The 72,089-nt window shown below is 42.5% G+C and overlaps 2 protein-coding genes, 1 long non-coding RNA gene and 1 pseudogene across 5 annotated transcripts; all 4 read right to left on the bottom strand.

Moving 5' to 3' along the window:
• Positions 1–36,768: 36,768 nt before the first annotated feature.
• On the bottom strand, positions 36,769–37,677 carry z1A1_2 (alpha zein). The gene has a single exon (NM_001112275.2). It carries the CDS (start codon positions 37,616–37,618, stop codon positions 36,815–36,817), a length of 804 nt encoding a protein of 267 aa, NP_001105745.1. The 5' UTR covers positions 37,619–37,677; the 3' UTR covers positions 36,769–36,814.
• A 3,871-nt stretch (positions 37,678–41,548) lies between these two features.
• Positions 41,549–45,045, bottom strand: LOC100274842 (uncharacterized). 2 transcript variants are annotated; one of them, NR_148498.1, is made up of 3 exons: positions 44,296–45,045; positions 42,656–42,951; positions 41,629–41,968 (listed from the first exon to the last, which is right to left on the bottom strand). It is a non-coding gene; the product is annotated as an uncharacterized lncRNA (long non-coding RNA). The 2 variants fall into 2 exon arrangements; NR_148497.1 differs by having other exon boundaries at positions 41,549–44,208.
• Positions 45,046–45,551: 506 nt separating this feature from the next.
• LOC100192775 (uncharacterized) lies at positions 45,552–51,340 on the bottom strand. Its single transcript, NM_001137971.1, has 7 exons — positions 51,294–51,340; positions 50,420–50,493; positions 49,190–50,013; positions 48,252–48,359; positions 48,007–48,112; positions 47,394–47,438; positions 45,552–45,798 (listed from the first exon to the last, which is right to left on the bottom strand). The coding sequence occupies exons 3-6, from the start codon at positions 49,358–49,360 to the stop codon at positions 47,413–47,415; spliced, it is 411 nt and encodes a 136-aa protein (NP_001131443.1). The 5' UTR covers positions 49,361–50,013; positions 50,420–50,493; positions 51,294–51,340; the 3' UTR covers positions 45,552–45,798; positions 47,394–47,412.
• Positions 51,341–63,004: 11,664 nt separating this feature from the next.
• Positions 63,005–63,739, bottom strand: z1A1_1 (alpha zein pseudogene; annotated as a pseudogene). Its single transcript, NR_152428.1, has one exon. The product of NR_152428.1 is annotated as an alpha zein pseudogene (transcript).
• Positions 63,740–72,089: the final 8,350 nt, after the last annotated feature.

Below are 72,089 nucleotides of genomic sequence, written 5' to 3'. Positions count from 1 at the left end.
TCATTCATCAATGTTGGCTGGAAATTAGTTTAAAAGAAATTGCTTACTTCTAGTAAGACTATGTATGTGTGTGTATGATGCAATTTTAAGATCAAGCTGACTGAAACTTATTTAGGTTTGGTTGAATTTATACTATGAACATGGAGGGATTGAATCAAATACACGTAGGACTAAAACTAACGATGGTCATCATCGATCGCCGTTATGTTATGCAAGAAGCAAGCAAATGAACATGTAAATATAAGAAGAGACTTGGTAATTATAATATACTATAATTAATAGAAGAAGAAGTTCTTTAATTTGGATCCTGGTCGGCCGATGGGGTGGTTCTGTAATTAATAGAAGAAGTTCTTTAATTTGAACCCACTAGATGTTTTAGTGCCTAAAAGTTGATTCTTCTTGCCAATCGCTAGTACACAACAAATATGGCATCAATAGATTGTGTGTAACTAACACAATTGTAAATAACACACGCAAGTCTATTTTTTGCTAGTATATGTGTGGATGTCAGCCATCGTGCTGTTAGTTTTATTTGCTGGTTTTTTGCAACCTCCTCGTGCAGGGGAAGTCCTGCCGATTTTTTTGTTGATAAACTTGTGTTAATTTTTTTTTGCAGAGGTATTCCTTGCCGCCACACTAGAACCTGCACTGCGACACGTCGCCACTGCACCGACCCGCCACAGCCCCGCTATCCCTACTCCACCGTCGCCCTGGTATTAGTTTCCATGCTCTACTCCGGTCCGAGACAGAGTTTCGGTTTCACCTCCATGTTGATCTCCGGACAGTACATTCTACCTGCTAGGGCGTGTATCCGGAGAACAACGGGGAGGTGCTGCCGGAACTCTGTCTTGGATCGAAGTAGAGCATGGAAACTAACTTCGTCTACGCAACCGCGAGTGAGATTAAGAACTATACTCACCTATTATAAGGTAGGAACATAGCGTACATGCATTACATGTTTATATTAAACTATACTCGGTTACATATGTTAGAGGATGGAAGACCGTGAGTGGATGTACACATGCCGTGTAAGTAGGAATGATGTCACCCCTGAATGGATTAGAAAGACCGATGCTTTTGTGGAACGGGCATATGGCAAAGCTGCTAAAGGAGCGAGTCTAGTCCCATGCCCGTGCAGCAAATGTGCCAACCGGAAAAGAAAATCAAAGAAGGCCATGGTAGAACATATTTGGAAGATCAGATTTACGCCAGACTATACTCGGTGGATCTTCCATGGTAAAGCGCATCGTACGAGAGAGGAGGTGTTGAGACTAAAAGTCACCTAAAGGGGGGGTGAATAGGCAAATCTGAAATTTATAAAGTTTAAGCACAACAACAAGTCGGGGTTAGCGTTAAAAATATAATCGAGTCCGAAAGAGAGGGAAAACAAATCAACAAAGAAATAAAACGAATGAACACGATGATTTGTTTTACCGAGGTTCGGTTCTTGCAAACCTACTCCCCGTTGAGGTGGTCACAAAGACCGGGTCTCTTTCAACCCTTTCCCTCTCTCAAACGGTCACCTAGACTGAGTGAGCTTTTCTCTTCAATCAAACAGGACACTTAGTCCACTACAAGGACCACCACAACTTGGTGTCTCTTGCTTTGATTACAATTGAGTTGAGAACAAGAAAGGAGGAAGAAGAAAAGCGATCCAAGCGCAAGAGCTCAAAAGAACACAAAAGTCTCTCTCTCTAGTCACTAATTTGTTTGAAGTGATTCCGGACTTGGGAGAGGATTTGATCTCTTTGTTTGTGTCTTGGAATGAAGTATAGAGCTCTTGTATGAGGTTTGATGGCTGAAAACTTGGATGCATTGAAGTGTGGTGGTTGGGGGGTATTTATAGCCCCAACCACCAAAGTGGCCGTTGGGGAACTCTACTGTCGATGGGCGCACCGGACAGTCCGGTGCGCCACCGGCCACTGTCCGGTGCGCCAGCCACGTCACCCAACCGTTAGGGTTCGACCGTTGGAGCTTCTGACATGTGGGCCACCGGATAGTCCGGTGGTGCACCGGACAGGTCCTGTTCACTGTCCGATGCGCCATCTGCACCTGCTCTAACTTCTGCGCGCGCAGTACGCGCACTGTAGCGTTGTGAGCCGACCGTTCAACTCGACCGTTGCGCTAACGACCGTTGCTCCGCTTGGCACACTGGACAGTCCGGTGCTACACCGGACAGTCCGGTGAATTATAGCGGAGTGGCTTCCCAAATTCCCAAAGGTGGCAAGTTTGGAGTGAATCTCCCTGGTGCACCGGACACTGTCCGGTGCGCCAGACCAGGGCAGCATTCGGTTGTCTTTTGCTCTTTTTATTTGAACCCTTTCTTGGACTTTTTATTGGTTTGTGTTGAACCTCTGGCACATGTAGAACTTATAATCTAGAGCAAACTAGTTAGTCCAATTATTTGCGTTGGGCAATTCAACCACCAAAACCATTTAGGAAAAGGTGTAAGCCTATTTCCCTTTCAATCTCCCCCTTTTTGATGATTGATGCCAACACAAACCAAAGCAAATATATAATTGCAGAATTGAACTAGTTTGCATAATGAAAGTGCAAAGGTTACTTGGAATTAAACCAATATACATTTTATAAGATATGCATGGATGCTTTCTTCTATTTTAACATTTTGGACCACGCTTGCAGCACTTGTTTTGTTTTTGCAAACTCTTTTGGAAATTCTTTTCAAAGTCTTTTTGCAAGTAGTCAAAGGTAAATGAGTAAGATTTTGAGAAGCATTTTTAAGATTTGAAATTTTCTCCCCCTGTTTCAAATGCTTTTCCTTTGACTAAACAAAACTCCCCCTTAATGAAATTCTCCTCTTATTGTTCAAGAGAGTTTTAGATATTAATTTTGAAATGGGTTATACCAATTTGAAAATTCTATCAAAAATAAGATACCAATTGAAAAACCTTCTTTTAGTACAAATTTAAAAGACTTCATTTTTGAAATTGGTGGTGGTGCGGTCCTTTTGCTTTGGGCTAATACTTTCTCCCCCTTTGGCATGAATCGCCAAAAACGGATACTTGTGAGTGAAAATATAAGCCCTTTTTCAAACTTTCTCCCCCTTTGGTAAATAATGTAGGAGTGAAGATTATACCAAATTGGAGAGCGATGTGGAGTGTCGGCGAAGGATGAATAATTCGATGGAGTGGAAGCCTTTTCTTCGCCGAAGACTCCATTTTCCTTTCAATCTATGACTTAGCATGAAATATACTTGAAAACCACATTAGTCATAGCACATGAAAGAGATATGATCAAAGGTATTGAAATAAGCTATGTGTGCAAAATATCAATCAAAATTCCTAGAATCTAGAATGTTTAGCTCATGCCTAAGATTGGTAAAAGTTTTCTCATCTAGTGGCTTGGTTGTCGGGGGCCTTCGTCTTCCGAAGGTCCTCAAAAACATGATTTAACAATGTTTCTGGAGTATGATACATGAACAGGTACCTTCGGACTCGGATCAGAACCACAGTGTGAGAAGCACAAAGAATACGAAGGTTGACGTAGCGCTGAAGCTACGCACAAGGGAGCTTCGGCATAACAGCGGAAAAGGGAACTGACTTAAAAGGGAAAAGGCCATTTAGACCTCGATGGATCACTATAGAGTCATTAGCAAATGTAAAGGGCATGGGTGTAATTTTACATGGGCTGTGTCCCGTGCCTATAAATAGATGAACAGTGCTCCCGTACTGTTCACGCTGACTTGTATTTGATCGTGTGTCACACTTGTACTTTTACCTTCCATCAAGCTGAAGGTACATTTGTAATTTGATATCATTTCTATTTGTCCATGATAATAAAATAGAAATGTGCTGATAATATTACATACTTATTCATGTTGTCTCTTACATTCTATATGATTCTCCTTTTATTATCGTATATTGCAATGATGAAGGTATGTCCTTCATGACCTTCGTCTGAAGATCATTATATCCTAAGGGAAATAATGTCTCGAAGGACGAAGGGCATTAACGTTTAACATTTCTTATGTTGCCTTGTTCCTAACTCATAGCATTTGAGAACAAGTCCCCAACATTGGCGCCCACCGTGGGGTGAACTCTTTTCGACCACCTTCGGCAAGCATTGACCTTCGTCATGCCACCGAAGAAAGTTTCAGCGCTAGGGGCTGCCGCTCTGCAGCCACTGGACCCAAATCAGGAGACCCTTTCTCTTCGAGAGGCCCGAAGCCAGAAGAGGAAGGCCACTAGTCCAACACCCCAGGTGGACGAGTTGGACCAAGAAATCAGAAACATGGAGATGCTTCATCAGCAAGTGCAAAAGAAGAAGGAGAAGATGGCCCGACAAGCTGACCTTCAAAGGCAGATTGACGAAGCCACTGAAGAAGTACGCCACCTTGCTCAAGACGAGCAAGATCGAAGGCCCCAACACAGGGAGCTTCATCAAGAGGGCTTGTTCAACGACGATGGATGGTATGATGATTTTAATCATGATACCTTTACTTTTGATGATGCTTCTCCCTTGGCAGCAGAACTGCAGGCTATCCCGTGGCCCCCATCATACAAGCCACCTCAGCTTCCAATGTATGATGGGCATTCAGACCCGAAGCAGTTTTTGATGAGTTATGAAGCAACTATATCTTCATACGGAGGCAATGCAGCTGTCATGGCCAAGTCCTTCGTCATGGCAGTTAAGAATGTGGCTCAAACGTGGTATTCTTCTCTTCGGCCAGGGACCATCACTTCATGGCAGAAGCTCAAGGACATGCTGGTGACAAGTTTCCAGGGCTTTCAGACGAAGCCAGTCACAGCTCAGGCTCTGTTTCAATGCACGCAAGATCATGAGGAGTATCTCCAGGCATACGTCTGAAGGTTCTTGCGTCTGAGAGCACAAGTGCCTACTGTGCCCAATGAAATTGTCATTGAGGCCATGATCAAGGGGCTTCATCCAGGACCTACTGCCCAGTATTTTGCTAGAAAGCCTCCACAGACTTTGGAGAAGCTGCTTCAAAAGATGGATGAATACATCCGGGCTGACAATGACTTTCGCCAAAGAAGGGAGGAAGCCTACAGGTTCTCTGAGATGACCAGGGGCTTCGGAGGAAGAATCCACCCAAGGCATGTCAGATCAATCCACTCCACCCAGAATGACGACAGAGGAAGTCAGCAACAGAAGCCACAATATTCCTCGCAAGTTTCGGGGCAGCAACAAACCTATTTTCGGCCGCCAACTCCAAGAGGCAGAGGTGCCAGGGGCTTCGGAGGAAGGTTTGGGGATCAACCTAGGAAAATTGCTTATTCTGTGGTGAGGACAAGGGCCATACTACAAGGATGTGCCATGTCACCATTCAGAAACAAAAGGAATTAGCAGAAGCCGCAGCTCAGCAGAACCAGCCGAAGCAGGTCATGCACACTGCTTCGTATCACTCACCCTACATACCAGAGTATGTGGGTAACCATCCTGCAGCTTCTGTTGCTTCGGCTAGCCAGCCACATGCATCTTGGCCACAGCCTCCACCTCTGCCACCACTACAACCTGCATATTCACGAGGCCAGCAGCCAGAAGGGAGCCAACAGACCCATCAGCAACGAGATTTCAGGGAGGAGTCCGAAGCTCGCACAGCCAACAGTACTGTGCTAGAATCGAAGCATATCTATTGAGAGATATCCTACCCCTGAAGCAGTTTTTACATTCATTATCACTTCCTTTTTAATAAGGAACAATTATTGAAAACCTAGCTCTCTTGATTTCTTGTAATAACTTCGTTCTTGCCATAGTGAAATATATCTTCTCCACAGACTCACGAAGTTCAAAAAGTCACTGAAGCACAAAAGTCGTTCCTAAGGGAACGCGGGGCTAAAAATCACATTACAAGTATCACCGAAGCCACAAAAAAGTCGTTCTAAGGAACGCAGCGTAAGTTTGCCGAAGCTACAAAAAGTCGTTCCTAAGGGAGCGCAGTGTAAGTTTTCTGCTCAAAAGTCATTCCAAAGGGAATGCAGAGCCAAATACCGCCGAAATATAAGGCGAAGCGCGAAAAGTCAACGCGAATACCGCCGAAATAGAAGGTGAAGAAGTTCAAAAGACGTTCCTAAGGGAATGCAGAACTTACAGTGAAAAGTCAGCGCTGATACACCGAAAAATAAGCGGTGAAGCCGAAAAATAAGCGGCAAAGAGATTGTGTATTCCACTATGGGGGTGTGAGTGTGTGTCTTCGGCATAAACATCATTTTGCATAACATAACATCATCACATCATTTCACATAACATAACATCATACATCATATTGCATCAATGGCACAAGAAGGGGATACAATGTTGACCTTCGAAGAATGCTTCGAAAAAAGTGAAATTGTGCTAAGGCACAAAATAAGTTTTGAAGAAATACAGCTTCATCAGCTCTGATGTGGAGGAAAAATCTGTTGTTGACGAAGCATTAATGTTTTTGCGACGATTGGAGGATTTTTTACGAAGCATAAAAGCTCTTCTTTACGAACATGAAAAGAAGGGAAGGTGTTTTTTCGCCGAAGGCTCAAAAACGGTATGTACATAAAAGTTTCATGCATCGCAAAGAAATGAATTACAAAACCATTCATATATTACATTCAAAACCTAGGAGCACCAAATATTACAAGCATAGTCCGGCAAATGTTACATTAATATTCTAGCAATGTTTTTACAATAGCTACTCTTCTTCCTTCAAAACTTTATGTGCAAATTCGGTCAGCAGTTGGGTAACGACTTCGTCTACAATAGTTTCGGCCATGTTAATAAGTTCTGTTGATTCCTTTGCCTCTGGGTCGGCCAATGACTCTAAGGGCGCTGGGGGAGGAGATAGTTCAGCTAAGGTAGAAAACATAAATCAGTTCAAAGTCACAAAAATAAACAACAAAGTTAAAAACCATTAAGTAATACATATTCGTCTCTCAAGCTCCGCAGCCTTTTCAGCTTCTTTTATTGACTCTCGAGTGTCGTGAATATCTTTTTCGTTTTTCTTTATAATTTCATGGGCCATCCCTCGGCCACCGTTTTCCCAGATATCAGTGAAATTTTTTCCACCTATTGAGTTTGCTTCGGCCGAGGGGTCCTTTATATCATCGGTGGAGAAGGCAGCTTCGGCCTGGGCCAAAGTTTTAACATGTTCGCACCCTGCTTTCTCCAAAATAGCTGCAATTCCTCTCGCACCAGAGAAGGCACAGACGTCCCCGCGGTCACTCAAAATCTCTTCAAAGGCTTCGGCCTCACCGCTGATCCACTCGATTACGCCTTCGGGGTCGCCCCGTATGAAGTTATCTTCGCTTGAATATGCGCCAACGTTGGCAAAGCTAGTTTTTATCTTTTTCACGCATTCCACAGATTTTTCAAAACATCTTTCTTTTGATGAGCGAAGCTCTGCAACTGTTTTTCAAGATAATTTTTCTAGTACTCACTGGCAACTCGGTCAGCTTCGGCAATAGCGCATTTCAATTTGGCTTCGGCCAGTTGTTTTTGAAGGTTTTCAATCTCATTCCTTTGGATTTCAGATTGAGCCTTGAAGTTAGCTTCATCCCCCTTTACTTTGTCCACCAATGTAAGTAGAATTTTTTCTTTTTCCAAAGCTTCGTTCCTCAGCTTGATAACCTCTGTTTGAAGGTTGTTGAGAGCAATAGTGCAACTCTCGTCTTCGACATTCTTTTGCGCCCTTAAGGCGTTGCTAAGTATTAAACCCTATATGAAAAGAATGAATGGGTTAATATAAGAACAAAAAAATAATATCGAAAATACCTTCCTCTCATATTATCAAGATGACTCTGTTTGATGGTTGATTTCCCGAAGACTGCATGCTTGGTCGCCAGGGCCGATCTTCGGAGTCTTCGCCTCCGCTTTCCGCATCATAACTGTCGCTGTCATCAGTATCTTCAGATAAGCCTTCTAGAATCTCCTTAGTAATCTTTTCTGTATTTTTCTTTGCTATTGATTCAACAAATCCAGCAGTCTTCTCCTCATGGAGCTTCTCCTCTTCGCTCAGCTTCGTCTCAGCAACAACTTTTTTGTCTTGAGACATCTTCTCTTCGGAAATGGCGAAAATGTGTCCTTAAAGCCGAAGCTTAGAAAGTCTAAAAAACCAAGCAAGCGTTGGTAGGCAAGAGCTAAAAAATTGAGCAAGCAAAGCAGGCGGCAGATAGCGTACCAAATGTGCTCGGGGTGAGTTCCTATTTATACGCCCAGTGCGTTCCAAATTGGAGGGCCCCGTCTGTCATCGACTGTTGCTATTCTAGCAAAGGGAAGGTGTTTTTTCAGAATTTTGGCTTAAGGCCTTCGTCCATATCGCAATTTGAATTCGTTATTCTAACAAATTAATATTGCGAGGGGCTACTGTTGGGGGCCTTCGTCTTCCGAAGGTCTTCAAAAACATGATTTAACATTATTTCTGGAGTATGATACATGAACAGGTACCTTCGGACTCGGATCAGAACCACAGTGTGAGAAGCACAAAGAATACGAAGGTTGACGTAGCGCCGAAGCTACGCGCAAGGGAGCTTTGGCATAACAGCGGAAAAGGGAACCGACTTAAAAGGGAAAAGGTCATTTAGACCTCGATGGATCACTATAGAGTCATTAGCAAATGTAAAAGGCATGGGTGTAATTTTACATGGGCTGTGTCCCGTGCCTATAAATAGATGAACAGTGCTCCCGTACTGTTCACGCTGACTTGTATTTGATCGTGCGTCACACTTGTACTTTTACCTTCCATCAAGCTGAAGGTACATTTGTAATTTGATATCATTTCTATTTGTCCATGATAATAAAATAGAAATGTGCTGATAATATTACATACTTATTCATGTTGTCTCTTACATTCTATATGATTCTCCTTTTATTATCGTATATTGCAATGATGAAGGTATGTCCTTCATGACCTTCGTCTGAAGATCATTATATCCTAAGGGAAATAATGTCTCGAAGGACGAAGGGCATTAACGTTTAACATTTCTTGTGTTGCCTTGTTCTTAACTCATAGCATTTGAGAACAAGTCCCCAACATTGGTAAAGATATCGGCTAATTGTTCTTTGGTGTTAATATAAACAATCTCGATATCCCCCTTTTGTTGGTGATCCCTCAAAAAGTGATACCGAATGGCTATGTGCTTAGTGCGGTTGTGCTCAACGGGATTATCCACCATGTGGATTGCACTCTCATTATCACATAGGAGCGGAACTTTGGTTAATTTGTAACCATAGTCCCTAAGGGTTTGCCTCATCCAAAGCAATTGCGCGCAACAATGGCCTGCGGTAATGTACTCGGCTTCGGTGGTAGAAAGAGATACAAAATTTTGCTTCTTTGAAGCCTATGACACCAGGGATCTTCCCAAGAACTAACAAGTCCCTGATGTGCTCTTTCTATCAATTTTACACCCTGCCCAATCAGCATCTAAATATCCTATTAAATCAAATGTGGATCCCCTGGGGTACCAAAGGCCAAACTTAGGAGTATGAACTAAATATCTCAAGATTCATTTCACGACCCTAAGGTGAACTTCCTTAGGATCGGCTTGGAATCTTGCACACATGCATATGAAAAGCATAATATCCGGTCGAGATGCACATAAATAGAGTAAAGATCCTATCATCGACCGGTATACCTTTTGATCTATGGATTTACCTCTCGTGTCGAGGTCAAGATGCCCATTGGTTCCCATGGGTGTCTTGATAGGCTTGGCATCCTTCATCCCAAACTTGGTGAGTATGTCTTGAATGTACTTCGTTTGACTGATGAAGATGCCCTCTTGGAGTTGCTTCACTTGAAATCCTAAGAAATACTTCAACTCCCCCATCATAGACATCTCGAATTTTTGTACCATTATCTACTAAACTCTTCAAATGTAGATTTGTTAGTAGACCCAAATATAATATCATCAACATAAATTTGGCATACAAACAAATCATTTGCAATTGTTTTAGTAAAGAGAGTAGGATCGGCTTTTCCGACTTTGAAGCCATTAGCGATAAGAAAATCTCTTAGGCATTCATACCATGATCTTGGGGCTTGCTTGAGCCCATAAAGCGCCTTAGAGAGTTTATACACATGGTTAGGGTACTCACTATCTTCAAAGTCGGGAGGTTGCTCAACATAGACTTCTTCCTTGATTGGTCCATTGAGGAAGGCACTTTTCACGTCCATTTGATAAAGCTTGAAGCCATGGTAAGTAGCATAGGCAAGTAATATACAAATTGACTCAAGCCTAGCTACGGGTGCATAGGTTTCACCGAAATCCAAACCTTCGACTTGTGATTATCCCTTGGCCACAAGTCGGGCTTTGTTCCTTGTCACCACACCATGCTCATCTTGCTTGTTGCGGAAGACCCACTTGGTTCCTACAACATTTTGATTAGGGCGTGGAACTAAATGTCATACCTCATTCCTCGTGAAGTTGTTGAGTTCCTCTTGCATCGCCAACACCCAATCTGAATCCCTTAATGTGTCTTCCACCCTATATGGCTCAATAGAAGATACAAAGGTGTAATGTTCACAAAAATGAGCAACACGAGATCGAGTGGTTACCCCCTTATGAATATCGCCGAGGATGGAGTTCACGGGGTGATCTCTTTGTATTGCTTGGTGGACTCTTGGGTGTGGTGGTCTTGGACTGTCGTCATCTTCCTTGTCTTGATCATTGGCATCTCCCCCTTGATCATTGCCCTCCTCTTGAGGTGGCTCATCTTCTTGATCTTCATTTTCATCCTCTTGAGCTTGATCCTCATCTTGAGTTGGTGGAGATGCTTGCATGGAGGAAGATGGTTGATCTTGTGCTTGTGGAGGCTCTTCGGATTCCTTAGGACACACATCCCCAATGGACATGTTCCTTAGCGCGACGCATGGAGCCTCTTCATCATCTAGCTCATCAAGATCAACTTGCTCTACTTGAGAGCCGTTAGTCTCATCAAACACAATGTCACAAGTAACCTCAACTAGTCCAGAGGACTTGTTAAAGACTCTATATGCCCTTGTGTTTGAATCATAACCAAGTAAAAAGCCTTCTACAGCCTTAGGAGCAAATTTAGATTTTCTACCTCTTTTAACAAGAATAAAGCATTTGCTACCAAAGACTCTAAAATATGAAACATTGGGCTTTTTACCGGTGAGTAGTTCATACGATGTCTTCTTGAGTATTCGGCAAAGGTAGAGACGGTTGATGGCGTAGCAAGCGGTGTTGACTGCTTCCGCCCAAAACCGGTCCGAAGTCTTGTACTCATCAAGCATGGTCCTCGCCATGTCAAGTAGAGTTCTATTCTTCCTCTCCACTACACCATTTTGTTGTGGTGTGTAGGGAGAAGAGAACTCATGCTTGATGCCCTCATCCTCAAGGAAGCCTTCTATTTGAGAGTTCTTGAACTCCGTCCCGTTGTCGCTTCTTATCTTTTTGATCCTTAAGCCGAACTCATTTTGAGCCCATCTCAAGAATCCCTTTAAGGTCTCTTGGGTTTGAGATTTTTCCTGCAAAAATAACACCCAAGTGAAGCGAGAATAATCATCCACAATTACAAGACAATACTTACTCCCGTTGATGCTTATATAAGCTATCGGGCCGAATAGGTCCATGTGGAGTAGCTCAAGCGGTCTGTCGGTCGTCATTATGTTCTTGTGTGGATGATGAACACCAACTTGCTTCCCCTGCTTGACATGCGCTACAAACCCTGTCTTTCTCAAAATGAACATTTGTTAGTCCCAAAATGTGTTCTCCCTTTAGAAGTTTGTGGAGATTCTTCATTTAAACGTGGGCAAGTCGGCGATGCCAGAGCCAACCCATGTTAGTCTTAGCAATTAAGCAAGTGTCGAGTTCAGCTCTATTAAAATCAACTAAGTATAGCTAACCCTCTAACACTCCCTTAAATGCTACAGAATCATCACTTCTTCTAAAGACAGTAACACCTATATCCGTAAAAAGACAGTTGTAACCCATTTTGCATAATTGAGAAACAGAAAGCAAGTTGTAATCTAAAGAATCTACAAGAAAAACATTGGAAATAGAATGGTCAGGGGATATAGCAATTTTACCAAGTCCTTTGACCAAACCTTGATTTCCATCCCCGAATGTGATAGCTCTTTGGGGATCATGATTTTTCTCATAGGAGGAGAACATTATTTTCTCCCCAGTCATGTGGTTTGTGCACCCGCTATCGATGATCAAACTTGAGCCCCCGCATGCATAAACCTACAAAACAAGTTTAGGCCTTGTTCTTAGGTACCCAAATGGTCTTGGGTCCTTTCACATTAGAAACAAGCACCTTGGGTACCCAAACACAAGTCTTTGATCCCTTGTGTTTAGCCCCAACATATTTGGCAACTATTTTGCCTGATTTGTTAGTGAGCACATAAGAAGCATCAAAAGTCTTAAATGAAAAATTAGGTTCGTTTGATGCTATAGGAGTTTTCTTCTTAGGCAATTTAGCATGGGTGGATTTCCTAGAACTAGATGCCTCACTCTTATTCATAAAAGCATGATGAGAGCCAGAGTGAGACTTCCTAGAGTGAATTCTCCTAATTTTATGTTCGGGATAACCGTCAGGGTATAAAATGTAACCCTCGTTATCCTAAACCATGGGAGCCTTGCCCTTAACAAAGTTGGACAATTTCTTAGGGGCATTGAGTTTGACATCGCCTCCCTGTTGGAAGCCAATGCCATCCTTAATGCCAGGGCGTCTCCCACCATAAAGCATATTACGAGCAAATTTAAATTTTTCATTCTCTAATTCATGCTCGGCAATTTTAGCATCTAATTTTGCTATATGATCATTTTGTTGTTTAATCATAGCAATGTGATCATGAATAGCATCAATATTAACATCTCTACATCTAGTGCAAATAGTAACATGTTCAACGGTAGATGTTGAGGGTTTGCAAGTATTTAATTCAACAATCTTAGCATGTAAAATAGTGTTCTCATCTCTAAGATTGGAAATAGAAACATTGCAAACATTTAAATCTTTAGCCTTAGCAATTAATTTTTCATTCTCAATTTTAAGGCTAGAGAGAGATGCATTCAATTTGTCAACCTTAGCAATCAAATTAGCATTATCATTTCTAAGGTTGACAAGAGAATCATCACTAACATTTAATTTCTCAACCTTAGCAATCAATTTGTCATTTTCAAATCTAAGGTTGAAAATAGTGTCATGGCAAGTGCTTAGATCACTAGTTAATTTTTCACATTTTTCTATCTCCTGAGCATAAGCATTTTTAACTTTAACATGCTTCTTATTTTCTTTAATAAGGAAGTCCTCTTGGCTATCCAAGAGTTCATCCTTCTCATGAATAACACTAATCGATTCATTCAATTTGTCTTTTTGTTGAATGTTTAAGTTGGCAAAAAGGGTGATCAAATCATCCTCATCATCACTAGAGCTAGCCTCATCACTAGATGTTGCATATTTAGTGGAAGCTCTAGATTTTACCTTCTTCTTTTTGTCGTCCTTTGCCATGAGGCACTTGTGATCGACGTTGGGAAGGAGAAGACCCTTGTTGATGGCGATGTTTGCGGCGTTCTCGTCGGAGGAGGAGTCGGTGGAGCTCTCATCGGAGTCCCACTCGTGGCATACATGGGCATCGCCGCCCTTCTTCTTGTAATATTTCTTCTTCTCCTTCCTTCTCCCCTTCTTGTCATCGCCCCTGTCACTATCACTTGATAATGGACATTTAGCAATGAAATGTCCGGGCTTACCACACTTGTAGCAAACTTTCTTGGAGCGGGGCTTGTAGTCCTTCCCCCTCCTTTGCTTGAGGATTTGGCGAAAGCTCCTGATGATGAGCGCCATTTCCTCGTTGTCGAGCTTGGAGGCGTCGATGGGAAGTCTACTTGAAGTAGACTCTTCTTTCTTCTCCTCTGTTGCCTTGAATGCGACGAGTTGCATTTCGGGTGTGGAGGAGGCGCCTTGCTCGATGATTTTCTTGGAGCCTTTGATCATCAATTCAAAGCTCACAAATTTTCCTATAACCTCCTCGGGAGACATTATCTTGTATCTAGGATCACCACGAATTAATTGAACTTGTGTAGGATTAAGAAATATAAGTGATCTTAGAATAACCTTGACCATTTCATGGTCATCCCATTTGGTGCTCCTGAGGTTGCGCACTTGGTTCACCAAGGTCTAGAGCCGGTTGTACATTGCTTGTGGCTCCTCCCCTTGATGAAGCATGAAGCGACCGAGCTCCCCCTCGATCGTTTCGCTCTTGGTGATCTTGGTCACCTCGTCTCCTTCGTGTGTGGTCTTTAGTACGTCCCAAATCTCTTTGGCGCTCTTCAACCCTTGCACCTTATTATACTCCTCTCGACTTAGAGAGGCGAGGAGTATAGTGGTGGCTTGGGAGTTGAAGTGCTGGATTTGGGCTACCTCATCCGAATCATAGCCTTCATCCCCCACGGATGGTTCCTGCGCACCAAACTCAACAATGTCCCAAATACTAGCGTGGAGTGAGGTTAGATGGTGCCTCATTTTATCACTCCACATACAATAATGTTCACCGTCAAAAACCGGTGGTTTGCCTAGTGGGACGGAAAGTAAAGGAGTGCATTTGGAAATACGAGGATAGCGTAAGGAGATCTTACTAAACTTCTTGCGCTCATGGCGCTTAGAAGTGACGGACGGCGCGTCGGACGTGGAGGTGGATGGCGACGAAGAATCGGTCTCACAGTAGAACACTTTCTTCATTTTCTTCTTCTGGTCACCACTCCGGTGCGACTTGACGTGGGGAGGTGATTCCTCCCTTTTGTTGCCGGACTCTCCCGATGGAGCCTTCCCGTGGCTTGTGGCGGGCTTCTCGCCGGTCACCATCTCCTTCTTGGCGTGAGCTCCCGACATGACATCGAGTGGTTAGGCTCTAATGAAGTACCGGGCTCTGATACCAATTGAAAGTCGCCTAGAGGGGGGTGAATAGGCAAATCTGAAATTTATAAAGTTTAAGCACAACTACAAGCAAGGGTTAGCGTTAGAAATATAATCAAGTCCGAAAGAAAGGGAAAACAAATCAACAAAGAAATAAAACAGATGAACACGGTGATTTGTTTTACCGAGGTTCGGTTCTTGCAAACCTACTCCCCGTTGAGGTGGTCACAAAGATCGGGTCTCTTTCAACCCTTTCCCTCTCTCAAACGGTCACCTAGACCGAGTGAGCTTTTCTCTTCAATCAAACGGGACACTTAGTCCACTACAAGGACCACCACAACTTGGTGTCTCTTGCTTTGATTACAATTGAGTTGAGAACAAGAAAGGAGGAAGAAGAAAAGCGATCCAAGCACAAGAGCTTAAAAGAACACAAAAGTCTCTCTCTCTCTAGTCACTAATTTGTTTGGAGTGATTCCAGACTTGGGAGAGGATTTGATCTCTTTGTTTGTGTCTTGGAATGAAGTCTAGAGCTCTTGTATGAGGTTTGATGGCTGAAAACTTGGATGCATCGAAGTGTGGTGGTTGGGGGGTATTTATAGCCCCAACCACCAAAGTGGTCGTTGGGGAACTCTGCTGTCGATGGGCGCACCGGACAGTCCGGTGCGCCACCGGACACTGTCCGGTGCGCCAGCCACGTCACCCAACCGTTAGGGTTCGACCGTTGGAGTTTCTGACATGTGGGCCACCGGACAGTCCGATGGTGCACCAGACAGGTCCTCTTCACTGTCCGGTGCGCCATCTGCGCCTTCTCTGACTTCTACGCGCGTAGTCCGCGCACTGTAGCGTTGTCAGCCGACCGTTGAACTCGACCATTGCGTTGGCGACCGTTGCTCCGCTTGGCACACCGGACAGTCCGGTGAATTATAGCGGAGTGGCTTCCCAAATTCCCGAAGGTGGCAAGTTTGGAGTGAATCTCTCTGGTGCACCGGACACTGTCCGGTGGCACATCGGACAGTCCAGTGCGCCAGACCAGGGCAGCCTTCGGTTGTCTTTTGCTCTTTTTATTTGAACCCTTTCTTGGACTTTTTATTGGTATGTGTTGAACCTTTGGCACCTATAGAACTTATAACCTAGAGCAAACTAGTTAGTCCAATTATTTGTGTTGGGCAATTCAACCACCAAAATCATTTAGGAAAAGGTGTAAGCTTATTTCCCTTTCAGAGACAACACGTCGAGGATTATGATGCTGATGCGGGGGTAGCAGATATGTTGAACGACTATCATGAGGCATAGTTCGTCGGAGGATGTATGGAGGACGAGCTAGAGCCGATTGCAAAGGCGTTCTACGACATGTTTGACGTGGCACAGAAGCCCCTTCACAGCCAGACAAAGGTTTCTCAACTGGATGCCATTGGGCATGTAATAGCGTTCAAGTCGCAGTATAACATGAGTCAAGACGCATTCGATTGCTTGTTGACAGTTATTGGTAGCCTGCTTCCGGAGGATCACGTTCTACCAAAGAGCATGTATGAGGCACAGTGTTGGGGACTTGTTCTCAAGTGCTATGAGTTAAGAACAAGGCAACATAGAAAATGTTAATCGTTAAAGTCCTTCGCCCTCCGAAACATTATTTCCCTTAGGATATAATGGTTTACGGACGAAGGTTATGAAGGACGTACCTTCATAAATTCATTAAGCAATGACGAAGAATGAAATGTAAAGAATATAAAAGACAATATGAACAATTATATATTATTATCAGACATAAATAGAAATATCGTTGAATTACAAGTGTACCTTCAATCGGAAGGAGATGACAGTACAAGCGTGACGCAAAAAGCGAATGCCAAGTCAGCGTGAACAGTACGGGGGTTCTGTTCACCTATTTATAGGCACGGGACACAGCCCATACAAAATTACATTCATGCCCTTTACATTTGATAATAATTCTATATAATCTATCGAGGTCTGAATAGCCTTTTCATCTTTAAGTCGGTTTTATTTTCTGCAACCATGCCGAAGCTTTCCTGCTAACATCTTCGGCGTTGTATCAAGACCTTCGTATTATCCGGGTCTTCTCCTGCCGTGATACCGACTTGAGTCCGAAGGTACCTGCTCACACATTATACTTCCAGAAATACTGTTAAATCCCGTTTTTGAGGACCTTCGGATGCCGAAGGTCCCCAACAGTAGCCCCTCGCAATATTAATTTGTTTTAAAATAACGAATTTAGATTGCGACATGGACGAAGGCTTTACGCCGAAGGTCCGAAAAAACACCTTCCCTTTGCTAGAATAGCAACATTCACTGACAAGCGGGGTCTTTGAATTTTCAACGCTCTTGGCGTATAAATACGGCCATACCGCAAACTCATTTGACACGCTTTCTGGCCAACTACTCCCGCTCACTCAATTTTTAGCTCTTGTGCACTGCGATTTGCTAAGCTTTTAGTTTTGAAGCTTCGGCTTTGAAAATAGTTTTTTAGCGTCTCCGAAGATGTCTGAAGATAAGAAGACTGTTGCTGAGATGAAGCTGAGCCTTGACGAAGAGAAAAACTTGGGGTTTCTTATAGCGATGTCAAAGACCAATACAGAAAAAATTACCAAGGAGATTCTGGAAGGTTTGTCTGAAGATACTGGTGACAGTGACAGCTATGATGTGGACAGTGGTGGTGAGGACTCCGAAGATCGTCCCTGGCGACCAAGCCATTCAGTTTATGGTAAATCAACTATCAAAGAGAATCATCTTGTCAACATGAGAGGAAGGTATTTCCGGGATTTGTCCATTGTGAGGGCCGACGAAGGGGAAAAAACTTGCCCACACCCTGAAGAGAATGAAGTCGTAGTGTACCGAAGCTTTTTGAAAGCTGGACTGCGATTTCCCTTGAGCAGCTTCGTTGTGGAGGTACTGAAAATATTCGAAGTCTATCTCCATCAACTTACCCCTGAGGCAATTATAAGGCTAAATATCTTCGTGTGGGCCGTGAGAAGCCAAGGTCTGAAGCCTGATGCAAAAAGTTTCTGCAATATACACGAATTATCATACGAAACAAAACCTTGGGGTAAGGAACAGTATCACAATAATTTTGGCTGCTACAATTTCGTTTCTCGGTCCGGGTCAAGCTGTCCCGTGCCGACCTTTCGGAAGAGATGGCCCGGCGACTGGATGACAGAATGGTTTTATGTGAAGAATGATCTGACAGCGCGAGAAGATATCAAAGGTATAATTATGCGCCCTATTTGGCAAAGCTTCGGCCTTCGGAGGCCGAAGGTTGAAATGAGTGAGGCTGCCGAAGAATGCCAGAGGGCCTTCGGTGTTATCTGTTCTTTTATTGGAACGAGGGACTTAGTACAAGAGCATATCGCCTTCAGGGTATGGCCACTTGCGGAGAAATGGGAAATGCCACAAGAAACCATAAAAGAGGCCGACGAAGGTGGACTTATCAGGTTGAAGTACACTTTTAAGTTTGGAGATAAATTCGTTGAACCAGATGATGACTGGTTAAAAAGCATTGAAAATTTAAGTGATGAGCTGCTTGGGACCTATTCGAAGGCCGAAGATACTGCAATGTCAGCAGCCTTCGGAGGCCGAAAAAAGAAGAGGCTGAATCGGGTATTTGATGCAATCGGGTTTGTCTACCCTGACTATTGCTATCCCATTCGAAGGCAGAAGAGAAAAAACACAACCTCTGCAAAAGAAGAAGCTGCAACTGCTCCTAGCGAGCCAGAACCGAAAAGAAAGAAGATAAAGGTCCTTACGCATCGGCCGCGCTATATTGAACCAGCTTCGGTGCCTGAGTTTACCGGAGAAACTTCTTCGGCCACCGAAGCTGAAAAACCAACCGAGCCAACCTTGCTGCCAGAAGTCGCAGAAACGGCCGAAGTGCCAACAAAGATAGAATTGGAACAATCAAAAATTTTGTTATCAGAAACGAAAGAGAAAGCCGAAGCGCCGTCCACAGAAAAAATGGAAAAGGTAAAAGAATCAACTGAGGGATCCAAAACATCAGAAGTTTTGAGTCCTGCAGCAAACATTGAGATAGTGAAAGTGCCAGCAGTGACTCCGAAAAGAAAGAGAATGGCTAATGTGCTAGATGTACTGGAAACGATCAAATCTTCAAGCACACCTCCGAAGAGGGCTGCTGTCATTCCTGAAACAACTGAAATTTCTGGATCTAAAGCTTCAGGGCAAGAGACTAAAGCCGAAGCTGGGCCCTCAGAGCCTGCAAAGATAAAATCCTTGGAAAGTGAGGCAGAAAAAATAACAAAGCCAACTTTTGTTGAAGAAACCGGTGCCATTGCCCCCGAAGCATCCCCCAAAGTTCGTGATTATATTGTTCGCCATGCTTCGGGGAAAAAACTATCAGAAAAAGAAGAGCAAGAGGCCCAGCACTACGCCCAAAAACTGAAATATCCAAAGGGGGCGTTAATATTCAATGGCAGTGGAGAAGAAGACTTCTTGTATTGTCTCCCCGATAGCAAGGAAATTTCTGTCTGTCGGGAGATGAGCAAGAGCTTCGGATTCCCAACTTTAGAAGACGGGCTCTCGGTGCTGTCGAAGAACGATCTGGCCGACAGCCTGGCTTACAATAGCTTAAAGGTGCGAGAAATGAAATCCTTGTATTTTTCGTTTGTTTAAACCTATTGACGCACACATATTTCTCTTTGCAGGGCCTGATACTTAGCAATGCCCTCAGGGCACAGAAAGATGCTGAAGACGAAGGGTGTACTATAGCCCTGAGCAACCTTCGTTCCGAAGTAATTGAACTGAGGAACGAAGGTCTCGAAAAAGATAAAATATTATACTCATTGATAAATAAAATAAAGGAAGACGAAGCTGCTTTTAAAGGTCAAGCTGAAGCTCAGAAGCGCGAAATTGAAGATCTTCGGAAACAACTGGCCAGAGCCAAGGAAGAACGCATACTTGAAGAAACAAAGCGTGAACTCAGCGATCAATGGGCAGATCACCTAGAAGTGACTGTTGAAGAGCTTCGTTCGTCCAAAAAGAGATGCTATAATAAATCTATAGATTGTGTTAAGAAGCTAAAGGCTAGCTTCGCCAAGGTCGGCGCATTCTCAAGTGAGGAAAACTTTTCGAGAAGCAATCCCGAAGGTGTCATCGAATGGATCGACCACGAAGCTGAAGCCTTCGAAGAAATTTTAAATAGCCGAGGAGATATATGTGCCTTCTCTGGTGCCAGAGGGATTGCCACCATCTTAGAGAAGAAGGGCTGCGAACATGTAAAAATTTTAGCACAATCCGAAGCTGCTTTGCCCTTTGAAGATGCAAGAGATCCTTCGGCCGAAGCTAGTATAATTGGTGGAAAATGTTTTACCGATATCTGGGATAATGGTGGCTGAGAAATGGCCGGAGAAATTATTCGAAGAAGTGAAAAGGGCATTCACGATGCTAGAGAAGTGGCTGAGGCTGCTGAAAAGAGCGCAGAGGCCGAAGGTCAATTAGGTATTAACTAATAGTTTTTATCGTGTTGTAATCTTAGGCTTTAAGATTTGTTTGCGATTTGTAATAGCAATGTAGCCGCATGCTGTCTTACTTCAGATCGTGCTAAAGCGTCTTCGGGCCCTCAGCCGAAAGGAGACGACGAAATTAAAAAGATGGCTGAAGATATTATGGACGAAGTCGTCAATCGGCTCCTGAACGAGGCTGCAGAAGTCGTTTTGAGAGAAGATTAAGTATTTTTGTGAAAACTTTCTGAAATGTAATATACTGTAACATTTTGTAACCCCAAATGTAATATACCTATTTTTGTTAGTCAATTCTTTACGATGCATGAAACTTTACACGTACCACTTTTGAGTCTTTGACGAAAAAACACCTTCCCTTCTTTTCATGCTTCGTGAAGAAGAATTTTTCTTTGTCACAACAATATCCAATGTTCTGATGATTAATATCCAGGCTTCGTGAAGATATTTTCCGAAGCTACACTTCCGAAGATACACTTCCGAAGATCAATGATGTATCTTTTTGTGACTTTGATTTCTCCCTTTTTTCAAAGCGTTCTTCTGTAGATTAATAATGTGTCCACCTCTTGTGCCATGTGCAAAATGATGTATGATGCTTATGCTATGCGAAATGATGCGATGATGTTATGTTATGTGAGATGACGTTTATTCCGAAGATACATACGCATCCCTGCAATAAAACACATCTTTTATAAGCCTCCCTTAGGAGCTTCTTCGCCTTTTACTTCAGCGGAATCAGCGTTTATTTTTCGCTGTAAGCCTCCCTTAGGAGCTTCTTCGCCTTTTACTTTCAGCGGTATTCGCGTTGACTTTTCGCGCTTCGCCTTTTACTTAGGCGGTATCAGCGTTGACTTTTCGCTGTATGCTCTGCATTCCCTTTGGAACGACTTTGGAGCAGAAAACTTACACTGCGCTCCCTTTGGAACGACTTTTTGTGACTTCGGCAAACTTACTCTGCGTTCCTTAGAACGACTTTTTGTTGCTTCGAAGAATTTTCGATAGTTCGAAGGTCCTTTTTTTTATCACAAGTCTTTGAACTTCAATCAATTTAAGCCTGTGAGGAAAACATATTTTTCTTGTAGGAATCAACGAAACTAATTACATGAAACCTAAACAATGTCCTTTATTACAGAAAATAAAACTGAATGAAAAAGATTGCTATTAAGGTAGGATATTCGTCAATAGATGTGCTTTGACTCTGGCACAGTGCTATTGACTGTACGAGCTTCGGACTGCTCTCTGAAGTCCCTCTGGTGTGGAGCATACTGGCTCCCTTCTGGTTGCTGGCCTTGTTGCAACGGAGGTGGAGGCGGAGGCTGTTGCCAGGAAGCTTGAGGCTGACTTGCCGAAGCAACAGAAACTGCAGGATGGTTGCCCACATATTCTGGGATGTAGGGCGAATGATACGAAGTTGTATGCATGACCTGCTTCGGCTGAGCTTGTTGTGCTGCGGCTTCAGCTATTTCCTTTTGCTTCTGAATAGTAACATGGCACATCCTGGTAGTATGGCCTTTGTTCTCACCGCAGAATAAGCAAAAGATTCTTCTCGGTTGATCTCCAAATCTTCCTCCAAAGCCCCTGGCGCCTCTGCCTCTTGGAGCTGGTGGTCGGAAGGAGCTTTGCTGTTGCCCCGAAGCCTGTGAGGAGCATTGTGGCCTTTGCTGTTGGCTTCCTCTATCATCATTTTTGTGTAGAGTTATGAATTGATCTCACGTGCCTCGGGTAGAACCTCCCTCCGAAGCCCCTGGTCATTTCAGAAAACCTGAAAGCCTCCTCCCTTCTTTGGCGAAAATCATTATCGGCCCGAATGTACTCGTCCATCTTCTGGAGCAGCTTCTCCAAAGTTTGAGGAGGCTTCCTGGCGAAGTACTGAGCTGACGGTCCTGGCCGAAGCCCCTTGATCATGGCCTCGATGACAATTTCATTGGGCACCGTTGGTGCCTGTGCCCTCAAACGCAAGAACCTTCGGACATACGCCTGAAGGTATTCTTCGTGATCCTGGGTGCACTGGAACAGAGCCTGAGCAGTGACCGGCTTCGTCTGAAATCCTTGAAAGCTAGTTAACAACAAGTCCTTCAGCTTCTGCCATGAAGTGATCGTTCCTGGTCGAAGGGAGGAATACCAGGTTTGAGCAACACTTCTGACAGCCATAACGAAAGATTTGGCCATGACTGAAGCATTGCCACCATACGAAGATACTGTTGCTTCGTAGCTCATCAAAAACTGCTTCGGGTCTGAGTGACCATCGAATACGGGAAGCTGAGGCGGCTTGTAGGACGGAGGCCAAGGTGTAGCCTGCAGCTCAGCGGACAGAGGAGAAGCATCATCAAAAACAAAATTCCCATGATGGAAATTGTCATACCAGTCATCTTCGTTGGGAAAACCCTCCTGATGAAGGTCTTGGTGCTGAGGCCTTCGGTGTTGCTCATCCTGAGCAAGATGACGAACTTCTTCAGAGGCTTCGTCTATCTGCCTCTGCAGTTCAGCTAGCCTGGCCATCTTTTCTTTCTTCCTCTGTACTTGTTGATGAAGCATCTCCATATCTCTGATTTCTTGATCTATCTCGTCCTCTGGTGGTGTCGGACTGACAGCCTTCCTTTTCTGGCTTCGGGCCTCCCGCAGGGAAACTGTCTCCTGATTGTGGTCCAGTGGTTGCAGAGCTGCAGCCCCAGTCGCTGAAGCTTTCTTCGGCGCCATAACGAAGATTTATGATCGCCGAAGGTGTTCAAAAAACTTCAAAGAGTGGAAGTGAGTTCACCGGAGGTGGGCGCCAATGTTGGGGACTTGTTCTCAAGTGCTATGAGTTAAGAACAAGGCAACATAGAAAATGTTAATCGTTAAAGTCCTTCGCCCTCCGAAACATTATTTCCCTTAGGATATAATGGTTTACGGACGAAGGTTATGAAGGACGTACCTTCATAAATTCATTAAGCAATGACGAAGAATGAAATGTAAAGAACATAAAAGACAATATGAACAATTATATATTATTATCAGACATAAACAGAAATATCGTTGAATTACAAGTGTACCTTCAATCGGAAGGAGATGACAGTACAAGCGTGACGCAAAAAGCGAATGCCAAGTCAGCGTGAACAGTACGGGGGTTCTGTTCACCTATTTATAGGCACGGGACACAGCCCATACAAAATTACATTCATGCCCTTTACATTTGATAATAATTCTATAGTAATCTATCGAGGTCTGAATAGCCTTTTCATCTTTAAGTCGGTTTCATTTTCTGCAACCATGCCGAAGCTTTCCTGCTAACATCTTCGGCGTTGTATCAAGACCTTCGTATTATCCGGGTCTTCTCCTGCCGTGATACCGACTTGAGTCTGAAGGTACCTGCTCACACATTATACTTCCAGAAATACTGTTAAATCCCGTTTTTGAGGACCTTCGGATGCCGAAGGTCCCCAACACACAGAAACTCCTCCGTGCACTCAAGATGACATATGAGCAGATACATGCTTGTCCGAAGGACTGCGTGCTATTTAGGAAAGAATACACGGAAGCAAAGTACTGTCCGAAGTGTAAATCGTCTAGGTTCATGGAGGTAGACTTTGGTGATGGACATGATAGGCAGCTCGACATCCCCGTGACAATCCTACACCACCTTCCGTTCACACCGAGGATCCAGCGTCTATACATGACTGAGGAATCCGCGAAACAGATGACATGGCACAAAAATGGCAAACGATACAATCATGATAAGATGGTGCACACATCCGATGGTGAAGCATGGAAACACTTTGATGCCATTTACCGCGAGAAAGCTGAAGAGGCTCATAATGTACGTGTTGCGCTGGCCACAGATGGGTTCAATCCCTATGGAATGAGCGCTGCCCCATACACATGTTGGCCCGTGTTTGTTATCCCAATCAATCTCCCCCCGGTGTATGCTTTTAAAGGCAGAACATATTTGTGTCGTTGATAATTCTCGGACACCCGGGGAATAAAATGGGCGTGTACATGGAGCCTTTGATTGATGAATCGTACATGCTTGGGAGGAAGGGGTATGGACGTATAACCGAGCTACGAAGAAAAACTTCAAAATGCATGTTTGGTACTAGTACGCCATGCATGACTTACCGGCGTATGGGCTATTCTGTGTCTATTGTGTTCACAGTAAGTTCCCATGCCTAGTTTGTAAGGAAGCTCTTAAGTTCATTTGGTTGAAAAAGGGTGGCAAATATTCGTTGTTCGATAAACATCAACAATTTCTCCCTCCTAACCATCCATTCCGCCTAGACATCAATAACTTTACGAAAGGTGTTGTAGTGACAGACCAACCACCTGCAATGATGACTGGTGCCGAAATTCGTCAACAAATAGATGGGCTCGTGGCCAATCCAGAAGGTGTATTTGTGGGATATGGTGAGCAGCATATGTGGACACATAAGTCGGGCTTGACTCGGCTCCCCTATTATGATGACCCACTCCTTCCACACAACATTGACTTGATGTACACTGAAAAGAATGTCGCCGAGGCACTTTGGGCAACAATTATGGACATTCCTGATAAGTCAAAGGATAATGTAAAGACAAGAGTGGATCTGACAGCGTTATGTGATAGACCAAACCAAGAAATGAAGCCGCCTAGTGGTGGAAAGACATGGAGAAGGTCTAAGGCCGATTTCGTCCTAAGTAGGGCCCAGAGGAAGGAAGTACTTTAGTGGATCAAGATGTTGATGTTTCCTGATGGGTATGCAGCTAACCTAAGTAGGGGGGTGAACTTATCTACTCTGTGAGTCTTAGGGATGAAGAGTCATGACTTCCACTTATGGATTGAACAGATTCTTCCGACGATGGTTCGAGGCTATGTCCCTGAGCATGTATGGCTAGCGCTTACAAAGTTCAGCTATTTATTCTGCCAGCTTTGTGTGAAAGAGTTATCTTGGTCCGTGATTGCAGACTTGGAAAGATTGACACCCGTGTTTTTGTGTAAGCTTGAGAAGATATTTCCACTCGACTTCTTCAATCCAATGCAGCATTTGATTCTTCATCTCCTATATGAGGCATGGATGGGTTGGGATGTTGTGTATAAGGTATCACTGCACGGTAAATTACCTGTTCCAAATGATGAAGATTATAACTTAGACCCGGATACATATGATGGAGAGTTCTTCCAAGAATATGGGCTAGAAGGGTGATTTGAGATAGACTTAACCGAAGCTATCGGAATGGAAGTAGATATTGAAATGGTTGTTGATGAGGTGCAAAATGAGAATGACTTAGAATTACTTGAAGGCAATGACATTAATGAAGAACTTGCGCCTTCAGATGGTGTTGACTATGAAATGGTTGATTGTGATGATGACACTTATGATCTGGCTAACCCCGACACATATGAAGATTTTTTTAAACGATGTAATGCTATTTTTTTTATTTCACGCCTATTTGTAAATAAACTTTTTTATATGTGCTTATTTGCTTACCCTTAATTACAGGTTGTTGGACAAATATGGTGGGCGGTGGGATGAGGACAAGGAGGGGGAGGAGGAGCACCCGTAGGAAGGCGAAGAAGGCACAACAGGATGACGACGTCCAGCAGCAGGTCGTTATCGATGCGACACAGTAGGACGACGACGACGCTCAGCAAGACGCCTCAGGTTCTGGTGCTTCAGATTCGAGGAACGTCTACCAGCGAGGTCCCACGAGTCTCCCTCAGCGTCCCATACTTCGAGATAGGCGGTCGCTGATTCAGAAGGATGGGGAGAGACATGTAATTTTATGTTCTCACTGTTTGTTCATATTATGTGTTCAAATTCATAATATAAACTAATACTTTTTATTTATCACTTGGACAGGTCTTGAAAGGTTGTGGAGAATGCAGGGAGTCACGACCACAACCCAATGGCATCCTTGGCCTTATGTGTAGGGAACACTTCCCTGGACTGGTTGAGTACGCTGGAGTGGTGGGCCCAACCTACTGCCTACACCTTCGACCACTACGTCGTCACCCCTGATGCAGTAGACTAGGACGATAGGGAATTTAACAACATGGCAGAGCGGGTGAAGCAAAAGCTATGAGTAAGTCTTACTATATTGTAAAATATGTCGCATTTGTTGCACATACTTGAAATAATGTATGGATATATCGCCTTTGTATGTAGGATTTCTTCAGATGCGAGGCTGGATACGAGGCCAGGGCAAATGTGGTGGCCACCACAAGCTGTAAGAAGCTCGTCGTGGACATGCACTACGATGCACGAATCTAGGTCATCATCATCTACCATGGCTCCGTCCTTAGAGAGAAGGTGACCAAACAAGAGGCCCGAACCATGTCGTTGACTAGGGACCAATACTTGCAGGTAAATACATCACTTTAATATTCGTGAAAAAAATTGCTTAATTTTATCTTCTGATATGCAATGTACTTGTTTTAGTTTGTAGATGATTCCTTATTGGTGCGCCGCGCATCCTCAGTGCTAGGAGCAGATGGTGGATAGGTGGTGCTCGCCTAAGTGGGACGAGGCGCACAACGCTAGCATGGAACGACATTTGATGATGTAAGGTCCCTCCCACCACCAAGGCAGTCGCAACCTCTGGAAATATGTAGAAGCATGGGTACGCCCTCTTTTTATTTAGGTATATAGCACTGGTTTAGATATTATTTCTAACTATCTCATTGATTTTATTGCATTTGGTGTTACATGGTGGCCAGCCATGCTCCATCTTCTCGGTTTATGCTATGGCCCACAAGGGAAAGGCGACGTCCGATGTCACCTACAACCCGGATGACGGGCCCGAGGCATATAGCAACTCCGCCGTCTACAACCGCCTAAGTGAGTACACTGCCATGTCACATGAGGTCCATGGGCCAGATTACGATCCGAGGACCAAGGAAATCGACGGAGATGTTCTCATGAGGGTCAGAGGAGGCAAGAGGCATGGGAGGTACTGGATTGCCGACGGGACAATCGACTCGTTGTCCACTCCCACTCTGTCTCAGGTGCGAGCAAGGACCACGAGCTCAAGCCCAGCCATACGACCTCGACAGGACAACTCACATCATGAGATACAACAACTCCAGGTTAGTGCTTCTGTAACTCGTCTTTCCTTGAGTTATATACCTTCTCTTTGAGTTATTATAACACTGGGTTGAAATATTATATGCCTAGCTAGAAGAAGAGAGGAGGGAACGGTAGGATATGGAGGCGAGGATGATGGCGGAGCGGGAGGCCCACATGGAAAATCAACAGAGGATGGCAGAGATGTTCCAGTACATGCAGAGCCTTGGCACCGCACAGGGTTTTGCTCCACCACCTCCGTTGTTCCCTCCAGTTGACCCTGCTCAGTTCCATACTCCTATGAGTATCAAAATTCTAGTCCTGCATGATGTATATTTATCTAGTATAACACAGGCAATCTCTTCTCTGTGCAGGGACAATCTAGGGCGGCATCCAACAACCCTCGTGGATCGCCCAGCCCGTCGCCGCACCAGTCCAGCCGCCCACCTCGCTCATGATCTTCTCTTAGCTTGTGTGATAAACTTGTCCTAAACTTATGTTTGTGAAAAACTTATGTTTTAGAGTTGTGTGATACTTATGTTAGTGAATCTTGGTATGAACATGGACATGTTTGAGAAAAACTTGTGAGATTTGTGTTTTTTGTGAAATATGCAGTCTCTATTATGTATGCGATGATTATGTGATATCTATGATGTATATGTGATGATTATGCGATATATCTTTTATTTGTTTGGATGGAATAGCAAAAACAAATAAAAAGGGATAATCTGGTCACTTTGTCGAGTGTTACACTCGACAAAGAGATACTTTGCCGAGTGTCAATGTCATAGCACTCGGCAAAGAAGGCACACCTGCGCACCGGTAAAGACTCTTTGCCGAGTGCTGTGGCCTTGGCACTCGGCAAAGAAGCAAGCTATTGGTCCTTATTCCCAAATGCTATACATCAAGAACAAGACAACACGATTGTCAATAATTAGAGACCTTCGTCCTTCGAAGCATTATCTCCTTTTGGATATAATGGTTTCCGGACGAAGGTCATGAAGGGCATACCTTCATCATCTCAGTGAACACATATAAATAAGGGTACATGAAATACAAAAGAATATAAATAATGGTTATGAATCAGCAAGCTATTTATATTCTCATTTCATAAGCATGAATAAACATAATCAATATTTGTATTACATTGATACCTTCGGCTTGCCAAAAGGTGAAGATGCGAGAGTGATGTAGGAGCGATTACAATCCAGCGTGAACAGTACGGTGTTACTTCTCATCTATTTATAGGCACGGGACATAGCCCGGATAAGATTACATTCATGCCCCTGACATCTACTCTTAATCATAATGCAAACTATCAAGGACTAAGTAGTCTTTTCTCCCTTAGGTCGGTTTCGTCCTTCATCTTCGCTAACATGCCAAGCTGAAGCTCCTTTAGCCATAGCTTCGACGTCCATCCATGTTGCATTCGGGTTGTATCCTCATATCACACGCCTTCATCCCAAAGCCGAAGCTTCCTATAATAGTCTATGTCATACTGAAAACATATGGTTAGCCACGTTTTTGAGGACCTTCGGAAAAGGAAGGCCCCCAACAGTAGCCCCTCGTAGTATTAATTTGTTTCTTTGTAACAAATTTAGACTGTGACGTGAACGAAGGCCTTTAACCGAAGATCCGAAAAAACACCTTCCCTTCGCTAGAATAGCGAAAGCCACTGACATGTATGGCCCACCAAATCGTGAGGCATATAAATAGAAACTCGCATTGGCAGCATTTGCTGTGCTATTTCAGTTGCTTGCGCTATTTTAGACATTCTGAATTCTCTTGCTCTGTCGAGTTTTGATTGAGTTTTAAGCTTCGACAATCGTGCAATCGTTGTCTAAATGGCTAAAGAGAAGAAGATTGCTGACCCTGCATTGGCCGGGTTTTATGAAGCTATGGAGAAGACAAATATGAAGAAGATCACCAATGAGATGTTGGTTGGGTTGTCTGAAGATTCCAGCGATAGTGAAAGTTTTGACTTAGAAAGTGGAAACGAAGATGTCGAAGATCAGCCCTGGCGACCGAGTCATACCATCTTTGCTAAATCAACCATCAAACAGAGTCAGATTGATGCAATGAAAGGAAGATACTTCCGCGATATTTCTATCATGAGGGCCAGAGGAGATAGCAGTGCCCCTATGCCCGAAGCAGACGAAGTTGTTGTCTACAGGAGTTCTATGAAAGCAGGGCTTCGATTCTCCCTGAACAAATTTTTAGTTGAAGTTTTGAAGACTTTTGAAATTTACCTTCATCAAATTACCCCCGAAGATATCATCAGAATGGGAGTTTTCATTTGGGCCAGGGTTTAGAGCCGAATGCAAAATGCTTCTGCAACATGCATGACCTGTCCTATGAGACAAAGGCTACTGGCATAGAACAATATCATAATAATTTTCGTTGTTACGGCTTCATGCCTCGCTCTGGTGTGAGCTATCCCGTCCCAACATTTTGGAAGAGGTGGCCAGGAGCCTGGATGCAAGAGTGGTTTTATGTGAAGAACAACTTAGTTGAAAGAGAAGATATAAAGGGGATCATTCAATGCCCTATCTGGTCTCGCTTCGGCATTAGGAGGCCAACCACTGTCCATGGACATGATATTCAAGCATGCCATACGGACTTTAACACTTTATGTACTTATATTGGCACTAGGGACTTAGTCTAGGAGCATATTGCTTACAGAGTGTGGCCTCTTGGAAGTGGCTGGGAGATGTCGAAGGAAGCTGCGGCCGGGTCCAGTCAAGTTAGTTTAGTTTATCTGAAATACACCTTCAGATACAGAGATCAGTTCGATGAGCCGAACGATGACTGGTTGGATTGCATTGAGGCTACTAGTGACGAATTGCTTGGGGCCTACACAAGGGCCGAAGACGATGCCATGACATTGGCCTTCGGAGGACGAGGCAAGAAGAGATTAAATAGGGTTTTTGATGTAATTGGTTTTGTGTACCCAGACTATTGTTATCCCTCGCGAAAGCAGGGAAAGAAAAGGAAGGCTACTGCTTCGGCAATCTCTGCCACGCCGAAGGGAAAAATGGCAAAGTCTTGACACACCGGCCCAGGCACTCTGAGACGGCCAAAGTGTCAAAGCCTGTTGAAGGGTCTTCTTCTGCAGCTGAGCAAAATCATCTCGCTACTGCCGAAGCCATATTGGGATCAGCCGAAGAGCCAATTCTGAAGATAGCAGCGGAGCAGCCAAAAACTTTTTCACGGCCAGAGGCAGAATTGCCGAAGATTCAAAAAACTACTTTGATAACTCCAAAAAGGAGGAGAATGGCTAGTGTACTGGATGCTGTCATGGAATCGACAAAAGTACTAACTCCTGCCTCTACAGAAGTACCTAGCATGGGTAAGAAAAGTACAAAGGAAACTGCCGAAGCTATCATAACTTGGGTTGAAGCTGAAGCTGGGCCCTCAGTTCCCGCAGAAATAGGGCCTGCAGAGCTTATTGAAAAGGATGCTGAAAAAGGACCTTTGGATGCTGAAAAAGCTCCGTTACCGTTAGGAAAAGAGAGAACCAGCAAAGAATCTGAATTCCTTGCCGTTGAAGCTTCTACTGAGGGATCGGAATTTATAGTGTGTCACGCGGTAGGGAAAAACTATCAGAGGAGCAGGTTGCCGAAGCTAGGCAATTTGCTAAGGATCTGAAGTATCCCCCAGGATCCCTCATGTTTAATGGCACTGACGAAGATGATTTTTTGTATTGCCTTCCAGACAACAAGAAAATATTTGTTTGTCGGGAGATGGCAAAAAATATAGGTTTCCCGAAGCTAGAGCTTGGGTTGTCTGCAATGTCGAAAGATGACCTTGCAGACATCCTTGCTTATAACAGTCTGATGGTGAGGACATTTTAGCTTATAAGCAGATTACTTTTTGTATCTTTTCTTATTGTTGTGTGCTGATCCTTCATTTTTTGTAGGCATTAATCCTAAGCAAGGCTTTAAGGGCACAAAAGAATGCAGAAGATGAAAGCTGCCAAATAGCCCTTGGGAACCTTCGGTCATAAGTTATTACATTAAGGAACGAGGCGCTTGAAAAAGATAAAATACTGCTTTCCTTGGTGGATAAACTGAAGAGCAACGAAGCAAAACTTAATGCACAATCCGAAGCTCACCAAGCCGAAGTCGAAGACCTTCACAAAAAACTTGCCGAAATGAGCGAAAATATTGAACTTGCTAAGGCAAAGTAAGATATAAGTGAATGGACAAGCTCCAGGCTTGAGAAGAATGTTGAAGAACTTCGGGGTTCCAGAGAGAAATGCTACGAAGTATCCATGGACTATGCAAAGAAACTGAAAGACAGTTTTGCAAAGGTGGGTGCATACTCATCGGAGCAAAAATTTATTCGAGGCGATCCAAAAGGAGTCGTTCAATGGATTTGCGAAGAAGTTGAAGCTTTTGAGGAAATACTTAGCGAACGCGAGGATTTTTGTGCCTTCGCCGGTGCCCGAGGGGTTGCAGCAGTTTTGGAGAAAACTGGCTGTGAACATGTTAAAACTGCAGCCCAGGCGGAAGCCGTCTTCTCCATAGACGACATGAAGGAGCCTTCGGCCGAAGCTACTTTGATGGGCGAGAAGTTTTATTCCAATGTTTGGATGAAAGGTGGCCGTGAGATAGCCGATGAAGCTATAAAGACAAATGAAAAAGAATCCCATGATGCTCGAGAATAAGCTAAGCGAGCCAAGAGGTTGCTGAGCGCGCAAGGCGTATAGGTATTATTACTGAATTTTAGCTTCAGTATTTGTTTCTGGCTTTGATATTAACAACTTGTTCTTTATTACAGCTGATTTTTCACCACCGCCTGAGCCATATGATCCCGAGGCCGATCCGGCCATGAGGGGGGCATTAGAAACGATAAGGATTGCCGAAGAAGCCGTTGATGAAGCTGTCAACAAACTCCTACATGAAGCTACCGAGAAAATATTGAAAGAAGACTAAATTCTTGTGTACTAAGAAATGTAATATTCGTGTATGAGTCGAACATCGAACATTTGTTTGTATATTAATGTAATATATTTCTTTGTGATGCATGAAATGTATGTACTTACCTGTTTTTTAGCCTTTGGTGAAAAAACACCTTCCCTTCTTTTCATGCTTCACAAATAAAAAATCACCCCTTCTTATGTCGTAGCTGTTATATAATATTGTTTGTCGACGAAGATTTTTCTTGGTATGTAAAATTATAGCTGTTGAAGGTACACTTTCTGCTTCAGCCCATTGTTCCATTCATCAAATATTTTGAAAGAAGCATCTTTGCTTCTCCACAGTTCTGTTGCTGATGTGATGTGATGTATGATGTAATGCTATGAGAAATGATGTGATGATATGATACAGCATGATGTTTATGCCGAAGAAACACACCCACTCGAAAATGCATCCAGACTCTGCATCCCCTTAGGAACGACTTTTGAGTCTCTTCACTTTTTACTTAGGTTATATTTCAGCTCTGCATCCCCTTAGGAACATCTTTGGAGCTAAGCTCTGCATCCCCTTAGGAACGACTTTGGAACTTCTTCACCTTCTATTTCGGTGGCATTTAAGCTCTGCATCCCCTTAGGAATGACTTTTGAGCTTCTTCACCTTTTATTTTGGTGGCATCTTGGCTCTGCATTCACTTAAGAACGACTTTTGAGCTTCGGAACTTACTCTGCGCTCCCTTATGAACAACTTTGTAGCTTCAGAACTTACTCCGCGCTCCCTTAGGAACGTCTTTGTAGCTTCGGAAGTATTGTTAAGGCGATGCGCTCCACACTCGATGGTGCGACCACGGTATTATTACATCAAATTGGAAATTAATCCTTCGTGAATTGTTTTTCATGCAAGAAAATAAAATGGCGGAAAAACTAAGATACATTAGGGTAAGATATTCTTTAATTGAATCACCGTGGCACCTTTAATAGATGTGCTTCGACTTAGGCACAATGTTGTTGACTGTGCGAGCTTCGGACTCCTCCCGAAGGTCGCGCTATTACTAAGCATGGTGGTGCCCTTCTGGCTATTGATTGCGGACCAGAGCATGTGCTAGCGGTGGTGGTGGTGGCAACTGGGCCCAGGAAGCTTGAGAATGGCTTGCCGAAGCGACCAAGGTCGTAGGCTGTTGATTGTCTACATACTCCGGGACGTAGGGAGAGTAGCACGAAGCAGTATGCAGAACCTGCTTCGGCTGATTCGAACGTGCTTCAGCTTCAGCAATTTCTTTCTGCTTCTGAATCATAACTTGGCACGTTCTTGTGGTATGCCCCTTATCTTCACCGCAGAACAAACAAAACTGTTTACTGGGCTGATCTCCATATCTTCCTCCGAAGCTTCTCCCCCCTCTACCTCTTGGAGCCGGTGGCCTCAAAGAGCTTTGTTGTGCTCCTGACGACTGAGAGCTGTGTTGCTGCCTTTGGGTATGGTTTCCCTTGTCGTCACTTGAGCTGGTATTATGGATTGACCTGACATGCCTAGGGTGAAATCTTCCTCCGAAGCCCCTGGCCATCTCAGAGTATCTGTAGGCTTCTTGCCTTCTTTGCCGAAAATCATCGTCGGCTTCTCTAGGGTTTGTGGTGGCTTCCTTGCAAAGTATTGCGCCGTTGGTCCTGGTCTGAACCCCTTGATCATGGCCTCAATGACAATCTCATTGGGCACTGTAGGCGCCTGAACTCTCAATCGCAGGAACCTTCGGACATACGCTTGGAGGTATTCTTCTTGGTCCTGTGTGCACTGGAACAGAGTTTGGACAGTAACTGGTTTCGATTGGAAACCCTAGAAGCTAGTGACCAGTATGTATTTTAGCTTTTGCCACGACGTAATTGTCCCTGGCCGAAGAGAAGAGCACCATGTTTGAGCCACGCTTCTAACTGCCATGACGAAGGACTTTGCCATGACCGCAGTATTGCCCCCATATGAGGATATGGTTGCTTCGGGTCTGAGTGCTCGTCATACATGGGGAGCTGAGGTGGCTTGTATGATGGCGGCCACGGGGTAGCCTGCAATTCTGCTGCCAAGGGAGAAGCATCATCAAAAGCAAAATTGCCACGATGAAAGTCACCATACCACTCATCGTCATTAATTGGGCTTTCTTGATGAAGCTCCCTATGTTGGGGCCTTCGGTCTTGGTCATCCTGGGTAAGGTGACGCATTTCTTCAGCAGCTTTGTCGATCTTTCTCTGAAGTTCGACGAGCTGAAGCATCTTTTCCCTTTTTCTTTGTACCTGCTGGTGATAGCCTCCAAATCTCTGATCTCCTGATCTAGCTCCTCCTCCTGAGGTGTTGGGCTAGTAGCCTTCCTCTTCTAGATCCTAGCTTCTCGCAGCGTTTCCTGATTAGTGTCCAGTGGCTGCAGGGCAGCCCCTGGCACTATTGTCTTCTTCGGCGGCATTACGAAAGTCGATGCTTGCCGAAGGTGGTCGATTGAGTTCACGGGAGGTGGGCGCCAATGTTGGTCCTTGTTCCCAAATGCTATACATCAAGAACAAGACAACATGATTGTCAATAATTAGAGACCTTCGTCCTTCGAAGCATTATCTCCTTTTGGATATAATGGTTTCCGAACGAAGGTCATGAAGGGCATACCTTCATCATCTCAGTGAACACATCTAAATAAGGGTACATGAAATACAAAAGAATATAAATAATGATTACGAATCAGCAAGCTATTTATATTCTCATTTCATAAACATGAATAAACATCATCAATATTTGTATTACATTGATACCTTCAGCTTACCAAAAGGTGAAGACGCGAGAGTGACGTAGGAGCGATTATAATCCAGCGTGAACAGTACGGTGTTACTATTCATCTATTCATAGGCACGGGACGCAGCCCGGATAAGATTACATGCATGCCCCTGATATCTGCTCTTAATCATAATGCAAACTATCAAGGACTAACTAGTCTTTTCTCCCTTAGGTCGGTTTCGTCCTTCATCTTCGCTAACATGCCAAGCCGAAACTCCTTTAGCCATAGCTTCGACGTCCATCCATGTTGCCTTTGGGCTGTATCCTCATATCACACGCCTTCATCCCAAAGCCAAAGCTTCCTATAATAGTCTATGTCATACTGAAAACCTATGGTTAGTCACGTTTTTGAGGACCTTCGGAAGAAGAAGGCCCCCAACACAAGCTTTATTGAGTGCCTCCTAGAGCACTCGACAAAAGAACTGACAAAGGGATCCGCTGTTGATCCCTTTGTCGATTGCTAGTCTGGCGGGCAGTCACCAAAGATGGAGCCTTTGCCGAGTGCCACCTAATACGCTCGGCAAAGGCCCTGATAAAGGGACCCACGGGGGCTTCTTTGCCGAGTGTCTGTACAGTGGTCACTCAGCAAAGAGTGAGCCTTTGCTGAGCGTCACTCTGTGACACTCGTCACAGACTCCGTCGGCATTACCTATCGTCGTGACAATGACGCTTCTTTGCCAAGTGCCCGATAAAAAGTACTCGGCAAAGAAGTCGTTGCCGATGTATACTTCGCCGAGCTTTCTTTGCTGAGTGTTACACTCGGCAAATCCTTTGCCGAGTGTTTTTCAGGCTTTGTCGAGTGTTTTAGACACTCGGCAAAGCAGCTGATTCTGATAGTGGTCACAGATTCGCTTATCAACTTCTTCGATGATATCTAATCTTGGTTTTGTCGATTAGACTAACACAATACGATAAAAGTCATGGGGGGAAGGTCGCAATCCTTCGAACCATGCTAATTCATTTGTCCTGAAATAGCAATTAAAAATTGTTTTTATCATCTGGGCCTTTGGCTAGATAATCGTATATGATTTACCCAAGAGATAATGGTTACAATAGTGAAGTCAGCGGCTGATAGAAATTAGTCTACACCAATGATAACATCTTCGTCTCAAGCAACATCCTAGTCTCCTAGAGTGGTCCCTATTTGCCATGTAGAACAAAGAGGCATTAGTCTAAGTATATTTACAATCAAGCAATTACGGAAAGTCAGTATGATTATCGTCGGCCAACCATAATGTTTAAATTTATTAAGCTCATAAATATTGATATTGTATTGTTAATTTTGTATTTATTATGTATATTTAGTATATTAGTTTGGTAAATCTAGTTATGATGGAATATTTATGGTTAGTTTTTAAGCTAGATAGAATGTTATATCTTACTAGTAATAAATATTAGTATTTTAATAAAATATGGTAATATAAAAGGCACATATAATATCAATAGGTTAACAAAACGTATGTGTCACACGTTTCCATCGGCATGCCTAACATAGCACATTCTGCATGGCTATAGGGTTACACCTAACAATGTACACATTTTAGGAGATTATACCATCCTTGTAATGTTTATGTGTGTTAATGCTCAATTAACCGAGTAGCACACGACAACAAGTATTTATACCTCATTACTGCCGATCTTAGAGCAAAATAACTATCAACCACATTTGGAGACTAGAAGCACATAAGAATCTAGAAATGTACTTTCTTATTTCTGGGAAGCCACAAATATCAGCAAAAAAAACTTTATTATTGAACTATAACTCATAAGCAATCTAAAAGAGGGCACCACCAATGATGGGTTGTTGGTAGAACACTGCTGGGTTTGTCAAAGCAAGTTGGTCGAATGGCAGCAATTGTTGCAGTTGTAAGAGGGTGCCAACGTTAGGCGCAGTGTGCAGGTAGAACGGCAACAAATGTTGCTGTGTCAAGAAGGCAGCAGGGCTCACAGCAGCTAGCTGGCTGAATGGTAGTAGTTGTTGTTGTTGTACATAAGCATGAGAGTTCAATGCTGCCAGTTGGTTGAATGGAAGAAATTGCCGGGGGTAGGCAGCAGCTAGCTGGCTGAATGGTAGTAGTTGTTGTTGCTGCAAATAAGCAGCAGAGTTCAATGCAGCTAGTTGGTTGAATGGCAGAAACTGTTGTTGCTGAGAGTAGGCAGCAAGGTTTGCTAGCACGAGTTGTTGTAGTTGTTGTGCCCTGATGTTTTGTGCCAACAAATGCACCAAAGGTAACTGCTGTTGCTGAGAGTAGGCAGCAAGGTTTGCTAGCACGAGTTGTTGTAGTTGTTGTGCCCTGATGTTTTGTGCCAATAAATGCACCAAAGGTAACTGCTGTAATAGGGCTGATGATTGTTGGAGGAACAAGGGTGATAAAGGTAAGATGCCTGCTGCGATTGCCTGTTGGATCCTGTAGGGTAGAAGAATTGGATTTTCACATACTGAAGACATCGCTGGTGAGAGGTATGGGGGAAGAAGGGAAGCTATAGGAGCTTGTGAGCATTGCGGGAAAATGCTCGCCGTAGCAGCACTTGCAGAAAGACCAAGGAGCATAATGAGGCAAAATATTTTGGCTGCCATTATTGGTACAATATTGTGCTTTCTATGTTGCTAGTTGGTCTCAATAATATGTGCGATATATTATCTACTAATCTAAGAGATATTTATACACATCTCAGTCCTTGTGCTTGTGCAAGATTAATTTTCGATTTTGCAAAAAGAATATTAGTAAGATAAGGTAGAGATGACATGGTATCTAGTTGGTTTTGACATTTAGTGATTACTTTGTTGGGTTATAATTTATACGTAAGCAAGATAAACTTGATAAAATACAATAAATAAGTGGTTTTTCCTCTCGGTATTGTCCAAATACATGGGTGACAATGGTGTGATGCAATACCTTTACACATGTGTAACGATAGCCACATATGTTTTGCTTGGTTTGGCTATTTTGCACTAGAAAAAAATCATGGCACGATTCACCAATGTTAATTTTAGTGTGGTTAACTTGTGTAATAATCGGTTTAAAGAATCACTCGATCCCCACTAATTTTTTGATGTCAATAGAAAGGTGCACATGTGATTTAAACATAATGAATATTAGCAAAATAAATAGTAACATATAAGGAAGACATTGCTAGTTGATATAGTCGTACTGGTTGTAATAGTGCAGTGTTGTTGCTGTGTCGACTCAATCACAACAAAAAACACTAGGAAGAAGCGGAGGATGTAAGGAGTTGTGTCGCTAATATTTCCCAAGAAAGTGATTGTCGTCCTTCATCTAAGTAGATAAACACTTAGCAGATATTCATTTTGGAGGTCTGCTCTCATAGAACTCGTGTACGTAAGTGCTGTAATGGAGTACTCATCTGACAGTTGAGTTGTGAAAGGGAAATAGGGTTAACCATTTCCTATAATTAATTTTGGTGGTTGACGAACAACACAAACACATGGACTAACTAGTTTGTCAAGAATTCATGTATTACAGGTGCATAAGGTTCAACACAAACCAAGAAAGAAATTAAGTTAGGGACACAATTTATTGGAGCAAAAGGACTTGAGTGTGCTGAAAAATGGCGCACCGGACAGTGTCCGGTGCACCAGGCCATACAGCAGATGAACCAGCCACTCTCAGGAATTCCAGGGCGCGCTCCGCTATAATTCACCGGACTGTCCGGTGTACCAGCGGAGCAATGACTCTCTGCGCCAACGGTCGACTCTGTCGCGATGAACAGTGGATGTCAGAAGTCAGAGCGCAGAAGTCAGAGAGCACCAGACTGTCCGATGTGGCACTGGACTGTCCGGTGCAGCAAGACAACAAAGACTCCAACGGTCGACCAGCTTCGAACCCTAACGGTTGCACTGACGTGGCACGCACCGGATAATGCACAATGGTTGTCCGGTGGCGCACCGGACTGTCCGGTGCGCCCATCGCCAGCAGCCTTCACCAACAGCTATGGAAGTGGTTGGGGGCTATAAATACCCCCCCCAACCACCTCATTCATAACCATCCAAGCATTTCTGAACTCTCATTCATTGCAAGAGCAAAGCCCAACACTCCAAGACACAATCAAAGCAATCAATCCACTCAAAGCCCCAAAATCAATTCTAGTGCATTAGGGCTTGTGAGAGGATATCATGTGTTCTTTGTTGCTCTTGTTGCTTGGTTTGGCATTTTTCTTTTCCCGTCTATTTCTTAAGTGACTTGTAATCGAAGCAAGAGACACCAAAGTGTGTGGTGGTCCTTGCGGGGTTTAAGTGACCTGAGAGATTAAGGAAAAGGCTCACTCGGTCTAAGTGACCGTTTGAGAGAGGGAAAGGGTTGAAATAGACCCGGTCTTTGTGACCTCCTCAATGGGGACTAGGTTCTTTGGAACCGAACCTCGGTAAAACAAATCATCGTGTTCACTCGCCTTGATTCTTGTTTGATTTGTTTTCGTCTCTCTAACATTTCCTTGCTAGTGTGAATTTGAGTTGGCTCCCATACGTCATCCGCAATCCTTGAGCAACTCCTAGCAAGAGAGATATTCTTTTGGACTTGAATTTAATTCTAACGCTAACCCCCGACCTTAGTGTGTGTTTAAGTTTATAAATTTCAGGTTTCGCCTATTCAACCCCCCTCTAGGCGACTTTTCAATTGGTATCGGAGCCAGTGCTTCATTAAGAGTCTAACCAACTCGAAGTGATGTCTGAAGATCACGCCAAGAGGGAGATCATGACCAGCGAAAAAGGCCGCAAGCTTGGGGAGGACTCTCTCAAGGGAGTCCGGCAACAAACACAAGGAGGAATCCTCTTCCTCCATCAAGTCGCATCGGAGAGGTGACAAGAAGAAGATGATGAAGAAGGTGGTCTACTACGAGACCGACTCTTCGTCACCCTCCACATCAAGCTCCGAATTGTCCATTACTTCTAAGCACCATGAGCGCAAGAAGTATAGAAAGATGCCCCTATGTTATCCTCGTATTTCAAAGCGTGCTCCATTACTTTATGTACCCCTAGGCAAACCATCATATTTTGATGGTGAAGATTATTGTATGTGGAGTAATAAAGTGAGGCACCATCTAACCTCACTCCATGAAAGCATTTGGGATATTGTTGAGTTTGGAGCGCATGTACCAAAGGTGGGGGACAAGTACTACGACTCGGACGAGGCCGCCCAAATTAGGCACTTTAACTCCCAAGCCACGTCTATACTCATCGCCTCCTTGTGTCGAGAGGAGTATAATAAGGTGCAAGGGTTAAAGAGTGCCAAAGAAATTTGGGACATCCTCAAAACCGCGCATGAAGGGGGCGAGGTGACCAAGATCACCAAGCGCGAGATGATCGAAGGAGAACTCGGTCGATTCGTCCTCAACAAAGGAGAAGAGCCGCAAGCGATGTACAATCGGCTCAAGACCATGGTGAACCAAGTGTGCAACCTCGGGAGCACCAAATGTGATGACCATGAGATGGTCAAGGTTATTCTTATATCCCTCGTATTTCACAATCCTACTCAAGTTCAATTAATACGTGGGGATCCTAGATATAAACTAATGTCTCCCGAGGAGGTTATTGGCAAGTTTGTGAGTTTTGAACTAATGATCAAAGACTCCAAACACATTGTCAACTTGGAGCAAGGTGCCACCTCTACACCCGAGGTGCAACCCGTCGCATTCAAAGCGACAGAAGAAAAGAAGGAGGAGTCTACACCAAGTAGACTTTCAATCGGCGCCTCCAAGCTCGACAATGAGGAGATGGTACTCATCATCAAGAGCTTCCGTCAAATCCTCAAACAAAGGAGGGGGGAAAGACTACAAGTCCCGCTGCAAGAGGGTGTGTTACCGTTGTGGTAAGTCCGATCATTTCATAGCTAAATGTCCAATTTCTAGTGAAAGTGACAGGGACGAAGACAAGAAGGGGAAGAAGAAGGAGAAGAAGAGATACTACAAGAAGAAGGGCAGCGATGCACACATATGTCGGGAATAGGACTCCGACGAGAGCTCCACCGACTCCTCCTCCAACGAGGACGCCGCCAACATTGCCGTCAACAAGGGCCTCCTCTTCCCCAACATCGGCCACAAGTGTCTCATGGCTAAGGACGGCAAGAAGAAAAAGGTACACTCTAGAGCCACTACACGACGGTTCACTTACAGCGACCTACGGTTGGTTGCTAAAACGGCCTTCAGCGACCTACGGTTGGTCGCTAAAAACTTTTAGCGACCCATAAGGATGGTCGCTGTAAGTGCCGTCGCTAAAGGCTTTAGCGACCGACATCTTTTTAGCGACCGACGTCTATTGCTAATATTGTATATTTAGCGACCAACCGTGGGTTGCTGTAGTATAGATTTAGCAACCAACTGTAAGTCGTCATACTATACATTTAGCAACCAACAAAAAGTCGCCCTTTTACAGTTGTTATTAATAAAAATATACATTTAATTAAGCACCACAAATCACAGATTTTTATACACAAATCATAAAGACATACACAGTTAATCAGTATACCACAGTCATAGATCCATCACATAAACACAAAAGCACCACAATTATATATTCACAAAAGCATCACAATTATAATATCATTCACAACTAGATCATTTACAGATAGCTAGCTAGATCATTCACAAAAGCTCTAGAGATGATCAGTCACAAAAGCACCACAGCGACATCACTCCAGCTTGAAGCAGTTTAAAAGCCCACAACTACATCACTAATATTTCATATCACTCCAGCTATTGTTCAAAAGCCCACAACTACCAGCTCTTCTTTTAAATCAACGTTGAAACAACATATAGGAGCTGAGCAAGCTATGCTAGATATGTATTTCAATAGTAGATTCTGGATAGACAGAAATATGTATGGAATAATGAACTATTACATGGAAGCATGAACATGGCTACATCAGTTCTTCTCGTCTTCTATTTTGTCTGACTAGTCTTCCTTCTTCTCTTGCTGTTTAAGAAGAGAAATAAAGAAACCTTCATATTTCCACATACATATATTACTAGACTAGTCAAGATTCGTAAATACAGGATAGCAGTTCATGTGAACTGGGTTTTGTTGCTTTGGGCATATTTCATTTTCACCAAACCAGTGTATCCAGACCACAAATGGGTACACAACAATTTGACTCAATACCTGCTTTGTATAAGGTATTTGTGTGCTCTCACCAGGTAATGTTCTACTATTTCCATTCCATAAGATCAATTGTGCTTGTGGAACATAAAGAACTCCATATGCTATCCTAAACAGCAGGGGCAGAGCTCAGAAATCGGATACTTAGACACAACAACCATGGATACCTATAACTTAAAGTGACGAATAGAAATACTTTAACTAGATTTTAGAGTTACTAATCTAGATTATCGGGCATAGCACATCGACTAAATCAAGCACCACACCACTTAATTTAACAAGTAGAGCCTTATCAAATAACATAGAGTTTTGACAAGTCCACAATTTTTAAATCTAAAGACCTAAAATACTAATGGATGATACTTGCTGATTTTAAATACTAATCGACTTCCGTTGTTTAAAAAAAAAACTTGATGTTTATGACAAGATTTGGTCAAACTTAAAAACTAAAACTTGTTTCGAAGACCATGCACAGTCAAATAAGTGTTTTTGAAAACTACGTACCTCATTTCTTTACTACAAGGGTAGCGAGTCCAGTAATATCAGGATTCTTGAGCTGCTCAAGATGCTTCTTCCCTCTCCTCAACAAGTACTCTATGTGTACAAAGTTCCTAAGGTCAACACTCCTTGCGTTGTCACGGAACTCTGCCAAGATAACAGACTCGATCCTGCGGCGTTCTTCAGGGGCCTTAAGGCGTGCTGTCCGAAGGAATCCCCTATACAGCGCCAAAACCTGCTTCTGAATACCAGACAGCTTTGGGCGGGAGGCCATATCATCCTTGTACAGCAATCATCAAAGCCTAATGCAAATGTAACTACAAAATGAGCTATTTTCAGACAGTAGACATGTGTTTGGACAGCAGAACAGCAAGTCAGCAACTATCTGTTTAGCTCACAATTCATAAAATATGTATCCAATAATAGTAAACTAGAACTTTTTGGAAAGCTTATAAAGTCCTCTATAACTTTTGTATTACCATCACAACAAAATTCGACCTTTACAAAGGTCAAACAGCGCTAAACATAAATTATGTCCAGATTTGGACAGAATTCGACTACTTACTTCAAAAGTCCAGAACTGGAGTTTCCGAAATCCAAATCAGGTGATCCTAGACTTTTTAGAAAGTTAATAGAATTGTCTACAATTCATTTATAAACATCTCAGGTTAATTCAATACATATCAAAGTCAGTTACTACAAACAGACTTCGCTGTCCAAATTTGGACAAATTCAGACTCTATAGTTCAAACAGCTGTAACTTGATATCTAGACCACCAAAAAGGGTGCTCCAAAATTTGTTGGAAAGCTTAAGAAAAGTACTAAAATTCTTCTATAATTACTAAGGGCTGATTCTCAGTTTAGCTTAGCCAAGCAATCCAATTTTCGAAACCTGTACAGAATTTGGACAGATTCTGAGACTGGACTTGGAAAAATCATAACTCCTAAACTACTACACCTATGGTCATGAAATTTTTACACAAGTAAGATAAAAAGATTATCTACAAGTTTTATATATAACGCTTCTACAGAAAACATGATCTACTTTATTGGACTAGCTGCATAACTAAAACTATACCTACAGCCCTAAACAGCAATACCTTCAATTTAACTTCTATTTGGCTTGTAAAATTATCCTATGTTTGGCATTTAGAATACTCTAACACCTTATTAGCAAGATGTTAAAAGAACATTAGAACTACCTTGATATCGCACAATTCATATACAATAACTGGTTCAACTATACCTAAAAAAAATACTTGTACTAAAACACTCTACACATAATCCATCTACAAACATCATGCATATCTCTAATTAGTTTCGTAATACGAGACACACATACTTGCCTCAACTCCAACTCAGGTCATACAACACATCTACTTTCCACTCGAACGGCAACCATATTATCGCACACAACTAAAACATTTCATCAAGTAGCTAAAACAACACATACACCAAGCATAATTATTACGAGTAATTTAGAGGAAAACATCCTTCCCTAAGGTCATGATGGAGTAAGAAAACAGCAATAGGGAATTGGAGATCACACCGCACAACACCTGCTAATCAAAATAGCATCATCGACACATACAACTAACAATCTCTTCAACTCAATAACTGAGTGAACTAATTAGGACACAAATTACCTTACCAACATAAAATCCCTCCGGAACCCTTGAAAACGCTGAGGGTTTTGGTTTAGATTTTTCATCGAGCGATTGGCGGGGGTTGTGCTTGGACTTCGTCTTCCCCCAAATCATGGGATTTCTCCTCACAAGAACACACGAATATACACACGGTTAGCATCTACTTAATCGACGCCGAGTACTAAAACGACAAGGCGAGAAAGGACCTCGTCGGGGGTCGACGGTGTTGCAGATGGGGCTGCACACAACACAAAACTCCTCATGGTCATTTCATCGAGCACCAGAGAGATGGCTCAGCCACCAGTAGAAAGGGGCTGGACGAGTACCGTGTGCCATGGGAGAGGCTGAGTGCTTGCAGCAGCAGGGCCGAAGGGGGAGCTGTGGCTGGGGCAGGGGCGAGGTCGGCCACCAGGGAGATGGCTGGGGCGGCGGCGGCCATGGAATCTGGGTAACCTGGTGGGGAGGGAGGAGATGGAGGAGGGGCAGCCACGGTGGGACAAGCCTGGACGCCTAGTGGAGGAGGAGATCCCGGTGGAGGAGCAGCGGCAGGGGCGCTCAAGGTGTTGGGTGCCATGGATCTGGAGAAGGGGAGCTGCAGGGGCGCTGCTGTGCCGTGGGAAGGAGAGGACTAGAAGGTGACGCGCCATGGGGAAGATGAGGTCGGCGCAGGGAGCTCGGGCGAGCTGGGGCTAGGTGCCGAGCAGAGGGAGATGAGCACCCAAATGGTGGCTGGACTGGCTGTCGTGCTTCAGGAGAGGAGGAAACGATGGTTGCAGCTTCGGGGAGCAAAAAGAAAATACGGCGGTGGAGGATAAAGAAAAATGGGATTTTCCCACTTAATTTTATTTCATTCTCGAAAATACGAAGGCAAATACACATACAAACTCGAGTAGGCAAATACACATACAAACTCGAGTTGGTTTGGGTGAAATATACACGGTTTGGACTAAGCGACATTTGGGATGTACATTTTTAAGTATAATCAACTAGTGTATCGTGCGCGCCCATGCGCGCGTACCTGCAGCAATATGAACTATTTTTATGATCAATTTTGTTAGGATAATGACACAATTTCATTGGGATAATGTACACTCAGAACTTGTTATATAGCACATGCTGTCATCAGTTTAAGAGCAAATTTAAACTGGTCCCAGTGCTTACATAAATTGTTGTACTAAGATAATAATTATAGCGGTTACAGCAAGTCTAGAGTAGACTGAGAGGACTATACATATTACATTGTATTTCAGCAGTGTGTTCCAAGAGCTAAAGATCATAATAAACAGACGCTAAACTGGCAAGGTTTCATCAACTTGGTAATATGTACACAAAAGCATTTGCTTTGCAAAAGTGACGATGATCGTCATAGGTACAGAAAGCAGAGCTGAGGATCGCATAAACAAATACTAAGCTAGAGAAGTTTCATCGGTTTGGTTATATGTACATAAAAGCGTTTGCGCTTCAAAAGTAGTGATGGTCGTTGTAGATACGCAAAGCAATTATCTGTACAGAAAAAAGGACAGATCAGTTGTCGTTGAAGAGTTTGTGAGCTATTCTATTTTTGCGCAAAGGTTATAAAGGAGAGTGAAGAACAATGCACAAATTATATTGATTAGAAGTTGTGTGTAGAGAAGAGGTGTAAAATTATGTCGCGCCTTGATGAGAATGACGTTGATCTACCGGACATCGCTTTCAGGGCCTGTAAAATCTTTTTGATGTTTTTGAAGCCTGCTAGTTTTGATCATGTATGTGTTCTGCAATGTTAGAACTTAGAAAGGACTATGGTACATAGTGTAAAAAAGGAAGCAACTTGTTGCTCGGGTTGCATTTGCTCTCCTCTTTTTTTTAAACATACTTCTTAGGTGGGGATGCCAGATTTTTTTGTCAAGGTGGTCTGAAAGCTAGTCAACATCCTGTAAGTAAGTGGATAAGAATCGTCAAATAGTGTGCCTAATGTATAACATAATTTCATATGTGGTTTAAAGTATGTGAAATAGTGATCCCGAAAAGAGTGAGGTAGGAGAGGCTTGCAGGTCGGTATTGACATTAGTAGGAAACAAAATACTAGATAGGTTTAAGAGAAACCAGACGACTTTGTATCAAAAAAAGGAACCTAAGTTTGCTTTGATAAGAACTCGCATTTAGATGGTCTGGGTGTATATCTATATCGACATCAACATTGTGTAACACGATGAAATTATAAGAGGGAGTAATTGAAAGTAAAAAACAATACTTTTTAATGATGAAACTATAAGAGGGGGTAATTGAAAGTAAAAAAATACTCAAGAAAAGATTGGAAGCCCAAAACAGTGGAGATGCACAACAAAAATAGTTTGTAGGCTGTTCATTTCTCATTTGCATAAAAATGGGATTTTGGCCATTGAAAGGCAAATTTAGAAAAGATCTTTTTTGTTAAGGTGTTCTGAAAGCTAGTCAACATTCTGTAAGTGGATAAGAATTGTCAAATAGTGTGCCTAACAAAATTTCATATGTGGTTTAAAGTATGTGAAATAATGATCCTAAAAAGAGTGACTTAAGAGACGCTTGCGGGTTGATATTGACATTAGTAGGAAAAAATACAAGATCTAACAGAATCCATACGACTTTGTATTAAAAAAAGAACCTTAGTTTGCTTTGACAAGACCTTGAATTTAGATTGTTTGGGTGTATATCCATATTGACGTCAACATCGTGTAACATGATGCAATTATAAGAGTAAGTGAAAGTAAAAATAATAATACTTCCAAAAAGATTGGAAGACCAAAACAGTTGAGATGCACAGCAACAGCAGTCTACAGGATGTTCGCTTTTTCATTTGCATCAAAATGGGACTTCAGCCATTGAAAGGCAAATTTAGAAAAAATCTAAAATAATTAGATTGATCCACATGTTGAAAGGATTTTCGAGTCCATCTTGCATAGATAGTATTCTTTTTCTTTTGTGTGTAATTTTATGCCTGCATAGATATGTATGGAAAAAAATCACTGTCTTCAAATTATGAATAGATATACTCTCTCCCATCACAAAATAATTGAGGTAGACAATTATGTCATTTTTGGGTACATATGGAGCCTAAACGTGATGGTAGAAAAACTTACCTCTATATCATGTAGTGCATTAGAATATGCAAGGCTGTGACATGCCTGTCAAATAGATTTCATTAGTCTATGCACATATATAAGTTCATGTGAAATAGTTGTAGTTTGCACTAAAAAATTCTCACCACATTTTTATGGTCACCAAAAGTGGATAGCTTTGCAAACGATGTTGTTGGAGAGTTTTATGTGGTTGTGAGGCTAATATGTCATCTTGTGTCACTAATTCTTGTTGTTGATAGTTTTGTATGGTACATGGTGCTGACCTTTTCCTTCCATGATTTGTTAACACGGAGAGAACAAAAAAGACTCGATTTGTGACGGAGAACGCGAACATATTAATGGTATCTGCAAAGGTGAATCTGAGAGAGACAATGGCAACTAAATCTAGAGAAGGATACTAACAAGGGTTTCACAAGGTTTTTCTACTATTTGTTTAGCTATATTGTCAAAACAAAAGAATTCTGCTTCGAATGTTCCATCAGTAGCAATGAAGCCGAGTTTGTATCTTTGAATTATGAACTGTTAATGTTGTGTGGCAGTGATTTGATAAGTAAGAGGAAGTGTTTTATCTCAGACGAATAACGACAAAGTAATTGTTTGTGTGAAAGGTTACCTAAATTTAGTTTCTGTCCAATCACACGTATGCAGCGATATTTAGTAGAGGTCTGAATTGAAGACTTGTTGCATTTAGTGCAAGATGGGAACCACCATCTACCTTCCTGTGTGAGGCGTGATATAGCGATTAGTACATCTATAACCTTGTGGCTGCATTTCGCGAAAAAAGTTTACTATAAATAAGATGGAGTTGTAGTTGATGTAATGAATGAGTTCAACAAAATAGGAAGTTAAAGTGATTACATGGAATATATCTGGATCAATTTCAACCAATTCATTGATGGTTTTGTCCTCGAAAGTAGGTGTCTGGGAAACCTGGATCTCTTCTTCAAGTATTGTAGGTCGTAGCAACTAAAGTTCAATATTTTGTAACCTTTAAATGATGTGACAACAAAAATTGAAATAGTAGCAAACATTTGTGTAATTGGTCAGTATTGTGGAATTTAAGCATACATGTTGCTTAAATGTTATTGGATGGCTTAAAAAAGGGTGCTCATATTCATGTGCAAAGGAATACTTGGAACTTATTTGTAGTTCATAATATGTTTCAGAAATTTGGGGAAAAAAGTTAATGCTAGATTGGTATGTTAATTTTACAAAAATGCTTCTACCAGACAGCTAGATAATGTAGACGATACATGTTGATTAAATGTTATTGGATGGCTTAAAAAGTGTGCTCATATTCATGTGAAAAGGAATACTTGGAACTTGTTTGTAGTTCATAATAGATTTTAGAAATTTGGGGCAAAAGTTAATGCTAGATTTGTATGTTAGTTTTACAAAAATGCTACTACCAGACAGCTAGATAATGTAGATGATTGTCAACATGACATGTAAGGAGAACAGGTTTAAGGGGAAATGTAATTACAAGAATGGATAGTGTTTTGTTTATCTATTTTCCCGTACATGTTATACTACATATGTGCCTTAGAAATGTCTGCATTAAAGTACCATGCACATGTTGCGATACCGCTTAAATATGTTTGGCCTACATTGGAGTGAAACATTTGTTTTAATGTCTACAAAACTAGAAAGCGTAATTGTTAGCTTGAAGTGTTTGATGCGCACATAAGACATAAACCAAGTGGGATAAAACAAAAACTATGGAACGAAACAGTTGATGCAACAGCACAGTAGCGCTTTATGTGTATAGAGTGCAAGCTAAGGCAAGTAACAATTACCTCTGAGGATAAAGTCTGAACTTTACTCGAACACAAATAAGGGAAACAGTGTTGTCGCAAAGTGGAAAAGCATAATATGCGTCCAGCAAGAAATGAGGGGAAGAAGAGCAATTTATTTACTATGAAAGCCAGAATAAACCTGAGACAGTAGATCTCGACGACAGAGAACATGAACAATAAAAACGAAGTGCGAAGGTAACAAAAAAGGAGAAAAGTGGAGGGCTTAAGAAAGGATTTCTGACGAAAATGATAGAACACATGGCCGACGAACTGGACGAGCACAATCACCGACGAAGAATGCAATGAATAGAAGTGCAAAGCAGAACAAACAATGAAACAAAAGAGCGAAGAGGAGGAATAATTGTAGGGCAAAGGCGAAAAGGGCCCAGTAGAATCATAAAATGGGTAATTTATCAAAAAAATGGGCAAACAATAAAGTTCACAATGCTGATTTTAATTGTGTTTCATTTGCATAATATGTACTGGCGTACTGAAATTGTACCATATTTTTAGGTAATGGAATCGATAAAATCCAAGCAGATGGTTTCAAAGGGGCAAACTTGAATATGGTTAACTATTGAGTCGATGAGGTGGAGATATCTGGATATTGAGATGAGGGCAAACTTGAATATGGTTAGATGTTCATGTCACTGAAAGGTTGCAAAACTGTAGTTTATAATCGATTGCAGTGGGAAAAAATGCCAATGTAGGTGGCAAATCTATTAAAGAAAAACAAAAATTCTAGAAATAGACCTCTCCCATATGAGTTAGAAATTAGCGTCGCCGAGATTCTGAAGATGCCGTTCAATTCAAACAGAAGCAGTCTGCAAAATTAAGTGAAAATCAGTTACTACACTTAGGGCTAATTTGGAAACTTAAAAATCTCCTCCGGTATTCTCAGGGATTGAGTGGGAAATTAGCTCATTTTCTTCTCAATATCCGGGAATCCCGGAGAGGATTTAAAATTTTCAAACTAGCCCTTAAGAAAATATATGCCATGAGAAAAGAAAATGTATGCTAACAAAAGTATAGATATTTATTGTTGGAATAATCCTTCTTTAAATCTCTTCAATTTTTAGAAGTAAAACTGAGTATTGTGCCACTTCATATATCTTGTTTTCGTCATTGGTCAATTCGTAGCTGAAACTGTGTGAAGTTTTTCAGGAAAGCAAAAGCACGTAATAGCAAACAGAAGACTAACAACATTTAAGCTCTCAAAAGTACTCATACCGGTAATATAGGATGTCGTACACAGCAGTCTTTGAAGTTTTTGGAATGTGCTAACTTTTTTCCGTTGCTATAAGCTAAATAAAAGAGCAGCCAAATCAGTGAAGGAAAGTAGGCAGCATTGAGCATTAAAAAAAATTAAGCATAAAATTAAAGTAGGCAGCATTGAGCATTAAAATATGGCAACTGCATCTGCATACGTATGGGGGAAATCATATTTAAAAGAAAAAAAAGGAAACGTTAGGCAAATCCCTTAAGGTGACAAAAGAGCCAATGGAGTTTTTCCTCCTCAACCGGCGTGGAGTCTACAATGTTCCCCACGACTACCATCGTCCACGACACTGCTTTCCGTTGGGGTGTATCATCGAGCATCTTGCACGCGTACATTAAGTAGTTGGTAACCTTGGTGGCATCCTCCTCCAAGCGCCAGCCTAGGCGGAGAAGAAAGGGGAGGAGCAGCATCGCATAGGGGGCGGCAGGGCAGGCTTAGCGGCGCGTGTGGAAGCGTCGACCAACGCAGTTCACGTGGCCCTTGCCAGCGCCGCTCGACAAACGTACGCGGTCATCTTTGAGGAGCCATGTTAGCCAAAAGGAGGAGGAGATCCGTGAAGACGCAGGCGTCATTCAGCGCACTGGCGTATTCCATGGCAGTGGGAATGGAGGAACTCGCGGCGGCCCGAGTCAGAGACAAGAATGGACACAAGAACAACGACGAATGCAATGCTCAAGTTCGTCGCAAGTGTAGAACTCAGGTGCCGCGCAAAGGCATTAGATACCAAGGGGACCGAGCCGTCGACTGCAGCAGGTAACGCCGATTGTAGAAAAGAAAAGAAACGAAAGGCAATGATAGGAATAGAGGACGTAATGGAGGAAGTACATGTTCTTCGTCGTCGCCGTCTCCTTTGCCTACCTCCTGTAGTTACGAAAGCGGACCTCGGCAACCCAGAGTCTCTCTTATCCTTTTTACTTTGGAGACGCATGAGCTGGTGAGAGAAGAAACTAGAACCATCCACACACACTGTGCAGGGGTGAGATTGTCACCATTGATGAACGATCGGACGGCAAAAAAATTTGCCGACGTGGACACACGAGGAAGCGGCAAACCTTGCTGCTTTAATAATAAGGAAATACTGCAACAGAAGATAATAATAGTATAAATTAAGTAAATCTTGTGATTGGAAACTTTATCAGTTATAAAGTTAAGCAAGAACAGGCACAAAAAATCATGGCCAATGTCGCGGTGGCTGGCTGCCTGACGGCGACCGCGGCCGAGGGGCGGGGTGGCGTCGTCGACGAGCGGCAGGATGGGGCCGTGATGGGGCAGAAGTGACGGCGGCTGCGCTTGTGGTTTGGTGCGTGAAATAGGGTTTCGTTTGTTTAGTAGGCCTTTAGATGGGCTTTGGTGAGTAAATAAGAAACACAAAAATCACGTACCCCTATAGCGACCCACCATCAGTCACACACTTACCTCTATAGCGACCAACCATATGTCGTTAAATTTCTAGACTTTTAGCGACCCACAGACCGTCGCTATAAACGCATTTAGCGACCAACCGTCGGTCCATAACTTTTAGCGACCAACCGTCAGTCCCTAATAAGAGTCGCTAAAGATCAACCGTCGTATAGTGAGCCACCCCAAATATACAACATCTAGTGATGAGGGTAGCTCTAGCGATAATGAAGATGATTTACTTGCTCTTTTTGCCAACCTTAACATGGAACAAAAGAAAAAAATAAATGAACTAATTGAAACCATTAACGAGAAGGATGACCTCTTGGAAAGCCAAGAGGACTTCCTCGTTAAATAGAACAATAAAATTGTTAAATTAAAAAATGCTTATGCTCAGGAAATAGAAAATGTGAAAACTTATCTAAGGATATTAGCATTTATCATGATTCAATTTCAAGTCTTAGAACTGAAAATGCTAGTTTAGTTTCTAAGATTGAAAAATTGAATGTTTGCAATGATCCTTTTTCCTGTCTTAGAGATGAGAATATTAGATTAAGTGCTAAGATAGAATAATTAAATACCTGCAAACCATCTACATCTACTGTTGATCATGTTACTATTTGCACTAGATGTAGAGATGTTAATATTGAAGCTATGGATGATCACCTTGCCATGATTAAACAACAAAATGATCATATAGCTAAATTAACTACTAAAATTGCCGAGCATGAGTTAGAGAATGAAAATTTTAAATTTGCTAGAAGCATGCTCTATAATGGGAGACGCCCTGACATTAAGGATGGTATTGGTTTCCAACAAGGAAATCAAAACAACACCAAGCTTAATACCCCTAAAAGATTGTCTAATTTTGTTAAGGGTAAGGCTCCCATGGTTTAGGATAGTGAGGGTTACATTGTATATCCTGCAAACTATCTTGAACATAAGATTATGAAGATTCATGCTAGGAAACCTCATTCTGTTTCTCACCATGCATTTATGTACAAAAATGAGGCGTCTAGCTCTAGGCATACCACTCATGTCAAAATGCCTAGAAAAAAAATTCCTACTGCATCAAATGCACATAATGTTTCATTTAAGACTTTTGATGCTTCATATGTTTTAACTAACAAATCAGGCAAGATAGTTGCCAAATATGTTGGGGGCAAACACAAGAGTCCCAAGACTTGTGTTTGGGTGCCCAAGGTGCTTGTTTCTAACGTCAAATGACTCAAGACTGTTTGGGTACGTAAGAACAAGGCCTAAATTGTTTTGCAGGTTTATGCATCCAGTGGATCAAGTTGGATAATCGATAGCGGGTGCACAAACCACATGACAGGGGAGAAAATGATGTTCTCCTCCTATGAGAAAAATGAAGATCCCCAAAGAGCTATTACATTCGGGAATGGAAATCAAGGTTTGGTCAAAGGTTGGGAAAAATAGCTATATTTTCTTACCATTCTATTTCCAATGTTTTTCTTGTAGATTCTTTACATTACAATTTGCTTTCTATTTCCCAATTATGCAAAATGGGCTACAATTATTTATTTACTGATGTAGGTGTTACTGTCTTTAGAAGAAGTGATGATTCAGTAGCATTTAAGGGAGTATTAGATGGTCAGCTATACTTAGTTGATTTTAATGATAACCAAGCTGAACTAGACATTTGCTTAATTGCTAAGACTAATATGGGCTGGCTCTGGCATCGCCGACTTGCCCATGTTGGAATGAAGAATCTTCATAAGCTTCTAAAGGGAGAGCACATTTTAGGACTAACAAATGTTCATTTTGAGAAAGACATGATTTGTAGCGCATGTCAAGCAAGGAAGCAAGTTGGAGTCCATCATCCACACAAAAACATCATGACAGCGGACATGCCACTTGAGCTACTCTACATGGATCTATTCGGTCTGATTGCTTATATAAGCATCGGCGGAAGTAAGTAATGTCTTGTTATTGTGGATGATTATTCTCGCTTCACTTGGGTATTCTTTTTGCAGGAAAAATATCAAACCCAAGAGACCTTAAAGAGATTCTTGAGACGTGCTCAAAATGAGTTTGGATTAAGGATCAAAAAGATAAGAAGCGATAATGGGACGGAGTTCAAGAACTCTCAAATTGAAGGATTTCTTGAGGAGGACGGCATCAAGCATGAGTTCTCTTCTCCCTACACACCTCAACAAAATGGTGTAGTGGAGAGGAAGAATAGAACTCTATTGGACATGGCAAGAACCATGCTTGATGAATACAAGACTCCGGAACGGTTTTGGGCAGAAGCAATCAACACCGCTTGCTACTCCATCAACCAGCTCTACCTTCACTGAATCCCCAAGAAAACATCATATGAACTCCTCACTGGTAAAAATCTCAATGTTTCATATTTTAGAGTCTTTGGGAGTAAATGCTTTATTCTTATTAAAAGAGGTAGAAGTTCTAAATTTGCTCCTAAGGTTGTAGAAGGCTTTTTACTAGGGTATGACTCAAACACAAGGGCATATAGAGTCTTCAACAAATCCACTGGATTAGTTGAAGTATCTTGTGACATTGTGTTTGATGAGACTAATGGCTCCCAAGTGAAGCAAGTTGATCTTGATGAACTAGATGATGAAGAAGCTCCGTGCGTCGCACTAAGGAACATGTCCATTGGAGATATGTGTCCCAAGGAATTCGAAGAGCCTTCACAAGCACAAGATCAATTGTCATCTTCCATGCAAGCATCTCCACCAACTCAAGACGAGGATCAGGCTCAAGATAATGAAGATGAAGATCAAGAGGATGAGCCACCTCAAGAGGAGGACATGGATCAAGGGGGAGATGATGATAACCAAGACAAGGAAGATGATCAAGAAATAAGAGATCAAAGACCGCCACACCCAAGAGTCCACCAAGCAATTCAACGAGATCACCCCGTCAACTCCATTCTTGGTGACATTCACAAGGGGGTAACCACTAGATCTCGAGTTGCACATTTTTGTGAACATTACTCTTTTGTGTCCTCTATTGAGCCATACAGGATAGAGGATGCACTAAGAGATCCGGATTGGGTGGTGGCAATGCAAGAGGAGCTCAACAACTTCACGAGGAATGAGGTATGGCATTTAGTTCCACGTCCTAATCAAAATGTTGTAGGTACCAAATGGGTATTCCGCAACAAGCAAGATGAGCATGGTGTGGTGACAAGGAACAAAGCCCGACTTGAGGCCAAAGGTTATTCACAAGTCGAAGGTTTGGACTTTGATGAAACTTATGCACCTGTAGCTAGGCTTGAGACAAATCGTATATTACTTGCCTATGCTACTTACCATGGCTTCAAGCTTTATCAAATGGACGTGAAAAGTGCCTTCCTCAATGGACCCATCAAGGAAGAGGTCTATGTTGAGCAACCTCCCGGCTTTGAAGATAGTGAGTACCCTAACCATGTTTACAAACTCTCAAAGGCGCTTTATGGGCTCAAGCAAGCCCCAAGAGCATGGTATGAATGTCTGAGAGATTTTCTTATCACTAGTGGATTCAAAGTCGGTAAAGCCGATCCTACTCTCTTTACTAAAACTGTTGCAAAATACTTGTTTATATGTCAAATTTATGTTGACGATATTATATTTGGGTCTACTAACAAGTCAACTTGTGAAGAGTTTAGTAGGATCATGATACAGAAATTCAAGATGTCTATGATGGGGGAGTCGAAGTACTTCCTTGGATTTCAAATCAAGTAACTCCAAGAGGGCACCTTCATCAGCCAAACAAAATACATACAAGATATACTTAAGAAGTTTGGGATGAAGAATGGCAAACCCGTCAAGACACCCATGGGAACCAATGGGCATCTCGACCTCGACACGGGAGGTAAATCCGTAGATCAAAAGGTATATCGGTCGATCATAGGATCTTTACTCTATTTATGTGCATCTCGACCGGATATTTTGCTCTCTCTATGCATGTGTGCAAGGTTCCAGGCAAATCCTAAGGAAGTTCACATTAGGGCCGTGAAAAGAATCATGCGATATTTAGTTTACACTCCTAAGTTTGGGCTTTGGTACCCCAAGGGATCTACCTTTGATTTAATTGGGTATTCCGACGCCGATTATGCCGGATGTAAAATTGATAGGAAAAGCACATCAGGGACTTGTCAGTTTTTAGGAAGATCCCTGGTGTCATGGGCTTCAAAGAAACAAAACTCTGTAGCTCTTTCCACCGCCAAAGCCGAGTACATTGTCACAAGTCATTGTTGTGCGCAATTACTTTGGATGACGCAAACCCTTAGGGACTATGGATACAAATTGAGCAAAGTCCCTCTCCTATGTGATAATGAGAGTGCAATCCGCATGGCGGATAATCCCGTTGAACATAGCCGCACTAAGCACATAGACATCCGGTATCACTTTTTGAGAGATCACCAACAAAATGGGATATCGAAATTGCTTATGTGAGCACCCACAACCAATTAGCCGATATCTTTACCAAGCCACTAGATGAGAAAACATTTAGCAAACTTAGGAATGAGCTAAATATACTTGATTCACGGAACTTTGATTGAAACTTTGCACACATAGCTAATTTATATACATTTGATCATATCTCTTTCATTTGGTGCAAATACATATTTCTTACTCTTCTTGTGCCAAGACTATGACTAATGTGTTTTCAAGTGTATTTCTATACTAAGTCGTAGATTGAAAAAGAAATGGAGTTTTCCGCAAAGACAAGGCTTCCACTCCAACTCTGACGGTATACCCTTTGTCGTTGTTCCTCCACACTCTCAATTGGTATAATCATTCACTCATATTCATTTTACCATTTGTGAGAAAGTATTAGACCCCATAAAGGGAGAAAAAGGGCTCTCGAATTCTCCATTTTTTGCGCTTAATGCCAAAGGGGGAGAAAATATTAAGCCCAAAGCAAAAGGACCGCACCACCATTTCAAAAAAATTCAAAATGAAATTTTCTTTAATTGGTAAACTTCAACTGGTGTATATTTCAATTGGTATTTGATCAAAATGAATTTTCAATTGGTATGTGAAGAAAATTTCTCAATTGGTATCTTCAAAACTTCACATTAAGTATGGAAGAATTTCAATTAATATATTTTCAATTGGTATCTAACTTTCAACTCATATGTGAGAGAAATTTTTTCAATTGGTATCTACTTCAAAACCCTCTTGAAAGCTAAGGGGAGAATTTCATTTAGGGGGAGCTTTTATGTAGTCAAAGGAAAAGCATTTGAAACAGGGGGAGGAATTTCAAAATCCTAAAAAATGCTTCTTGCAATCATATTCCTATACCTTTGACTATTTGCAGAAGTTTTTGAATAGATTTCCAAAAGATTTGCAAAAATAAAACATGTGGTGCAAATGTGGTCCAAAATATTAAATAAAAGAAAGCCAATCCATTCACTCTTATTCATATGTTGAAAATATTTTATTGGTTTAATTCCAAGTAACCTATGCACATTCATCTCAATTCCAAACTAGTTATATTTCTACATTTATTATTTGCTTTGGTTTGTGTTGGCATCAACCACCAAAAAGGGGGAGATTTAAAGGGAAATAGGGTTAACCATTTCCTATAATTAATTTTGGTGGTTGACGACCAACACAAACACATGGACTGACTAGTTTGTCAAGAATTCATGTATTATAGGTGCATAAGGTTCAACACAAACCAAGAAAGAAATTAAGTTAGGGACACAATTTAATTGGAGCAAAAGGACTTGAGTGTGCTAAAAAATGGCGCACCGGACAGGGTCCGGTGCACCAGGTCGTACAGCAGATGAACCAGCCACTCTCAGGAATTCTAGGGCGCGCTTCGCTATAATTCATCGGACTGTCCGGTGTACCAGCGGAGCAACGGCTCTATGCGCCAGCGGTCGACTCTGTCGCGATGAACAGTGGATGTCAGAAGTCAGAGGGCACCGGACTGTCCGGTGCAACAAGACGACAAAGACTCCAACGGTTGACCAGCTCCGAACCCTAACGGTTGCGCTGATGTGGCGCGCACCGGACAGTACACAGTGGCTCTCCGGTGATGCACCGGACTGTCCGGTGCGCCCATCGCTAGCAGCCTTCACCAACGGCTATGGAAGTGGTTGGGGGCTATAAATACCCCCAACCACCTCATTCATAACCATCCAAGCATTTCTGAACTCTCATTCATTGCAAGAGCAAAGTCCAACACTCCAAGACACAATCAAAGCAATCAATCCACTCAAAGCCCCAAAATCAACTCTAGTGCATTAGGGCTTGTGAGAGGATATCTTGTGTTCTTTGTTGCTCTTGTTGCTTGGTTTGGCCTTTTTCTTTTCCCGTCTATTTCTCAAGTGACTTGTAATTGAAGCAAGAGACAACTAAGTGTGTGGTGGTCCTTACGGGGTCTAAGTGACCCGAGAGATTAAGGAAAACGCTCACTCGGTCTAAGTGACCGTTTGAGAGAGGGAAATGGTTGAAATAGACCCGGTCTTTGTGACCTCATCAACGGGGACTAGGTTCTTTGGAACCGAACCTCGGTAAAACAAATCATCGTGTTCACTCGCCTTGATTCTTGTTTGATTTGTTTTCCTCTCTCTAACATTTCCTTGCTAGTGTGAATTTGAGTTGGCTCACATACATCATCTGCAATCCTTGAGCAACTCCTAGCAACAGAGATATTCTTCTGGACTAGAATTTAATTCTAACTCTAACCCCCGACCTTTGTGTGTGTTTAAGTTTATAAATTTTAGGTTTCGCCTATTCACCTCCCGCTCTAGGCGACTTTCAAGTTATGACACAGAAGTATTCGAGAGCAAATGATAGGATGGTCTTTCTATTGGCGAGTCAGGAGACCTAAATAGTCAGGCGAGACTAGAGAACGAGAGAGCTAAAAGGGCATGTGAGATCAATGGTCAGGTAACTCTATGTCATCAAGATATAATTTCTTAATTAAGTTAAATTGAGAAAATTCTAGTGTTGCATTCAAAAACTCATGTACTCTAACTACAACAATAGTTTATCGATCTATCCACAACAATGCTACACCGCGCCACGACCATGACTGCGATCGTGTTGCACCATGCCATGCCTCACCTTGCAACGCCATGCCTTGTCTCGGTGGAGGCAGCGCATGTGTGAGTGTGACACACCTTTACCTTTTTCTCAACTACTGAAGGAATATAGATAGGTCCATCTATATAAACCATGTAACTGTCCCATTGACCATCTGCACGATGCTAAAGGATCATACATAGTTAGTTTAATCTTGTCTTTCAGAATTATTAAATACTTTAAATGAGCCAAGCCCATAAACTACATATTAGACAAATTCAAATTAGACAAATTCAAATCCACTACTCTTTGATATATAAGGGTTTTGGTGGAGGCTGTTAAGTTGACCATCCATCTAGAACAGGGATTACATATTCATATCTGAACAATGGACTATACCTTGAATTGACAATTTTGCATGAAGTGAGTTTCTCCAAAGTTCTTATCTCGTACTAGACTATTACAAGAATCCCCTTGGCTTGAATCATATAAGTCAAACTTCGAGGCCTTTCATGAGTATATAAATATTGCCCACATATCATAGATCGTGACTAGCAGTGAAACTCATATAGGTGTGTTCCTTCTAGGATGTTCTGTAAGATAACATCCCTACTTAGATAAGTCACTCAAATCATATTAATATTTTAGTTAGCCTATCGTACATCAAAGGAGAAATGTGCATATGAAATTACCTAGATTTTATTTAAGGAGTCTCTCCATCAGTCATTCTCTAGCTTGTTTCACCATTCTACTCTATGAGATCTCCAATCACATAGAAAATGCTACTACTATGGAATGGCATTAAGTGGGTCTCAAGCCCATCTTCCTCGATGCACCATCTATCACATTATGTGACAAATCTTCTATAAACTCGCATACCAAATTCTTAGAAGTATGGACATAGTCCAACACAATTAATCTAGAATTTCTTGGTGTTTTAACAGTTTCAACCGTTTTTTGACATGCTTTGTAGTATTCATGTTAACCTAAGAATTGTTCACTTTGATTACCAATGTTTAATCATTATAGCTCATATAGATAACCAGTATTCGATTTTCAACTACTAGTAAATCCATAAGGAGTTCACGAAGCCACTCGGCATCAACTTTGGCAATATCTAATGTTGTGAGTTCTACTTTTATTGTTGACCTTGTTAAGATGGTCTGCTTACAAGACTTCGATGAAACAACCACACCTTCAAGTAAGCACACATATCTACTTGTGGCTTAAATCTAATCACCATCACATATTTTGTTTGCATCACTATAACACTCTGGTACCCTTAGGTGTGTGGTATAGTAAATGACATTACTCATAGTCCCTTTTAGATAGCGCAATACCCTCTCTAGGGCATGTCATGATCATCCCTAAGATTGGAGACAAAGCAACTGAGTTTGCTCATAGCAAACGAGATATCAGGCCTCGTTGAACTAGCCAAATCCATGAGAAGACCATGCTTTGACAATATCTCAATTGATCATATGCGATTATATGATTTTCCTTAATAGCACACTTGGGTCATAAGTAGTTGGACCAGACGTGTAGTCACTATATCCAAAGCAACTCATCGACCTTTCAACCTAATAGGATTGCACAAGAATAACCCCATATTTCCTCCTCCTCTGAACATCTTTATGTTAAGAACAACATTAATCTCTCCCAGATTGTTTATTTCAAAGTTACTAGACAAAAATTACTTTACTTCCTCGATCATATTAACACCATTACAAAAGATTAATATATCATCCACATAAAAAATGTTATACCTTCACCCCTGTCAAACCGGTAATGGACACATTTATCAGCTTCATTTGCAACAAATTTAGCCAAAGTCAAAACTTTATCAAATTTCTCATGTGCTTTGGTTCTTGTTTTAAACCATAAATTTGTTTTAATTTAAACACCTTTTCCTCTTTACCAATTGGTGTAAATCCACCAGGCTAGTCATTGTAGATCTGTTCATTAAGCTCTCCATTTAGGAAAACAGACGTAACATTCATCTGGTGAACGATAAGACCATGTGAGGCAGCCAAAAAAAGTAACACATGTATGGTCATTAGAAGGGCAAAAATTGATTAAGTATTGAAATGACCTTTCCCCTATTTTTGTGTATAACCCTTTGCCATAAGTCTCGCCTTAAAACTCTCAATAATATGATTAGGCATGAGCAATTACATTCCTCCTTCCTCTTACATATAAATGTTTCATACTCAAGGGTGCATGTTTCTATCTTTTCGTTGTACCGACAATTGATTGAGATTTCTTCTAGATAACATTCTTAGACAAAGGCATCATCGTTCGTCCTATTGTCACCATGTTCCTATTATCGTCGAAGCTTCGCTTATCAACTTCTTCAGTGATTTCTATTCTTGATTCTATCGATTAGACTAAAGAAGTATGACAAAGGTCAAGGGGGAAGGTCGTAATCCTTTTCGAATCACGCTAATTCATTTGTCTCGAAATAGCAATTAAAAATTGTTTTTATCTTCTGGGTCCTTTGGCTGGATAATCAAATATGGTTTACCCAAGGGATAATGGTTAGAATAGCGACACTTAGTAGAAAAATCAAGGAGCTTAAGATAAGGAAGGTGAAATTCATCCATTTTTTGGCTAAGGAGTATTCAAGTTTTCTTGGTCGATGGGAGCCGAGGGTGACGGCAGACGACGAGACGGAGCCGCCGGGGGCATGGCTGCACGGGGTGGCGCGGCGCCTCGGCGGGGGCGTGGATGTAGCTGTGGCGGGCACGGCGGCGACGGGCGGGCGGCGTGGCGGCGTACGGCGGCGACCGAGCGAGGAGAAGAAGAGAAGAAACAGAGAGAATAGAGAAGGAGCCCGACGGTTTTAAAAACCTTATTTCGGCGGTTGTGTTAGTAGCCGCCAAAAATAAATGTATATTCAGCGGCTGTGTCAGAAGCCGCCGAAAATAGGTTTATTTTCGGCGGCTAAGTCCTGGCCGCCGAAAATAACCTTGGCCGCTGAAAATGGTGTACAGTTCTGTTGTGTTCCACAAAAACTACTATTTAGTCTATGTTAAAGGATTCTCGTGAGGTGGCTCTTCTTGTTTTTATTATATTCTTAGGAACTAAATGATGACAATGTTCATGCCAATGATAGGGAATAGCAGCTTGATGAACATAAATATTTACATACTTAAACTTTCTTCTTGGTGTCAAAGTTTTGTCAGCTTAATAATTTATTCAAAGGTCACTTAGATGTCAGCTGGATTGAGATGGCAGTCACAGTTGGTATGGTCCTCCACAACAATCCATGTCAAATAATTGTTTTTCTAGCCTAGTTTATCACGTGAATCAGACATGCATATGTATAGCACCACACAACTAAGGAAAAAAGAAACTTCCATTAGCCAAAATAATTTATGTCGGCTTGAAATAATCCCACGAAAATTTATCAACTTTTGTCGGCCCTCACTCAACCAACAGAACCTAGTAAAGTTTTGTCATTTTTGGTCAAACGCCTCACAGAAATAGTTAATTTTTATCGACTGCAGTCAGATGGTCGATAGTCTACATCAATGATGGCGTCTTCGTCTCAAGCAACGTCCTAGTCTCCTAGAGTGGTCCCTGTTTGCCGTATAGTAGAAAGAGGCATGGTCTAGGCATATTTACAATCAAGGAGTCAGGGGAAGTCAATATGATTATCATCGACCAACCCTAAAATTAAATTTATTAAGCTCATAAATATTGGTTATTGTATTGTTAATTTTGTATTTATTGTGTATTTGTATAGTTTGGTAAACCTAGTTACGATGGAATATTTATGGTTAGGTTTTTAAGATTGATAGAATGTTATAACTTACTAGTAATAAATATTAGTATTTTAGTAAAATATCGTAATATAAATCACATATAATATCAACAGGTTCACGAAACATATGCATCACATGTTTCCATCGGCATGCCTAACATAGCATATTTTGCATGGCTATAGGGTCCCACCTACAAAGTACATATTTTTGGAGATTATACCATTCTCGTCATGTTTGTGTGTGCTAATGCTCAATTGACCGAGTATCACACGACAACGATGATTTATACATCATTACTCTCGATCTTAGAGCAAAATAATTATCAACCACATTTGGAGACAAGTAGCACATGAGAATCTAGAAATGTACTTTATTATTTCTGGGAAGCCACAAACATCAACCAAAAAACTTCATTATTGAACTATAACTCATAAGCAATCTAACAGAGGGCACCATCAATGATGGGTTGTAGGTAGAACGCTGTTGGGTTTGTCAACGCAAGTTGGTTGAATGGCGGCAATTGTTGCAGTTGTAAGAGGGTGGTTGTGTTAGCCACATCGTGCGGGTAGAACGGCAACAACTGCTGCTATGTAAGAAGGCAACAGGCTCACAACAACTAGTTGGCTGAATGGTAGTTGTTATTGTTGCAAATAAGCAACAGAGTTCAATGTAGCCAGTTGGTTGAATGGAATAAACTTTTGTTACTGAGAGTTGGCAGTAAGGTTTTCCAGCGCAAGTTGATGCAGTTTTTGTGCCCTGATGCTTTGTGCCAACAAATGCACCAAAGATAACTGTTGTAATAGGGCTGACGGTTATTGGAGGAACAAGGGTGATAAAGTTAAGATGCCTGCTGCAATTGCCTGTTGGATCCTATAGAGATGAAGAATTGGGTTTTCACATACTGAAGCCATCACTGATGAAAGGTACGGGGGAAGAAGGGAAGCTATAGGAGCTTGTGAGCATTGCAGGAAAATGGCGTGGTAGTAGCGCTTGCAGAAAGAGCAAGGAGCTTAAGGAGGGAAAATATCTTGGTTGTCATTGTTGCTACTCTATTCTAGTTTCTATGTTGATAATTGGTCTCAATAATATGTGCGATGGATTACGTACTAATCTAAGAGATATTTATACACATGTCAGTCCTTGTGCTTGTGCAAGATTAATTTTGGATTTTGCCAAAAGAATATTAGTAAGATAAGCTAGAGATGACCTGGTATCACGTTGGTTTTGATATTTAGTGACCAGTTTGTTGGGTTATAATTTATATGTAAGCAAGATAATCTCCATAAAATACAATAAATAAGTGGTTTTTCCTCTTGGTGTTTTCCAAATACATGGGTGACAATGGTGTGATGCATTACCTTTACACATGTCTAACGATAGCCACATATGTGTAGCATGCTTGTGCTATTTTTCACTAGAAAAACAATTCATGGCGCTATTCACCAATGTTAATTCTACTTTGGTTAACTTGTGTAATAATCGGTTTAAAGAGTCACTCAATCCCCACCGTTAGAAATTTAGGTACTTTTAGTTGCATTTTAATCTAGAAAGTTGATACTACTTTTTATGTCAATAGAAAGGTGCACATGTAATTTGAATGTAATGAATATGAACAAAATAAATAGTAACACTACCGGAATCCGAGGCTTTGCCGAGTGTCGGCATCTTTGTCGAGTGCCTTTTGTCAGGCACTCGGCAAAGCAAGCTTTGCCGAGAGCCGCACTCGGCAAAGTTCGGCTCTTGGTAACGAGCCTCTTTAACGAGTGCAGGACACTCGGCACAGGACACCACTCGGCAAAGACATGTTTGCCGAGTGTCAAACACTCGGCAAAGGCGGCGCTCGGCAAAGGGTCGTCAGCGGTCGTCCTAAAGTTGACGGCCGTCAATCTTTGCCGAGAGCCGACGATTGGCACTCGTCAAAGTGGCTTATTTGTCGAGTGTCAAATATTTGGCACTCGGCAAAGGACTCTTTACCGAGTGTCTTCTCAAGACACTCGGCAAAGCATATTTTTATTTTTTAGATTTTGTCTCCCAAACTTTTTGTGGTATGTTCCTACACTATGTAGACCTACATGTATCATTTGTGGACAATTATAACAGAGTTTTCAATCGTTAGTAGATTTAGTTCGATTATTTGCATTTCTTCGGAAAATTCAGATTTGAACTGCAGGTCACTCGAAACTTGAAAAATCGTGCATGCAAAAATGATATTCATGTTACTTAACATAAGTTACGATCGATTCCAGGAGCGGACCGGAAACTTCGAGCAACATGCTCACTAAACATGGATGTGAACTTGCCATCCACATGTTTAAAAATTGTATAAATACAAACAAAGTCAGAAAATCATGAAACTTGGACACGTGTCATGATATCATATGTACAGGCTGTGATAAAAAATTGAAAAAGATTCGAGAAAACTGTGACGCGCTATGTGTAGAAACCTAAGAGATCCACATTGGAACTCTATGATTTCATGTGTAGTTCTCTTAGGTTTCTACACATAGTGTCTCACAACTTTCTCCAAACATTCTAAAATTTTTATCACGCCCTCTATATATGATATCATGACATGTTGAAAAGTTTCATGATTTTCTGACTTTGTTTGTGTTTTATACAATTTTTAAACATGTGGATGGCAAGTTCACGGCCATGTTTAGTGAGCATGTTACTCGAAGTTTCCGGTCCGCTCCTGGAATCGGTCATAACTTATGCTAAGTAACATGAATATCATTTTTGCATGCACGGTTTTTCAAGTTTCGAGTGACCTGCAATTCAAATCTGAATTTTCCGAAGAAATGCAAATAAACGAACTAAATCAAATAGTTATAAAAACACTTTTATAATTGTACCAAAATGGTACTTGTAGGTCTACATAGTGTAGGAAAACACCACAAAAAGTTTGGTTGCCAAAAATAAAAAAATAAAGTATACTTTGCCGAGTGCTGTCTAGCTAGCACTCGGCAAAGGCGGTTATGCCGAGTGCCTACCCGTGGGCACTCGGCAAAGACTGTAGAATAGATCTTTGCCGAGTGCATGTACAGCTAGCACTCGGCAAAGATGTCTTTGCCGAGTGCCCGAGATCCGGCACTCGGCAAAGTTTATTTTTAAATTTTAAAAAATCTTTGCCGAGTGCCGGATCGCGGGCACTCGGCAAAGAAGGTAACTAAACCGCCCGACATGCTCTCTTCTCTCTTTCTCTCCTTTCACTTCCTTCTCTTCCACCCGCCCGGCACGCCGCCGCTCCCACCGCCGCCCTCGACCGCCGCCCGCCCCACGCTCCCGGCTCGCCGCCGGCGCCGCCCGTCAAGCCGCTCGGCCTCCCCACGCGCCCACGCGCCCGGCCACGCCCACCGGCCCGGCACGCTGCTGCCGCCCGCGACCGCCACCGGCGCCGCCTGTGAAGCCGCCCGGCCGCCCCACGCGCCCACGCGCCCGGCCACGCCCACCGGCCCAGCATGACGCCGTCGGCCGACCGCCGCCCGCCCCCCACGCGCCCGGCAAGCCGCCACCGGCCACCCGCCAACGCCACCGCCTGCCCCACGCGCCAAGCCGTAAAGGTTTATGGAATTTAATAAATTTACGTGTTTATATTATGTGTTTATAATGAATTTTGTGTGTTTATTGAATTTAGTATGTGTGTTTATTAAATTTATACTACATATTTATTGAATTTAGGGAGTTTATACTATGTGTGTCAATTAGATATATTTGTGGATGTCAGCCATCGTGCTGCTAGTTTTATTTGCAGGTTTTGTAAACATCTCCGTACAGGGGAGGTGCTGCCGAATTTTTTTGTTGATAGGATTGAGTTATTTTTTTCAGATGTCTTACATGTTATATTAAACTATAGTCGGTTATATATGTTATAGGATGGAGAACCGTGAGTGGATGTACACGGGCCATAGAGGAAGGAACGATGTTACCACTGAATGGATTAGAAAGACCGATGATTTCGTGGAACGGGCATATGGCGAAGCTGCTAAAGGAGCGAGTCTAGTCCCATGCCCGTGCAGCAAATGTCCCAACCGGAAAAGAAAACCAAAGAAGTCCATGGTAGAACATATTTGGAAGAATGGATTTACGCCGGGCTATACTCGGTGGATATTTCATGGTGAAGCGCATCGTACGAGAGAGGAGGTGCTGAGACAACGTGTTGAGGATTATGACGCGGATGCGGGGGTAGCGGATATGTTGAACGACTATCAGGAGGCACAGTACACGGGAGGATGTATGGATGACGAGCCAGAGCCGACTGCAAAGGCGTTCTACGACATGTTCGACGCGGCACAGAAGCCCCTTCACGGCCAGACAAAGGTTTCTCAACTGGATGCCATTGGGCGTGTAATTAGGGCTGGGCATTTGGTTTTTTTTTGAAATTTCGGTTCGGTTTTTCGGTTTTAAAAAACTTCGGTTTTCTAGACATTAGAAACCAATCGGTTTTCTAGAAAATGAAAACCGAGAACTTCGGTTTCGGTTTTTTACTTCGGGTTTTCGGTAAAAACCGAATACCAAACTTATACTCAAAACAACACATACAACAAGTTTATATGATAGATTACACATAATTTTAAAAAGTAAAAATTATATAGGTACAAATATTTAGAGATACATCATACATCACATATAAATAAGTGAATAACAATTTAATTGCATCACACATTTAGTTCACATAATCAAAAAGTCAAGTTTTAGAATTGATAAAGTTTGGTATTCGGTTCGGTATACGGTGAAAACCGATTACGATACCGAAAACCGAACTTCTGAGATATAAAAACCGAAACCGAACCGAACTACCAAAAAACCGAAATTTCGGTTCGGTTCGGTACGGTTCGGTTCGGTTTTCGGTTTATGGTAAAAAAGTGCCCACCCCTACGTGTAATGGCGTTCAAGTCGCAGTACAGCATGAGTAGAGACGCATTCGATGGCTTGTTGACGGTTATTGGGAGCATGCTTCCGGATGATCACATTCTGCCAAAGAGCATGTACGAGGCACAGAAACTCCTTCGTGCACTCAAGATGACGTATGAGCAGATTCATGCTTGTCTGAAGGGCTACGTGCTATTTAGGAAAGAATACGCGGAGGCAAAGTACAGTCCCAAGTGTACATCGTCTAGGTTCATGGAGGTAGACTCTGGTGATGGACAGAAGAGGCAGCTCGACATCCCCTTGACAATCCTACGACACCTTCCGTTCATACCGAGGATCCAGCGTCTGTACATGACAGAGGAATCCGCGAAACAGATGACATGGCACAAAAATGGAAAATGATACAATCCTGACAAGATGGTGCACGCATCCGGTGGTGAAGCATGGAAACACTTTGATGCCATTCACCGTGAGAAAGCCGAAGAAGCTCGTAATGTACGTGTTGCGTTGGCCACAGATGGGTTCAATCCCTATGGAATGAGCGCTGCCCCATACACATGTTGGCTCGTGTTTGTTATCCCAATCAATCTCCCCTGGTGTGTGCTTTCAAAGGCAGAATATATTCGTGTCGTTGATAATTCTCGGACACCCGGGGAATAAAATGGGCGTGTACATGGAGCCTTCGATCGATGAATTGGTACGTGCCTGGGAGGAAGGGGTATGGACGTATGACCGAGCTACGAAGACAAACTTCAGAATGCATGTTTGGTACCAGTACTTCATAATGCATGTTGAGATTGAAATGGTTGATAGTGATGATGAGAGTTATGATCCGGCTAACCCCGACACATATGAAGATTATTTTTAATCGATGTAATGCTATATGACTTTTTTATTTTGCACCTGTTTTTAAATACATCTTTTTATATGTGCTTATTTGTTTACTCTTAATTGCAGATTTTTGGACAAATATGGTCGGCGGTAATTGGCTGAGGAGGAGGAGGGGAAGGAGGAGTAGGACGGCGGACGAGGCAGAGCAGGCGGCGCCTCAGGACGACCTTGTCCAGCAGCAAGCGGCGCATCAGGACGACGACGACCAGCAGCAGGACGTCTCAGGTTCAGGCGGCTTAAGTTCGAGGAGCATCTACCTGCAAGGCCCCGCGAGTCTCCCTCAGCGTCCCATACTTCGGGACAGGCGGCCGCTGATTCGGCCGGAAGGGGAGAGGTATGTAACTTTATGTTCTTCATTCTTGTTCATATTATGTGTTCGAAATCATAATATAAACTAATGCTTTTTATTTATCACTTGGGCAGGTCTTGGACGGTTTTGGATTATGCGGGGGGTCATCGTCGCCCCCCCAATGGCATCATCGGCCTGCTGTGCAGGGAACACTTCCCTGGACTTGTGGAGTACGCCGGAGTGACGGGCCCAGCCTTCACCTTCGACCACTACGCCGTCGCCCCCGATGCAGTAGACCGGGATGGCCGGGAATTCAATAACAAGGCGGAGCGGGTGAAGCAAGAGCTGTGGGTAAGTCTTAGTATAATGCAAAATATGTCGCATTCGTTGCAAATTCTTGAAATAATATATGGATACATCGTTTTTGTATGCAGGATTTCTTCAGATGCGATGCTGGATACGAGGCTAGGGCGGATGTGGTGGCCACCACGAGCTGTAAGAAGCTCGTCGTGGACATGCACTATGAGGCCCGAATCCAGGCCATCATCACCTACCATGGCTCCGTCCTTGGGGAGAGGGTGACCAAACCACAAGCCCGAACCATGTCGTTGACCAGGGAGCAGTACCTGCAGGTAAAGTCATGCATGTTTGGTACCAGTACTCCATGCATGAATTTTATTTTATCTTCTGATATGCACTTTACGTGTTTACTTTGTAGATGATTCCATATTGGTGCGCCGCACATCCTCTGTGCTGGGAGCAGATGGTGGATAGGTGGTGTTCGGCTGAGTGGGACGAGGCGCACACCGCTAGCCGGGAACAGTGTTTGATGATGCAAGGCCCCTCCCACCACCAAGGCAGCCGGAGCCTGGGCCAATATGCTGAAGCATGGGTACGCCCTCTTTTTTATTTAGATATATAGCACTGAATTAGATATTATTTCTAATTATCTCGTTGGTTTTCTTTGCAGTCAGCGTCACATGGTGGCCGGCCTTGCTCCACCTTCTCGGCCTATGCTATGGCCCATAAGGGTAAGGTGACGTCCGATGTCACCTACAACCCGGATGACGAGCCCAAGGCCTACACCAACCCCGTCGTCTACAGTCGCCTCTATGACTACACCGCCATGGCGCAGGAGGTCCATGGCCCAGACTATGATCCGAGCACCGAGCCGATCGACCCCGATGTGCTCATGAGGGTCGGAGGAGGCAAGAGACATGGGCGGTACTGGATTGCCAACGGGGCAATCGACTCGTCCTCCACTCCCACTCTGTCTCAGGTGAGAGCAAGGAGCACGGGCTCGAGTCCAGCCATACGACCTCGGCACGATAGCTCACAGCATCGCATACATCAACTCGAGGTTAGTGCTTCTGTAACTCGTCCTTCCTTGAGTTATATACCTTCTCTTTGAGTTACTATAACGTTGGATTGTAATATTACAGACCCAACTAGAAGAAGAGAGGAGGGAACGTCACGAGATGGAGGCGAGGATGATGGTGGAGCGGGAGGCGGAGCGCCGGGCAGATCATCAGAGGATGGCGGAGATGTTCCAGTACATGCAGAGCCTTGGCGCCGCACAGGGCATCGCTCCGCCACCTCCATTGTTCCCTCCAGTTGACCATGCTCTCTTCCACACTCCTGTGAGTATCAAAATTGTAGTTAGATGTTTGTAATGCATCTGGTATAACACATGCAATCTCTTCTCTATGCAGGGCCAATCTGGGGCGGCATCCAACAACGCTCCGGAAGGGTTCAGCCCAACGCAGCCCCGATCAAACCGCCCACCTCCATGAGTGTTGTGTTTTCATTGTTTAGACTTCAGAACTTATGTATAATACTTATGTTTGTGTTTGATACTTATGTGAGAGCTTGAGACGTTTGAGACTTATGTTTGTGTTTGATACTTGTGTTGAACACTTATGTTTGTGATGGATATTTATGTTTGTGGTGACGGTTTTATATTTGTGTTGGCTATTTATGTTTGTGATGATATCTGTGATGTATATATGTGATATATATGTGATATATTTTGTTTGTGTGGATGGAATACAAAAAAACAAATAAAAAGGTATATACTGGTCACTTTGCCGAGTGTAACACTCAGCAAAGAGGTGCTTTGCCGAGTGTCAGGGTCATAACACTCGGCAAAGAGCAAAGACCTGGGCATCGGTTTAGGGACTTTGCCGAGTGTTATGTCGCTGGCACTCGGCAAAGAGGCACGCTTTGCCGAGTGTCGCACAGAGCATTCGGCAAAGAACCTTACATGGGGACCCTCCCCTGGCGGGCTCTTTGCCGAGTGTCCTAGGGGGCACTCGGCAAAGGTTGAATCTTTGCCGAGTGCTACTGGGCAGACACTCGGCAAAGTTAACTCCTTTGCCGAGTGTCATCCTTGACACTCGGCAAAGAAGCCGTCTTCGTCACCCTGTCGCTGTAACGGCCACTTTTCTTTGCCGAGTGCTCCCTGGCACTCGGCAAACCTCTTTGTCGAGTGCCCGAGAAAAAGTACTCGGCAAAGAAGGCTTTGCCGATGCACTGTTTGCCGAGCCTTCTTTGCCAAGTGCGACACTCGGCAAAGCCTTTGCCGAGTGTTTTTACGGCTTTGCCGAGTGCTTCGGGCACTCAGCAAAGCGCCCGTTTCCGGTAGTGTAACATAGTTTTAAGCCCCTCATAAGACTCAAACCTAATAGAGACATCGCCAGTTGATATAGACGTACTGGTTCTTGTAGTGCAGTGTTATCGCTATTTCGAAGTTAGAGCCATAATAACACTCATGGTTGCATTGTTTTCATAGGTGGTTCTCCATATTCCAATTAACATGTATCATCTTGTTATTATTAACAATAGAACATAATCTTAGGAACATTACCAATTTAAATGAGAACTAGCATAGAACTGAAGTTATATCAACTAGCATCACTACTTGATTAAAACATAACCCAGGTTAATAAGGAATGGTTGGTAAAGTCTAGGTACTTCTAATAGAAAATCCATCAAGATTATGCATAACATGAATATAAACTTAGTTATCATCTTGTGAGATTAGGTTCGAAGGAATATGCAGTGGGAGAAAATCCAATTGCCTTGCTCACAAAAATCTTGAGTATCTTCCTCAAACTAATATTGATCCTCATCTAATGGATCAACTTATAAACAATACACAAATAATAATAAACAATCACCAATCATTAAACATACAACAATCATTGATAACAAGGCTAAAAAGAAATCATAACAACTATATTATCTATTTTTTGAAAAAACAAAGTTTAACAAAGGGTACACATTTTGGAAAATTGTTGGTTTGAAAATCATTACATAAATCTAACCACAATTTTAGTTTCAAGATTAGAAACACCAACTTCACCATTTTAACATTTTTTTAGAAAAAAAAACTATA

The sequence above is a fragment of the Zea mays genome, chromosome 4 (assembly GCF_902167145.1).
Source record: "Zea mays cultivar B73 chromosome 4, Zm-B73-REFERENCE-NAM-5.0, whole genome shotgun sequence".
NCBI classification, from domain to species: domain Eukaryota; kingdom Viridiplantae; phylum Streptophyta; class Magnoliopsida; order Poales; family Poaceae; genus Zea; species Zea mays.
Note: the sequence above shows the minus strand (reverse complement) of the source record. Positions and strands in the feature narration are given on the sequence as shown.

What these genes read in the sequence shown, in the direction of transcription:
- z1A1_2 (NM_001112275.2), bottom strand. Translation starts at nt 37,618, where the DNA reads ATGGCAGCCAAAATATTTTGCCTCATTATGCTCCTTGGTCTTTCTGCA.
- LOC100192775 (NM_001137971.1), bottom strand. Translation starts at nt 49,360, where the DNA reads ATGTTCTCTGTCGTCGAGATCTACTGTCTCAGGTTTATTCTGGCTTTC. An exon ending in TTCAGACTTTATCCTCAGAG is followed by an intron (nt 48,360 to 49,189) that starts GTAATTGTTACT and finishes ATTGAACTTTAG; the next exon opens with TTGCTACGACCTACAATACT. An exon ending in TGGACAGAAACTAAATTTAG is followed by an intron (nt 47,439 to 48,006) that starts GTAACCTTTCAC and finishes TCTATTTGACAG; the next exon opens with GCATGTCACAGCCTTGCATA.